General features: G+C 41.0%; 2 protein-coding genes across 3 annotated transcripts; both read right to left on the bottom strand.

Moving 5' to 3' along the window:
- Positions 1 to 27,776: 27,776 nt before the first annotated feature.
- On the bottom strand, positions 27,777 to 47,734 carry LOC111221684 (monocarboxylate transporter 2-like). 2 transcript variants are annotated; one of them, XM_022745182.1, is made up of 6 exons: positions 47,660 to 47,734; positions 46,534 to 46,754; positions 40,792 to 40,935; positions 36,564 to 37,376; positions 29,857 to 30,035; positions 27,777 to 28,062 (listed from the first exon to the last, which is right to left on the bottom strand). In XM_022745182.1, exons 2-6 carry the CDS (start codon positions 46,748 to 46,750, stop codon positions 28,024 to 28,026), a joined length of 1,392 nt encoding a protein of 463 aa, XP_022600903.1. In that variant the 5' UTR covers positions 46,751 to 46,754; positions 47,660 to 47,734; the 3' UTR covers positions 27,777 to 28,023. The 2 variants fall into 2 exon arrangements, with proteins under 2 accessions (XP_022600903.1, XP_022600902.1); XM_022745181.1 differs by having other exon boundaries at positions 27,777 to 30,035.
- Positions 47,735 to 48,069: 335 nt separating this feature from the next.
- Positions 48,070 to 54,581, bottom strand: kbtbd8 (kelch repeat and BTB domain containing 8). Its single transcript, XM_022745545.1, has 5 exons — positions 54,548 to 54,581; positions 52,880 to 53,087; positions 52,361 to 52,667; positions 51,355 to 52,174; positions 48,070 to 51,185 (listed from the first exon to the last, which is right to left on the bottom strand). The coding sequence occupies exons 1-5, from the start codon at positions 54,561 to 54,563 to the stop codon at positions 50,722 to 50,724; spliced, it is 1,815 nt and encodes a 604-aa protein (XP_022601266.1). The 5' UTR covers positions 54,564 to 54,581; the 3' UTR covers positions 48,070 to 50,721.
- Between the last annotated feature and the right edge of the window lie 17,508 nt (positions 54,582 to 72,089).

The following is a 72,089-nucleotide window of genomic DNA, read 5'->3' on the forward strand; positions in this document are numbered from 1 at the left end:
TATGCATAGAACACTTTGCACTGAGCATCATGAATATTACACTAAAGTCACTCATACAAAGTAAAGATATTTCACCACACAAATCAGAAGTTGTCTTTTCAGGCATTTGTAATGTGTGTCTAATATTGCATCAGTGCATCGTAATAGATCCTTAGTGTAAGGGAGGATCCATGTGAAGAGACCCAGGGGAGCAACAAAATAGCCCAAGGTTTGACTGACAGAGCGATTTACAAGCAGTATCAATGGCAAACAAAAGAATTGCAGAACAGATCACTTTCTGTATTTTATAACATATATTGACAGATTTTGATGTTCTCAAAGCAAGTGCTGGTTCTCACAAGCTGCCAGTTTCTGTCTGAGAAGTTTAGGATCATCAGTAATTATGACTTTTAGTTGTATGACAGGTGTGAAGAAGAAGAACAAGGCAGGTTGTCAGATTTGGGGGAAAACAACCACTGTGAATGTACAGTTCCATCACTTTGTTCTTTTTCTAAGGAGAAAAAATCCCTCTGGACCTTCAGCAAAGAAACACTGTTGGTTTAGCTGTTAATTGTTTGTCTATGGTGCTGCCTGACAAGGTCAGAGCTTGGTTATGAAAACCTTTGAATAAATGTAATCAGCTCATCAGCTGATGGGCATTATACAAAAATTAGCAGCTAGATTCAATGAGCTGATTAAATGAAGTATGGCTTAAGTGTTTGAGAGCAAGAAAGGGAAAAGACAGGCTGTATGCTGTCTACATATACGTGTGTGTGTGAGTGTCTGAGTGTGAAAACCAAGCTCCTTTCACACACTCCCCTCCCAGCACCTCAGAGCAGCAGATGACATTTCATCAAATATTTATGAAAAACAATCTCCGAACAGCGTAATTAGAGGCCGGGTTTAATGTCGGCCCTAATCCTTGGGCTCCTATTCCTCGCTGTGCGGTTATGGGAGCCTGTGCCGCAGTGTCTACAGCCAAATGGGCGGGCCAATGAGCACCCTGCAGAGTTATGTCATGTAGAGCACTTTGTCGGTGCCTCACCTATGAATCAACATTTGATTTCTCCCCTCTCTCCCCTTTCTACTGTCATTTCTATTTATCTCACTCCTAGATATGCGTAAAGCAGCTGCACTGTAATATGCTGACAGGACACACACACACACACATGCACACACATACACACACGCTTGGCAGCAGCCACTACATTTCCCCTGAATGGTTTGCAGAAGAAGAGCTGCTGCTGAGCACGTTATTATATTTTCAGGTTATTAATTACTTTCCAATTACTTAAACAAATATGCTACATTGAGTGCCTAATTTCCCTGCTAAACTGCAGCAGATGGATGTGGCTGCAGCTCGAGCCGGCTATCACTTGGTACCTCAGCATAAAAGGAAAGCAGAGAGATGGAGAGGAACATCATGCACTGGCAGTTACTGTCTGCTGTCTTAGCTGTAGCACATTAGTTAATTAGTGAACCCTATAGCAGGGCAGCAGGACTTGTATGTTTTCTGTGCAGCCTTGCAGAGAAGCAGCTGTTATTTATTATTCATGAACTTTAAAGAAGAAAAAGTTGTGGTGATCGAGCATTTCTTGTGCTCAGTTTTGCAAAAGCTGTATATTTATGATAAATGATGTGTAGTTGTGATTGACCATTTTCCTCACATGCACTTGAAGTATATATACATATACTGTGTATATATATATATATATATATATGCATACACCCCGTATGTATGCATATAGCAGCCCATGTTTGTGTGTGTGCTCATCTATTTACACGCACACTGACTCCTGCACAAAATAGGAGCCAAACTCTTCAGTCATATTTAAAAGCCTAATGGGAAATCTCTCCCCTAATTAAGATGCATGAATAATTCAAGTGGTGGCACGCTAATTAGTATTCCATCAGTCCTCTGTGGCGATGACGGCCTGTCGAGGCACATCGCAGCTAGTTACGGCCTGTACGCGAGGAGGACGGCTGAAGTGAAGGAATGCAGACACCTTGAGAGCTGCTTGACAGAGTATCCTATCATTACTGTAGAGAGCATGACAAGCTTCCTATTTTCTCCCATCGCTATAATTAACAACAACACGAATCCTTTGTCTGCAGAGAATCTGGTGAATAAGATATAATTTCGGAGGAAAATGAGCCTCGGGAGATTGACTTTTTTTTTTTTGTCATACTTCATATTTGTCTGAGCCTGTGTAGTTTTCTAGTCACCCTGGGTGTAGTGAAACTTCCATATACACACTGAACTGCTTTAAATGCATGATTTAGCAGTGTTATGGCCCCGCAGTTATTGCCTTGCTCTCAGAGGGGCTGTTTAATGCTAGTAAAAGCAATAAAGAGGTGTTAAGATGGAAATTAAGTCTGGATAAATCACCAAGGTTAACTCTGCTTTGGCTCACAATTACAGTCTGCCATCAATGAAATTCATTACTTTATTTACAACAAGAATATTAACCCACGTATGGTAATTTGCTAATGTGGCTGTCATACTGTATAATCTCTCACTGTATTGTTTTCACTGCGAGAAGTCTGACCCAATGTTAATGTTAATTTAATTACAGCTAGTTATTGTAATGAAACTCATTAATGATGACTCAAAATATATGAAAAACAGTGAAGCAGTATGCTGTCAAGGCCCGTTGCTGTGTCGCAATACTTGAGGACTCGCAGTCTTGTTGCCATGAGGCACACATCTTCTGCCTCATACACACACACATGGAAAGAAGAAAGGCTCCTGTGAGCATTGCCTGTGTGAGTGTATGTAGCCCCGGGGAGGCAGGCTGAGGTTTTGTGGCGTCTTTGTGCTGGGTTTAACCTTGGCTCTGGGCTAAACACACAGGGAATGTTCTGAGAGGACCTTCAGCCATCAGCAGCGGCTTTTCATATACTGTTCCACTCCTGTGGGAGCGACGCCACAAACACAACTATTGATCCACTGTCATAGTCTCACACACTCCTCCCCTCGGCCTTTCTTTTTCTCTTAGCTGCCTATGTGTGTGTGTATGTGTGTGTGTGTGTGTGTGTGTGTGTGTGTGTGTGTGTGTGTGTGTGTGTGTGTGTGTGTGTCACCCAGGCTAAAAAGTATTCTCCAAAGTGGTCACAGATCCCATGATGTGGTATTGGGGGTATTGATGTGTTATTGGTGTCCTGTGTATCCTGTGGGCTTTGGCTTTTGCATTGTGTTTCTATTTATTTTAATCTATTTTTATTTTCTATTCATAGCCATCTATGCCCTTCAGTAGATATGTTCAAAATATGAACTATGATCATTTAGACTCCATTATATGAGGACTTACTGGAAAACAGTGACTCATTCATGATGAGCTCATGCTGGTTTTGCCCCCCCCCCCCTTTTTTTTTATACCTGCTTTATCAATCAAATCAAATGATGTCATGACACATGTAAGATGTAACAAATCAATCAAGATTCATGTGATGCATTCACCTGGAAAATAAAGAAATGTTGGTAGCGCTTAATTTTACAGGTCCGTAAATAATACAGTATTAAAGCAAAAAAAGATTTATTTATAAATGTATTTATTTAACTTTTTACAGTTTTTTTTACTTATTTACTTTACGCACTAGTTATGTGGAATTTATAAGTTGTGATTGTGATTTATAAAGGGATACCTTTGAAAAAAAGCTTCTTGTAAACAATAAATATTCATTGATTATTCCTTTTTTATTATACCTATTTTTTTAATGTAAGTTATTTTTTATCTATGGCAGATGAATTTTTAATTTCTACATGTTTGGCTGACCTGTTGTGCTCTTTCTACTGTAGGTTACATGAACCACTAATTGGAATTCATTCATTTCTAAGTCTAACAGTTAGACAGTAACAGTGTGTCTATTTTCTCTATAATTAGCACAAAATTTCATAGTCATGTTAGGAAAAAGAAATTATAAATGATTAGGATATTACAGACCCAACAAAGTATTACTGAAAAGTTGTTCAGGCTGCTTCAGAAGTATTTAAGGTAAGAGTCCTTTGTTGTTTATGTGTGAGTTCAGAGTACAGTTCCCCTCTCCCTGTCTGTTTTGAATAGATGAGAACGTCTCAGAAATCGCTCCTCCCAGTCTCTTAAAACCACAAATCTAATCAGACGGACAAAAGCAACTGAAGCACATTCAAAAGATTTGAAGAGTTTGGCAACAAAAAATAAAATCTCTCTCAGCTGACACATCTGTCTTTTTTTTTGATCACATGACCACCAGACCCACAGGCACACTTCAGGCCCCTCAGACCGTGAGGTAAGCTGTGCATCAAAAATGTAATAAACTCAGAGAAATGTAAGCACACAGGGACTATTTCAAAATATGGACAAGATAGTGAGGCAGAAAAAGAAAGGCAGAGAAGTGAGGTGAGATGGGAAGAGAGAGATTTATGAAAAAAATAAATGGAGAGAGAGAGAAAGAGAGAGTGAGAGAGAGAGAGAATGAGGAGTCAGAGGGACTACGCTGAATTGTCTCCGTATCCTCTGTACCCTGAATAAATAGCAGACCATTTCCACATCATAAATATCATCCCCGCTTAATGTGTTGAGCTCCAAGGTGGGCCCAGACTGCGCTACCCTGGGGGGTTTTTCAAGGAGGGGGCGGTGCTGGCTACAGGAAAGGATCCCTTACCTGCAGCCTCAGGAGAGGGGGCGAAGGGCAGCTTAATCCCTGAAGCAGCTACCATATCTGTCCTGGTCCCAGCGGGGCAGATGTGCTCCAGATGCCAGGATGGACAAAAAGGGGCATTAATCATTTTCAGCCTGATGACTCTCCCCTTCATCTCCTCAGCCCGGATGTGTGTGTGTGAGTGTGAGAAGGGGGAAGTGAGTGAGAGACATACACACACACACATATGACCATATGTGCAGTGCTACTACAACTCCTTGTCATAGGCCTGCCAAGAAGGCCGATCTTCAGGGAGTGACTGTCAGAATTTTAACAAAAATAGAAGAAGAAACTATATAGATACACATTTTCTATCTTTTTTATCCCCTTTGAATGGAGACCTCTCGTGCTGAGCGAGTCGATGACATTGGGCCCCAATACGTCCTGACGTGTGGAGGGTTGAGCTCATTTTTCTGGATGTCAAGCCTTGTCCCTTCTGATGAATCCTGGGGCTGGAGGCCTGGGCGGATTGGCTAGCAAGCTGGCCACAGGCAGGTGATTGATGACTGGAGGAGTAGTCTTCAGCTTTGCTCTGATTTCCCCCGACCAGCCTATCTGACAGACCCAATCGCCATGCGGACATCTGAATCGGGCTCTCCGCCATCCAACGCCACAACCACTGGCAGATCTCACAGTTTGAACTGCCTACACCGCTCTGTTTTGAGACAGTGGAAAATCTAAGCTAAAAATGCCTGCTCAAAGGACGGCTGTGGTGTATTACACCCACGCAGACATGAAATAACAATAAACTGGCTGTTTTCCACATGCAAGTGCAATTAACACGGATTTTGTAGTATATCTGGGGTCCCATTCAGATTGGCTTCTCTCAGCATCCTTATGTGTGATGAAAGCAGTGAGCCAAAGCCTCACATCCTGCATCAGCTATTTGGATGAATGCTCGCCTTGGAACACACACAGGTGGTGCATCGCCTCCTCAATTAGCACCTTGTCCAAAGCCCCCCATGTCCTATTCCCTCCCACAGTACGGGTGTGAAATTTAAGATCCTCCACCAGCATGATTGCTCTTCTCTTCAGGGCCCCGCGCTGCTGAGGCAGCATAATGACAATCACCACAGTGGTCCGGGATGGCAGAGCTACAAAACAGGGTGTTTACGGGAGCAGGCACCACAAGCCAAACTCAACGAGGCGCAGAGACAAGATGGTGACTTAACAATGGAATTAGGAGCGTCGTACTGCGACTCTCAGATGAGTCATCAGGTTTGCTTGCCACACTTCTCCCCGCCAGTCCTGACTCTCTGTTTGTTTCATGAAAATATCCCCCCTTCCCTTCCCTTCCCTTCCACACCCCACTCATTTCAGACTTCTCCCTACCTCCCCGTGTCCCATGGCAGCTTCCCAGGTGGGCAAAGTTGCGCCTGGCAATTACCGCCCAGCCACCTGTGAGCGAGGGTAAACGTCTGGTTGGTTTTAAGAGGCATGATTGGCTGCGCCTGTCCCTGCTGATGGATGGCCTTTTGGGTACCTCTGGGCATCTCAGTGGAGGAGGTAGCAGATGACAGTGGGTGAGGGTAGTATTTCTTTTACAGTGTTTTTTATGGAGGTATTTTTGTCTTTTATTCAAAACTGGAGCTGCTATGACCCTCCAGTTTCTTTCTTTCAGTCCTCAGATCTGTCGAGCTTTAGCTCTGGAGGACATAAACAGCACAAGAAACATCCATCATAGTCTTTACATTTCGCTTTTAGCCAATAATTGATCAATTCATATGTTAAGCGAGCTAGTCATGCTACAGCAGATGTCCCTGCCCCTGCCTGGTGCCAGGCCCTAAGGATGCAGCTTCAGGCTCAGCAGCCCTGTCTCTCCATCCCCATACCTCTACCAATGAACCAGCCCTGCTGCCAACTGCAGAAGGAGGTGAGCAGCATTGTGTTGAATGACATGTCAATTGCTATAACTCCAAGGGGGCATGGGAATTTCTTTTTTTTAAAGATTAAATCCTTTTCGATGAGAAGAATTCACACACTGTAATTATTTTTCCACACAATGATCATTGTACGAAACAAAAACAGCCTATAGACTGTGCTGGGTGCTGGACAGTTTGAGTCTATATTGAAGTGACAGCCAAAGTTAAAACTACCTTCAAGTAATATGGCCAAAGTACAGAATGTCTCCATGGCTTTGATGCCGATTGAAATGTGGTTATTTGGTGAGACGCAACTGCAAGTAATTCAATTATAATGTCTTCCGTGGTGTATGCAGTTAATCTCAGTCAATAAAATGGCAGTAACTGAAATTCTGGTTATGAGAATTTTACCATTAAATGTTACCATTAAAATTGTAAATTGTACAACTGTAAGAGGTGGCCTTTCTCACACTTCTTATGGAGGGTATCAGTCTTGCATCAAATAGTGATTTCCACTGTATACAAATTGTTGCATGTATGTCTGGTGGTGGGGCCCAATCTGAAATGGCCCACGAGGCCCCCATTTCCAGGCGACTCATTTCAAAACAAGAACCCTGTAAAAAGATGTTAGATGCAGATGACTGCATGTATGGCATCTTGCTGAAACACTGAGGCTAAAGCTACATATGACAGACAAAAGGTCAGCATGTTCACCAGCAGGTTTTTTCAAAAGATCGCACTATAAAGTCCACTGTGCCTTCTGCAGATTCATTGAGATTCTCCATGAAATCAACCCTTTTGTCCATCACTCCACTTTCAGGTGTAAAGAACTGCACTTCAAGGGGGAAACGTTTTTTTCTGTTTGCCTTGTTGGAGGCATCATTTTGAACAGTTGGAGGTTGTGGTTGAGAGCAGCACTTACAGCTACTCTTGTACTTCTGTCCAACATTTAAACGGGAATCTATTTCTGCACTGACAAACATGAGGTCAATGCATTTACTATATGTGTGTATTTGTTCACGCATGTCCCTAACCAAATGGATTATCTCATTTCCTCTATGAACACAATCCACCCACTCCCCTCCCCAGCCCAGGTGAAGCCATTAATTCCTCTGCTGACACCTCCACTTATTCACCTTCAGATTCTTATACAGCCAGGCCAAACATTTGTCATGTTGTTAGCATCTTTCTGACAGCCCACGGGAAGCACGGGGTCCTGTTTCCGGGCCCCCAGACATCTCGGCTGCAGCGCCAAGTAGCAAATATTATTAAATCATAACTTGCGGCTAGACGAAGATGAGAAAAAGGAGGAGGGGAGAGGGAGGGAGAGGGATGAAATGCACCCTTCCAGCCAAGCCCAGACACATTACTATGGCAGTCTTCCCAGTGTCCTGTACATCAGAGTCCAATCAAAGATTCTATTACATTATTCTCCAATTTCTGCCCCCTATCAGCCTCGGGGGCCCAGGGGCCTCACTAGCACCATCGGCCCAGGAAATGTTTCCTCTGCAGCCATCTGTGGTGATAGGAGGACATATTGGAAATCAAAGCAGGAACAGGAGGAGGGAGCAGAGGGCAGATCCCCCGACTCTGGACAGGCTCCTCTTTGGCCAGGAATTACCGCTCCGTGGAAGAAAGTAGTAGGGAGAGGTGAATGTGTACACTGCATACACATGCAGCGCTTCCTGCACTGTACATACATGTGTAGATGCATATGGGTGAACATTATGCATACAGAAGTGGAAATACAAGCCAGTACATTTTTCTCTTGTTTTTTTTTTCTTTTTCTATTTGCACTATGTGGTATCATCATATTCCCAGAATCCCAGTTGTCATAATTTGAAAATTGAGATGGAGACAGTCATATGGGACGACCCGCACATCCACACAGAGCAAAATAAACTTAAAGAAACACAGGCCAGGATCAGAAGTCAGGCAATCCTCAAGCGGAGGAATCAGACAGAAGTGAAAAAGCCCAAAAATAACAAGTGAACCAAACTCTCGGCAAAGACGAGGTCAGAAAAATAGACACTGCAAAACTGGAAAGTAGGAAAATACTGACGCGTAATGCTGAGAAAAAAGCAATCTTGTAAAAACTATAAAGGCTGGCGAGGACACCCAGTGAGGGTTCTCGCCAATTAATCCGTCCTCTGCTCCTCTGCTCGAGCTGCCCACTGCCTCCCTCTGAGCAGGGTTTACTGAGCACTCTGTAATCTTCCCCCAAAAATCCCCCTTCAGGAGACACTTCCTAAGGCCTCGACTCATATCTCTGCAATACAGTTGGTTGGTGTTGTGGTCCTGGCTTAGAAGCACAGCTGCCGAGATTTTGGTTCCATGTTGAATAAAATTAGAGGTGTCGGTCACTGTAGAAGGAGAGAGAATGTGGAAACCTTTTATTAATGGACAGGTTCTTTCTACTTTGTTATTCTAATACAGGCTGATTCAAGAAGCATTTAAGATATGCTCTGTTCATTAAATCATCTATTTTGACTCAAGAAGTACCTTCTTACCCAACCCCACATTAAATGACAGAATACATCCAAGTACTCACAACACGGCGGAAGTATTTCCAGGAGACACAAAAAAGGGATGAACCCGACTGGGACACATTTGTATGGATGTGTAGTAATGCATCCATGCACACTTGTTCAATTCTTTTCACTGCAAAAGTCACAAAGCACTGAACAAGTGTGTCCCAGCCAGGTTCATCACTTTTTTGTGTCCCTTGGAAACACTTCCGCTGTGTTGTATTTGCAGCGCACGTGTTGTAAAATTGATTATGTTTTCTGAATTTACTTGTGTTATGTCTGTTTGCATGTGTTTTCTTAAGCTGCAGTGCGTTGACCTCTCAGGGCCACTTTAGAATACAGGTTACCTTCTTCATCTTCCAGATTTCATCTTTATATCAACTTCAAAATAGGGTAATTAACATTGACAACATTTTTCTGTTTGTCTAGTTTGGTCCATTACTGTGATTTCAGTATGTACATGTCCACAAGTCTAGTCCCACCACCACCACCACACATCTATCTTAGAGTAGAATGGTTGGCGTGAGACAGTGGTTGGTTGGTTGGTTGGTTGTAACACTCAAAGGGGAAAAAAACGCTGGAACATCTTGTTCCAAACAATCCCACATCAACTGTTCCCTGGAGACACAGGCAGAGACAGTGAGAATCCAATTGGCAGGTTGTGAGTGATTGACAGAACATGTCAAGAACTTTGAACAGAGGTGGTTTGAGGTGTTTTTCTCACCTCTGGACCAAATACCACCACCACAACTCTACCTCCTCCTCCTCCTCCTCCTCCTCGTCCTCCTCTTCACTGCGCTGCATGTTGGTTGTGCTTGCTGCTGCCAGTGGGTAGCAGGTGATCACATGACCTATCCAGCAGCTTTATGAATTATGCATCCTGAGCAAACAGACAAGCCAGTGGGTCACTGGAGGAGAAGGACGTGTTTTTTTTTTGTTTTTTTTCCCTCAATCCTGCAGGTTTCCATTCTAACCTTTGGAAAGAGATGGACTGAAAGGATGAAAGAATGAAAGGGGGGAAGTGGAATAATAGAAAGACAAGATATCAGCTGGCTGTCCACTGCTGATGCCCACAGAGATGATGTTGCCCCAAGTCTTCTTTTTCCTCTACCCCCATGTATGCTCACACTGTGCCCCCAACTCCAATCACATCGCCGCTGCCCAGCAGGGGTGAGCTCAGATCGCTGTGACAGGACAGCAGGGGCCCCGAGGTGGGGGGTCAGAGGGACAACAAAGGTTAGTCGATGGTGGGGCATGATGAAAGTGTGTGTGTGTGTGTGTGTGTGTGTGTGTGCGTGTGTATGCGTGTGGAAACTGTGGTGTGTAGCTGCTGTGTCCATTAACAGTGGCCAGGCCTCAAGATCAAGCCAAGGGCGCTCCAGCCAGCTACTCCTCCAGCCAGTGTCCTCTCTCGTGGCTCAGTGTGTGTGTGTGTGTGTGTGTGTGTCTGTGAGTGGGTGTGAGTGGGTGTGTCACCCACACACAGGTCTGTCTCTGTATCTGTGTGTATCTAATAGTGTGTGTGTGACTCACCAATGACTAGCTCTGCTTGCTCGGAGGCAGCTCTTTGTCTTTGTGCTGACAGGGTGAAGATGATCGAACGCTCTGCTCCTCCAGTTTTACGCCGCAGAGACAGAGAGAGCTTTACACAGAGAACAAGGAGATCAAGGAACTATGTGCTGGAACCTCACTCTGTTTCCACACTTCCTCTCGTGTAATTTATTCATTTCCAAATACTATGCAAATAGCAAAATGTAGGAAATATTCCTGCTGTCCAACAGAAGAAATGCAGCTAAATGTCCTGTCTGTGTGATATACTCTCAGCTCAGAGGGGGTTTTATTATCTTACATTACATTACACTATCACTATCTACTATCTTTTATTCATTGACCCAAACTCTCAGAAATGTAAGATATCTACGTCTGTGAGACTTCAATCCTTCAACTCTATATCCACCTTTTCTTTTGCTGAGATAAGACTAAATGGTGCAAGTTCCACTGTAGGATATGTGCTTGAGCAGGAATGTAAGAAGTGTGCAATGAATGTGTGATTGTTGCTCATGTCGACATAACTGTGATATTTATCTGGAATGTGTTAAGTATATTTGATTCAAGATCAGTTAGTGATTGTTTTGGTCTGCATCTGAGCAATTCTACTGTTCACAGTGTGATTTGTCTTAATGAAGTAAATTACTGTTTATGCTTAGCGTGTTGTATTTGAACAGTGATTGCACACAGAAACAAAGAGTAATTAAGTGCAAAAAACACAAATAAAGAGAGAAGAAAGGGAAATGGGAAAAAACTGAAACAAAATTAGTGGCACTCCAAAAAACAAAGACAAAAATAGTAAAAGAGTCACTTCATGCATTGGTCTTTTGGGTAAATTTATTTGCAATCATTAGGCTGATAAATTTGCTGAAGTGTTTCTGCATGAAGCCTTCATCAAAGCATGTGCACTCACAGAGCACTTTATAAGGAACACCATACTAATACTGGGTAGGGCCTCCCTGTGTTCTGAAAACAGCATCAATTCTTCATGTCATGGATTTAACAAGAGGTTGTAAACTTTCCTCTCAGACTCTGCTCCATGTTGACATGACTGCATCTAATCATTTCTGGAGATTTGTTAGCTGCACATTCATGCTGCCAGTTTCCTGTTCTGTCACGTCCCAAAGGTGTTCAACTGGATTCAGATCTGCTGATTGGGGAGGTCACTGAAGTTCACTGAACTCATTGTCATGTTCATGAAACTGGTTTGAGACGACTGTTGCTTTGCGACATGGTGCATTATCATGCTGGACGTAGACATTAGAAGATGGTGCATTGTGTTCATAAAGAGATGCACATGGTCAGCAACAATACTCAGATGTTGGCTGTGGCATTCAAACAATGACTGACTGCCAAGAAAACATTCTCCACACCATTACACCACCACCACCACCAGCAGCCTGGACTGCTGACACAAGGCAGGTTGGGTCCATGGATTCATGCTGTTAACACCAAACTCTGACTCAATCATCTGCTGCCTCAGCAGAAATCCAAATTCACTCGTTCTTCCAGTTTTCACCTGTCCAGACTTGGCGAGTGTGTGTCCACTGCAGCCTCAGGTTTGTGTTCATGGCTGACAGGAAGTGGAACCTGATGTGGTCTTCTGATGTTGTAGCTCATCCGCCTCAAAGTTCAACATGTTGTTCATTCTGAGATGCTTCTCTGCTCACCACAGTTGTAAGGAGGGGTTATCTGAGTAACCGTAGCCTATCTGTCAGCTCGAGTCTGCCCGTTCTCCTCTGACCTCTGGCATCATCTTATATTGATGTTTTATATGATATTTTTCATTTCATTTTTCATGAGTGAAACTCTAGAGTGTGAAAATCTCAGGTGATCATCATTTTCAGAGAGACTCAAACCAGCTCGTCTGGCACCAACAATCATATGGTGAAAGTCACTGAAATCACATTTTTTCCTTATTCTGATGTTTGATGTGAACATTAACTGAAGCCCCTGATCTGTATCTGCATGATTTTATACACTGCACTGCTGCCATATTATTGGCTCATTTGATACAAAAAAAAAGCCAAATAATGTAAAATACAATACAACTGAATTGAAATGTGAACTTCAAAGTGCGTATGATAATTTGCCTCTGCATCTTTTAGTATTTTTTCCCTGGCTTGCATTCTTACTATCATGGTATTAACAATGCATTGGAAGCAATTTCTTAGATTTATCATTTAAAGGAGCTATTTATGAGTTTTGCTATTGCTACATAATCAGTGTTAGCATCAATAGCTGTTTACTTACCAGTCTAGAAGACCTCATTCGGTGGCAGAGATAACTTACAAATAGTCTTTTTAAGACTATAAATCTACAGCTGAAAAAATTAATCAATTAATCAACTCACAGAAAATGAATTTTGATAATCAATAAATTCAGTTGTGAGCATTTACTACTTTTCTTCATCTTTCGTGCCAGTACACTGAGTATCTCTGGCTTCCGGACTGGTGACGGATGCCACCTCAGGCTCTAGGGAATTGTGACTAGGATTTCTTGCTTTTTTTATGACATTTTATAGGCCAAACAATTAATCAGTGAATTGGAAAAATAATGCAATTTTACAATGATGGAGTAAAGTACTACACTTTACTTATTCTTTGCAGATGCAGGAGATGATGGCAGGCAGCAGACCGCACTGTTTGTTCTCTCACGCAATATCATATCTATGACGTTTCTATAACTGTTGATAGCATAATGTTGACACAAGTGTGTGCTGAAATATGGAGTTTGGCTTGTGTCCCTGAAGAGAATGTGTTGTTGGAATGATTAGTAAAGCATGTAACCAGCCTGTATCTTGTTAAGCCAGACGGACAGGGAACATATGTATGTGAGCCAGGCCCTGTAATCAACACATGGGCTGTGAGGCTGCTGCTACAACTGGCGAATGAAGGCACTTCTCTCCATGGTTCAAGGGAAAAAAAAAGGTAAACCATGCCACGAGTGTGTCGAAAATACACACACGTGCGCAAACAAGCTCAGATACAGAAGCCAAGAAGCAATAAAAAAGCAGGTTCATGGTTCTTTCTTCACTGAAAGAGATAAACAAATCTGATTTACAGTGTGTGAACAGATGGGATTATCCATTCAGGTTTTCCAGTCACACACACACACACACACACACACACACACACACACACACACACACACAGTAAGACAGACATACATACATACACTTGTATTGACAAACAAATCCACACACTTTCTCATTTGAATACTACTGACCTAAACAGCCTTATGAAGCTGACAGAGGCTATTTAATATAATCTGCAGCTCCACTTTCTCTCTCTCTCTCTCCCTCCGGTGTGGGAGATGTGATCAGTATTCATCTCTGGTTGTCAGTAAACTGAGAGAGCGGTGTGGCAGTGACCCTCTGGGTGCACACAGACCCCACTGCCTGCTCTGTGCCTGCCGTCACTCCCGTCCCGCCCAGGGCTGCCTGTAATTAAGAGCCACACACTGGAGGAGTATGTGCGTATGTGTGTGTGTGTGTGTGTGTGTGTGTGTGTGTGTGTGTGTGTGTGTGCGTATGTGTGTGTGTGTGTGCGTATGTGTGTGTGTGTGTGTGTTCGTGCATCTATCAGTGGAGCAATGCAATGAGTGAGTGATTGTTATCCCTGAAAATACACTAGAAAATACTGGGATTTTTGTTTTTTTATTACTATTATTATAAAACAATATCTTATTCCTTTGTGCCACACCATTGCACTGGGTGATATGATGAATACAGGCACTGTAGTTTATTTTGAGTCAATCCCACATACACCATCAGAACTGGGTGTCAGTAGGAATAACCCTCATCACACTGAAACCCTTCATACCACCTCTACAAAGCCCCTCTGGCCAGGTCAAATATATTCAAAAAGCAAATTACTCCAGCTGACATTAACATGATAAACAAGCAGTGAAGGACTTAGTCTAACACATGCTCATGTCCAGCCACACTGTTCTTAACTATGGGTTTTTAACCATGTGTGTGTGTGCATTTATTTTACTGCTTGTATTTTGCTACCACATGAAAGACAAATTTCCTCTGCCTTGTGATGCAAAAGTCTTGACTTCAAGTGTCAGTGCAGGCGGTACTGTGCTCTTCATGTGGTGAATTGGCAAGTTAAGAGTGTGGAGGTCAAGCTGGTGGATCGATCAAGGTGTAATACTTCTGACTTTCATCTTTTTTCTTTTTTTTTTTACTGAACACAACCCGTCCCTTACTATAACCAAGTCTTTTAGTTGGTAGTGTTTGCTCTTTTAGTAGTTTACATTTAGCTATAATCTGAACCCATATGGTTTATTACCATAATCAGGGTCTTTCCCCAGCATTAACCATATCAAAGTTGCCATGTGCAGATACAGCAGGAAGAAATGTCGGCAGTCCTTGAACTTTATCCCGTGTTTTTCAGGTTCATCCATCCAATATCAGCATTCTGTCCAGCTGTTCTGTACCAGTTTGAATGTGTATTAATCCACAACTGAAAATAGTATCCCACATGTGCATAATTTAATCCTGTTTAATCCCATTTGCTAAAAACCACAGTATCCTGCTGTTTTAGGAAATAATTTAAGATTTATTAAAATTACACAGTACACTCACAGTATAATACACAGTAATCATTTTTTTTTTCTTTTTTCTTTTTTTTTTTTTTAAAGATTTACATTTTCAGAGCAAAATGGGTTTTAGGATGAGGGCAACAGACAGGGTAAGGAAGTCAAAATGTATTGAGAGATGGATTAACACTTGGATTGTTATTTTTGTGGGATTTGTTGCCAGTAAGAAAAACACTGCACATGCCATCCTTATCCTTATTAATAAAGGCCAATACCATAACAACTATAACAGGATGTACTAACTATCCCCGAACAATCCCGTATATCACAATCACAGAAATGAATAGAGACATAATACCAGAACAATGATCGTAAAACAGTTTAGTGCTCAGCTATAATGCATCATAGCACCATTAGCACACTGTTAAGAGTAAGTGAACAGGCAACATGCTGAGTAAGCATGTCCATCATATATCAGGTGAAGTAAATTAAGATTAAATGTGTGTCAGAGGTGACCTGAGAGCAACTCACCCCACCCTCCTCGTCTTCCCTTCACATTTTCCTTCCCTGTCTCTTCACTCTGCTTCCCTGATGTGGATGTCAGGTGAGGTGAGAGAGGAAGATGATGGGCTTCACTTCCTGCAAACACTCTCATCAGTGTGTTGCATCGATTGCATTAGTATCTCCCCCGCGATCAATGACTCTCAGTGCCGTCCTGGGCTGTGCTCAACACATGCAGGATTTCACCTTACATCATCACATCAGCACATCTCTCTGGCCGTTTAGTCTCCAAGATGTGTAGTGTTTTTCTCTCCCTTTGACTGAACACGACCAGTAACGAACGTGCACGCTAACTAGCATTTGCATAGAAAGAAACTCAAGCTATTGTTTCGGTGATTAAAACTATCTAGAGTTTATTTGCAATTTTTTGGGCCATTTCCTTTGTTTTTTGATGCCTTAACATATCTGCATACTGCAATAATTTGACCTCTCGACTGCAGCATGAGTTCTCACTCTCCGATGCTCTCTCCATCTCTGTGACGGGGAGGCAGGTGTTAGATGAAACAGAGAAGATGAGCTCAGTGGAAAGACCCATTAGACGCCAGCAGCAGGGGCTCAATTGAACAAATAGAAACACTGCTGTCATCTGGGTTTCCCGTAGCCAACTGAATGCAAGGCTATCAAAGGATAAACAGGAACATGCAAACACATACAGGAATGGGGAGGTGATTCATATTATCATAATTGGCCTGGCTCAGCTGCAAGAATCACAGAATTAGAAATATGCAAAACTGTCATTGTGTGTGAGGTTTTATTTGGATTTAAAACAACCAAAAAAAAAAAAAAAGACAGATTTTCTTCATTTTGCTCCAAAACTGAGAAAATTTTCCACTGTTGTTTTTTTTTTTTTTTTCAAATGCTACACCAATTGTATTGTATCTGTCCTGTTATCCATCACTTGGCTTCAGCTTTATTGTTTCACCTGTAAAATCACCGACCACAACAATCTCCACCTGCAGGTTACTGTAAATCATTTTTATCCTGACCTCCTTTTGCTCTCTATCTCTAGCACCGGCACAATAGTTACTGGACCGTACTGTATGCCTTCCCTCCTCCTCCTCCTCCTTCTCCTCCTCTTCCTTCATCTGTCGACTTACTGTCACTGTCCTGCTCACCTTCTGGTGCTGGCATGTGTGCTGAAATCCTCTGAGCAACCCCCTCCCCACCCCACCTATTTCCCGCAAATTTATTAATATGATTTACATAAAGTTAAAGTTCTCCCAGCAGCCAAGGAGGCCGCTCTAAAATAAGCTGTGGTGGTGACAGAGCCAATGTGTTATGTGTGTCGTAGGCCTGGGGGGCTCTGGGGGCTGCTGGGCAGGGAACGTGGTGGAGGGTCCCCGGGGGCCCGCTGGCCTGGAAATGACACGGAGTGAGGGAAGAGCCCCCATACCCCAGAATCAGTCATCTCATCTGCAGGGGGGAGAGGAGGAAGGACAAAGACGCATCACCCCACCGCCGGGCACACACACACACACACACACACATACACACACAGTCACCATGGGAAATGCATGCATGCCATTTCTCTTTCACACGCAGCCAAATATAATATTTTATGTGTGATTTTTAAATATGGCTTTAGAGAAGGATTATGCCGGGGATGATGCAGGCCGATTATGGTTTCAGGACATTAGGGACACTTGATCTCTTCAGAGGTTTCCAGCACAGGAGTGTATTTATTCATACAGCACACAGATTTAAAAAATAGATGTCAAATTTTCAGCTTTTAAAGGATTTGTTCACCCAAATTACAAAAACATATACAGATGTGTTTTTTCACTTACCTCTCACAGTGTCTAGCCAAGCAGGTAGCGTTGGGTTTAAGCGGTCAAGATCAAAGGTTGCTTCTTCTGTGTAATAAGAAAACTGTATTGGATTGAAGGTATTTCTATAAAAAATAAAAAAAAATAAAAAGCCAATGAAAATTTACACTGGTTTTGTTTTCTCCGGCTTCTACATGTTTGAGTTAAAGGGCTCATAATCATGTTTCAGTCACCGCTGTGTTCAGCCTTGTTACACAGGACTGCAACAAAATCAATGGTAAACATGGCCCGATAATCACCACATCTGCCCATGACGGGCTGAAAATAGCTGTGTGCGGTGTAGCTTACCTACCACAAGGTCAATATCTGCCCCCACCTGATGACAGCCGCCTGATCTCAAACTACACTGACAGCTTTTTGATGGGATGATTTTTGAGAAACCACCATCGAAGCCCCGGAGGCTTGGGCCAATAGCACACGGGAAATACAATCCAGTGTCAAATGGGACAGAGGAGGTTTAAAAAAAAAAAAAAACCAAATCCCCCTAGAGGGACACACAACACTCCAAGTCATCTGACGGGAGCTGAAACATGTGAAAATCAAGAGCTGTGAAAAGCATTTTGTGACAACCCACCATAAAGAGAAAGGCCTTTTATTTTCTGAGGAGGAATAAGTATGACTGCTAGAAATAACTCTGCATGCCCCGTGTTACTTCTCGCAGTTACCCAGCACAGCTGTGAAATTACCCCAATGTGTTTTCTCCGAGGTGCATGATGGCAAAAAGGCAAAATGTCAACGCCTCGTTTTCCCTGCAAATATTTAAGAAAACTGTGACTAAGGGAGAAGTCCTCCGAGAGAGAAGGAACACAGGGGTGGGGTGGGGGGGTAGCTGAAACATTCATGTAACATTTTCCCTGATGCTTCATCTTAATTACCACCGTGCAAGCCATGCAAATCCGATTGGCCGTTTATGCCAGGAAATTCATAACCACAGTGAGATATTAATTACTCCGGTAGGATTCGTGCTATATTTGATATGCACGAGGCATCGCGGCCATTACCAGCCTTGTGTTTCAGCCTCAGCCCTGCGTGTCAGCGGTAATCAAATCTAAACGTTGACAACAACACATTCACCAATCAATAGGAGATGGGAAGGATCCTTTGATGGTGGAATTTTAATCTCTTTTCTCTCATGTGTGTGTCTTAATCTGTGTCAATATCCTGTTAGCATCTCTCACACACAACTCTATTAATTTCTCTCCAACAATGCTCATTGGGTTTCCTCATTTAAAGCACGTCTTTTATGTTCCTTTGTTCGCAAAAAGCCATTAGATTAAGTGGAGTCAAATGCAATTACAGCGCACGATTGCTCAGTGAGAGCAACTATGTGCCGTATTTGAGGGAGGAATTCGGTGAGAAGAGATGTGTGCCATACTGCGATTATTGCATTATGTTCCCAGTACTACTGAAGCGTGATCCAGACAGTTAGATGAATGGAAAGATTGGGAAAGAGGAAACAGAATGAAACAGTAAAGAGAAGAAAAAGGATGGATGGATGACAGACAGACAGAGGGGAACAACTGGCCTTCAACTTCATCAGTGGAGCAACACTGACCTCTGCTGGCAAACACACCTTCCTTGTCAGTGTTTGTTCCACACTTAAACTCCCCACCAGTGGCTTTAAAATTGCTTGCTTAAATCATCCACCATGTGTGTGAGAGGGAACATAGATCAAGCACGCTGAGGAGTAGAAATAATACGAGAAAAAACACAAAGCACTGTGCCAATTACTGGCTCAGATTCTACATTGCTCTTATAAAAATGTAATCAATCACTCGCTGCAATGTGGGCCACCCACAATGTAGTCCACAGTTTAACACCCCACAGGGCAGCCACAGGGAAAGGTCACCTGGGGGAGAGGTAAAAGTGCACCTCTGTTAATAACATAGCTACAGTGCATACCTTTTAGTGAACCTGGAAATGAAAGCTAAACAGAGAAGAGCACACAAGATGACAGACATGGATTTTACTCTCATCCATATCCAAAAAAAAAAAAAAAAAAAAAAAAAAGAGAAAAAAAAACATTTTCTTTCCCTTCAGGAATGGCATGGCTCCATTCTCCTCTAACAGCGTCAGTTGATTTTCAGACGGGCACTGAGCATGCCACCTCAAGCTGACAGCAGTTGCAGAGGAGAGGGGATGGAGAGGAGGGTTTTCCCCCAGGGGTCCTCGCAGGCCGAGACGTGCTCATTAATATCTCCAGCTACTTGGGGTGCCTCGGACAACAAAGAGCAAGTGTGAGAGGAGCCAAAACGTGGTGAAACATACATTCATGCAAAGTTATGAGGCCAAGATATATTCTCATATTTATCCATGCACTCATGTGAATGCTTAAATGTGCACATAAATATACACCCTCTCTGCCTCACACCCTCAATCTAATATGACTATCCATGTTTGTTCCATTGCAAAAAGAAAAAAAAAAAATCCGTGCAAATAGCTATCAAAAGCGCTGTGTGTGTGTGTGTGTGTTTGTGTGTGTGCGTGAGTGCGTGTGTTCCCGTCTCGTAGTCATCCTCTGCCTCAGCTAATGATGTACTGGCATGCACGATGTAGCTGCGCAGCCATTCACAGGGCTGGCATGTGTTAATGGCTCTGGCACCCCACGCCCACGGTAAAGTGATACATCCAACTGGCTCAGAGGTGCACACACAGTCAGGACTGAACAGATGCCACTCATTTGTGCTGGCCAAAGTGACCCAGCAATCAGCTGGCTAAGCACCTAAAAAAATCTCAGCAAGCTAGAAATGAGAGGAATGAATGCTCTACTGGGTGACAGCACAGCATGGAGCCTCGCCACAGTGGCCACCTTTCTCTCTCTCTCTCTCTCTCTCTCTCTCTCTCCCTCTCTCTCTCTCTCTCGCCCTCTCCTTCTTTCTCTTTGTCCTTTTCCTGCTCTTGCCAGATTGGGGGCTGATCCTTACTTAGCTGATATTTTACTGACCCTCTTTCAGTTTCTTCATCTTTCTCACTCTTTTTCTCTCCATCTCTGTCCCATCCTCTTCCTCTCTTCTCATTCTGCCATTCCTTTTGTCTCATTTTTATACCACACAAAACTCACTCAGTACTTTTTTTTTCCTGTTCTGCCATCCCTTCACTGGGCAGCGTTGGTGTGTTTGTGTGTGTACATGCCTGTCTGTGTGTGTGTGTACATGCCTGTCTGTGTGTGTGTGTGTGTGTGTGTGTGTGTGTGTGTGTGTGTGTGTGTGTGTGTGTGGCTTCTAGCTGATGCACTCTATGAAATATTGAGGTAATAAAAAGCTCCTCCGCAGGGATGCCTGTGGCCCACTAATTAAACGCCTCCTATGCGACCTTATTGCAGGCGCCAGTTGCCATAGAATCCAACTACATCTTCTGGGCCCTGCGTCAAACTGCGTCTCTCATCTCTGAATCACAGGAAGGGACGGAAGGGAAGTTGCAAGGTCATTACCTCAGAAAACCAAATTACATTGTACACACAATAATCTGCTTGCACAGAATTAGAGGTATTGACTTGCAAGACACAGGCTGGTTTTCACAGCTCCATAAAAACATTTAGTCTGACAGTTGTACAACAATTAGCTCATGGTTCGTCCATTTAAACGGCACAAGATTCAGATAGGAGGGTGTCAGTTCTTCTCTCAGTCTCATTAACAGATAAAAAATCAACACACAAAGCTTTTGTGCAGATATTTAAGACTGTGCAGTCTTTGACTGTGTACTTTATCAGTGACATCATATTAACCTCAGGAACAGAATATTGAAAAATCCAGCTCCAAGATAAAAAATTAAAAAACAGACAAAACAGGTTTCACAAGCCTGGAATCAGCCATTTAATTATAGCTGTGATGACAGCAGAAGCAGGAGCTTTCTGAAAGCACGCCTGTCATGACACTCCAACTATTAGGCTACATGACCAAAGAAAAAAAGAAAAAAGAAACCGGATTTAAAGAGAAAACAACAAAGATCAAGAATGGTGCAGACGACATCTAGAAATAGACAACCCAACAAAAGTCAAGAACCTTATTTTCACACTCCCAGTTGTAGGAAAAGTTGCTCTGACCTCCTTAATGAATGAATAAAGTAGGAACTGGTTTGCAGTGTCTGATGAGACAGAGAGAGTTTTCACAGCAGTTTCTCCCCATGTTTGTCTGTCTTTGCTCCCACAGTCAAAAGACATGTACCTTAGGCTCTAAATCAGCCTGTAAGGTGTGACTGTTTTTGTCTGTCTGTGTGTGTGTGAGGTGTGCAGGGTGTTTCTCTGTCTACATCTGAGGTCATTTGAGGTATTTCTTAACAAATACAAAACAAGATGCTCCACAGAACATAGAATTTCAATTCAATAATTTCAATTCAAAAATAAATTTGGAATTTGGAGTCTTTTTCTTTTAATCCTGACTGTAGTATTCCTCACGTAGAAGAGACACAGATGGGGTTCATATTTCCAGTTACACAGAAAGCCAACAAAAATATGATACGTACATACATCTGCATCAAGGGCCGAGTATTCTCCAAATGTTTCTGTAATTGAAGCATGGGAGTGAACGTGCTCCTCTACCAGCTTAAATGTTAAGCCAACACAGAGTCAGAGATATTAGTGTGTGTGTTTTAGCGTGTGCGTGTGTGTGTCTTTGTGTGCGTGTTAGGGTCAGGCCTGTTGAATGAAGGTGTCCTCTGATTTGGTCCATGGTGGGGCCGGGGTCAGCGCAACAGATGACTCAGCACCTGTCACCGGCTGAGTCCTGCTCATCAGTCACAACCTCCATATGCTGCCCATTAAAATCAGACATGTGGGCACTGGGCTGGCAAAGTCCACACACCTAGTGACCCTCTCCACATCTGTTGACAAAGTCTTAAACACATGCAGCGCAGAGAGCGGGGGAAGAGGACAGTCGACAGGGGAAGGAAAGAAAAGAGAAACAGCAGCTACACTTACAGGCTGAGAATTCACTTTTCTGGTTATTAGAATAAACTGTAGCTTGATCTATTGTCATCACTCAGGTACATCATGCTACAATGCAAAAGCTTAAGATAGAGAAATATAATATCCGGAAAAGGTTGGCAGAGAACAGTTTTGTTAAAAGGTCAAACCCACCCCCCCACCCCACCCTTTTACCTTTGGTGATTATCCTCGTTTTATTTGCCCGTTTTTTTTAAAGTATAAAGAATCTGTTATTCTATACTTTTCTACAACTTTCTCACTTTCCGACCCTTTCTGTAGCACTGAGCCCCATGCAAACCCACTTGTTCCTGCTGAAGACGTAAATCTTTAAAACAGGTTTAAAACACAAACATTTGTTGCTGTTGTTTTTCTTTCTTTTTTCTTTTTAAAAAAACAAACAAACAAAAAAAAAGCTGGGAATTGTAGTTTTCAGCAAACATTTATAGAACAAGAGTAAATTGTGTATTACCTTGGGACTACTGTGGATGAATACGTGCTATAGTATTTAGAAGAATGGTGTGTGTGGGATCAACACAAAATAAACTCCAATGCTCATGTTCATTATATTGAAGGACATGTCACATAGTGCAATAGCGTGACTGTGTGTTTTAAATAGTTTTTTTGCCAGTAGAGGTCTGTGGCACCAAGGAAAAAACGGACTTGGGCTGCACAGACAACAAGACACATTTAGAATATCACCAGAGAAAAATTTTTCTTTGACATTTTTAATCGAGGTAATTTGTATATGGATTTTGATGTTCACGGGACTAAAACATTATATTTAAAAAAAAAGCTAGAGGTGTGTGTTTTTTCCAGAAACTGTGCTCAACAGACGTCACAGTGAACAGGAAGACAGGACGACTCCATTCCCTCAGGTGCAATTCTTTGTAAACAGTAATTATTGCATTTCCATTGCAATGAGCTTTACACTTTTCTAATTATTTGTGCCCATTTTTGTTTTAGTACACTTAATAATTACTATTTCTATTGGTGCACATAGTTTTTGGTACCCTTTAGTTTTTTGTGCTTGATTTGTATGTAGTAGATGTTCATGATGTATCTAGTATTTTAGGTTTTTATTTATTTATTTTACATTTTTAAAGTGACTTATCAGTACATGTGTTCTCGTACCTTTGCTGCTGTGTCAGTCTTATCGTACTTTCCAGCAAAGAAACTATGTTTTCCTGGGATTATCCGGAGTCATGGTGACACTGTCTCCAGAAAGACGTGTTCCTGCATGGGCAAATAGAGCCAAAACGATCTGCATGGCTCAATACCGCTCAAGGTCAGGTGGGAAAAACATTTTCATTGTAATTTGAGTGAGCCAGCCCTTTAACTGCTTTATCCAAAGCAACAACAAGAATACTCAGTTGTAGCGAATAAAAGATTCATGTAAGTAGTTTAACCTGAATTATACCTTTACTGCAAAATGGCCAGTAGCCAGAGCAAGTCCATGCGCAGCCTGAGAGAGAAAGAGCAAGATGAAATGTGGGAGGGAGTTTAAAGTGGAAGAGAAATTCACTCTTCATACCAATGACACTGTTGGAATTTGATCTACAAGGTAAGCACGCAGGCATGTGTATTTGGGTGCAAGTCAAGTGCGTGAATATGTGCGTATGCATGTGCAATTGCGAGCATATTTCTACATAAGCCTGATACGCCTGTGTGTTTGTGTATGTGTGTAAATCCAAGAGAGAGTGCGAGAGTGCTTGAGTGACTGTGTAAAAGAAATGCAGAGGGCATTCTCTTCAAACGGATGGTATTCAAAGAGCAGGGAGTTTCAAAAGGAGACAGCACTGAGGGCAGTCGGGTTTGAACTGTGTTTGTGCAAAGCAGGCTGCCTTTTAAGAAAAAAAAAAGAAAGAAAAAAAGGAATTCCTGAAGTGCATTTGCTGAGTTTTCTTGGAGGAGGAGAGAATATTAGGAGAAATAAAGAGAAAGTGGTGGAGCAAGACGGACAGAGAGAAAGGGAGTTTACCAACCAATCAGGGAGCAATAAGAGAGAGGAGGGAGGCGAAAGAAAGAAAGACAGGGAGAGAAAGAGAGAGAGAGAAAGAGAACAGGACGCAAAGAGCAAGAACATTGGCCCGGGGCGCTGCTACGTGCTGCGCCTCCTTTCTCCCCTTTCTTCAGGAGAGTCAGAGAGAAGGAAAGTGAGAGGAGACGAAAAAGAACAAAAACCCACTTTCCACCTGTACCTATGGGAGCACAGAGGCCGGCGGTGCCCCATATACCTGCACCAAGCTGACCCCGGCGCTGCAGGAGTGATGGCTTGTGAATTACCATGTCAGTGGCCCGGTGCCCCGTCATGCCAGCTCTCTCACACACATAATAAACACACTCCATCACCCGTTCGGCTCAACCACACCGCCCAAAGAGAGCATATTAATTATAGATGTACGTTAAATTACTTTCATTACCTCCCCTGCTCAGTGGACAGAACAGAGACAGGGATGATGGATGGAAAAGAGTTCACTATACCTCCCCAAGTAGTAAATGCCCCCGCTCTTACTTTCTCTAACCCTTTGCCCGCCCTTTCTGTCTTTATTTTACACCACTTCCTCCACATTTTGTGCTTCTCTCTCCCTTTTGGTCTCTTCTTCCTCCATGCAAACATTCTTCATGCCCTCACATGATCCCAGCATGAGCACTGAAACAAACAAGGGGCTGTTTTTTCTTACTGTGACAAAGACCAGACAGTGGGAGAGAAGTGGGTAGTAGGTGAAGTTGTAGGGGTGGTAAGATAATTCACTCCTGATTTAGTTAAAGAACCACCCCATCTGTTGGTATAAAATACTAGTGTCGGGCAGAAAGATTGTTCTTCAATGTCTGTAGGTTTGTATAAAAAAAGGGGCCATGACTTTAAAGAGGAGCAGCAGTCAGCCTCAGTTATCACAGATTTTATTTTCAGTCATCGACTTTGTATATTCATACATGTACTAGATTGAATGCTTTATATTCAAAAGGAAATCTGAAAATCAAGGACACGGGGAATCCTTGTACAGTTCACCTCTAACACTTAAGAGAGGAGAAAACTGAATATTACAGTATTTCATCAGAGCCCTCCAGGTCTCCTAAGGATCCCTGGAGGGCATATGGGCTAATTGTGAATGGAAGAACGAGTGAATGAAGAAATGAATGAATACTTTCTGGACCCAGTGGGTGTTTTGAGTATAAAGGTAAAGAAGCATCAAAATGTTCTAAAGGTCTGTCCTGTAAATTATTTTGTGATTAACAAATATCACCATGTTTTGGTTGGAACATGTCGTGACATTTCCAGTGGTGTTAAATGAAACCTATGTAAGCCCTCTTTGATGAACACGTTATTACTGAATCTCCAATGGGAATCACATGACACCTGACATCTAAAAATTCTAATGAAATATGGTTAATGCAGAAATAGCACACCTCTAATATTATCTAGCAGTACCCCTCAGTGTACTCCCTGAGCAAATAACAAAGCAACACATCTCCTCTTCAAATCTAAAGGCCACTGTACGATGCTCAGTGTGGTGTGGTGTGTGTGTGTGTGTGTGTGTGTGTGTGTGTGTATCTGTGTGTGGGCGTGTGCGTGTGTGTTTACACTTGTCCTTGCTTCACTGTGTTCTGTAAGTTTGATCTCACTCCAGCGACGGAAGCATTACATTGGTAGCCTGTGCTAGCTCAACACCCTGGGCCTATCTAATCTCTGCTGCTCTGAAACATCCCATTCAATTTCTTCTGCTGATAGATGCCAGTGCTCTTTGAGCCCTCTGGGAGCACATTCTTTCCTTCCCGCTTGTCTCCGACTCTTTGCTTGTGTAAGACCACTCCAGATTCATCAGGTCAGCCCCCTATTGTAAACAACCGGGATCTGATTCGCACGGATCCAAAGGTCAGGAGAAGGGCTGATAATCAACATCCAGACACCAGTCTCTCGTCCGCGTCTGCTCTGGTAACGTGGGTAGATGCTGATGAACACAAAATAACACACGGGATGTTTTCATGGAGAGTGATACTCAATTGCAATCATGCACTCCCAAGTCGGCTACTTGTTTAACAAGAACTGACAGTTAACTGACAGCTGTCTATTAGAGTTAGCTCATGGTGATACGTTCTAATTGTAATCCTCATTAAGAGATGAGTAAAACACATGCGCTCTATCACAGCTACTCACTTCTTTAAGTCACAGACATGGACACCAGTCTGTGTGTTACAAGCTGCTTTGCAATTAAATTAAATTTTACAGCAGTATCAGCAGCCCACCTTTGAACTGAGCAACCATCTACTGAGGTGTCTTTAGCAAAGCACTGAAACCCAAACAGCAAAAGCTGTGAACGCCAAAGGGAAGGAAGAATTTCACGGCTGAGGGGGCTCATATTAACCTTAGAGAGAAAAACATTTACGTGACTTGACATACATAACCACATAACATTACAGCAATAAAGAAAATACGGCACAAAAACACCAGATTTCAAAGTACCCGAAGGCATGTTTTTCATAATTCTTAATTTTTGTTGTGCAACAGTATTTTTCACCCGGCATTGCCATGTCACCCAACCACCTCTAAGACCCTCTGGAGACCCAGAAGTCTTTTTTACCATTGAGCATGGAGGACACCAGTCATGAGGCTCCGCAGGAACACACATTATGGGGAGGGCGGCCAGTAGCAGAGGGTCAGCAGGCCAGAGTGGAGCAGGAGGTGAGAAGAAATATAATAATGATAAACAGATTTCCCAGCCACAGCGCCCATCGCCTTGTCTCTAGGGTAACTTTCCACCTTGTCACGTCCAAAGACCTTGCATAATACTTCGCTAAGGGACAGGAGATAGCAAAAAAAAAAAAAAATGTGTGTGTATATGTGTGTTCGCACGTGCATTTCTAATTTATTGGCCCACTGATTTGCTGATGTGTGTGAGGCCGCATGCAGCTCAGAGCACTCGCCTGGAACATTCGGGCCTTGCTTCATTAGGTGCTCACGCCCTTAAGCTGCTGACATTTCCAAACTTGTTCCCCAGTCTTCTAATTGTCGTGAAAAATTGGACACAGCCACCAACGTTGAGAAGTTGCGTGGTAGATTTTGATTTGATGGAATTTCTCTTGTGTCCGAGTGTCATTTACCTCGCTGCTTGAATGAGGATTGCAAAAAACATGGCTCAATAGGTGATGAAGGAAATGAGAGTGGACAATTCATTCTCCTCGTTGGCAGAACAAAATGATCGACCACAACAAATAGATCTGATCTTATTGGTACAAGCCAAATTTCTGAGATGTGACAAAAAGGTATCATAATATACAGTATGTATATAAAAAATGAACAGAAATAAATGGATGTGGAGTTTATTAAAGTTAACAATATAGTGTTATCCATAGTATCAATGGTACATTAAATAACATGTGCGTATAACATGTCAGAGGTTAAATTAAAGCTACAACAATTACACTTTTGCCATTTAACCGTTTAGTACACTAAAGCTTTCATTAAATTCTCTGAGCGACCCGGCAGCTCACCTGGTTAAAAGTGTGTACCACCAACAAGGCTGAGTCTTTTGCTGCATGTCATCCCCTCTCTCTCTCCCCTGGATTTCCTCTCATACTCTAATGTCTTTGTCTAACGAAAAGCAGAGATGCTAAAAAAAACAAAAAAAAACCAAAAGAATTCAAAGAGCTGCCACCTTCAAATATCACAGATTTTGGATTATTTGTAAAACACTTCCTCTATTAATTTTGTCACTCACTCGCACTTCAACAAACACTCACATGCTCAAATACACACAGCATCAAATCAGTTAACAGTGCATGCTAATCCATTTTCACCCAAATAACAAATGTCACTTCTAAATGTCAGCACAAAGTTACTGTGGAACACACACCATAGTTTATAGTGTTTCAGCATAAAAGTTCAAATTAAATAAATATTGACAAAAATTTAAAAAGACTATTATTTGCTATAGAATAAAATGATAAGTCAATAGCAGGCTGTGTTACTGTATGTTCATTACAGACTTCAGTGCTCAACGTATAATACATTTACAGCAAGTGAAGAGGAGGTAAAGCATCAAATTACTGGAAATACTCCTACGTCTTTACTGGCAGCTACAGTATTTTATGAATGAAACTTACCAGTTTTATAAAGTACACACTGCAAGTGCAAAATATCTCATGGCAGTCCCATGAGGTTACCCATCTTAGCAAGAACATACATTTTTATAGACGGATTAAATGAATATGAACTGAACAGTACACAGAAAAGAAAAGCAGACATGTGCGTTCATGATCATGTGAAAGTAAGAAGTCAACAATTCCTGCATTTCATACACTCTGAGACATTAAGACTCACTCATCTCATATAGAGGCTGTAGCACCTCACAGTATTGTCCGCAGTCATTCAAAGTAATACAGTGCAGCCAAAGTCGAAAACACATCACAGAGGTATAAAGCACACACACAGTCCAGCAGTATTAAAGAGTAGAGGTAAGTAACTGAACCTAGTTCAGTGAGTCATCTGCACACACTGCCATTCCTTCTAACAACCTCTGGGGGGGCAAACTAACAAACTGATTGAGTTGGTGGATGATTAACTAAATTGAAGCTGCAGCTAACAATTTTTTGAATAGCAGAAAAATCTGTTGATATTTTTTTTCCAATTAATCACTTAATTCTTTAGTCTATGAGAGAAAATCGTGAAAAATGCTAATCGTTATTTCCCTGAGCCAACGTCTTTTTTTTCTCCAACCAACAGTCCAAACAAAAGACATTTCATTTATTTATCACACTTGAGAAGCTGGCTCTCACGGCTCTCACTCAATGTTATCCAAGATAACAGATAAATAAGCAGCAGTGGTGTGCTGTGACTTTTACAAGTAGGACATTATTTATTATTATTATTTATTTCTGACTTAACATTTATAAAATTCCCATCAGCCTCAGCTGTTGGCCAACTTTGTATTAATTAGCAAATGCTAGCGTGCTAACATGTTAAACTAAGATGGTGAGCGTAGTAAATATTGAACCTCTTAAACATTAGCATGTTAGCATTGTCACTGTAAGCATGTTAGCACGCTGATGTTGACATTTAGCCCAAAGCTTCTTTGTACTTAAGTACAGCCTCAAAGAGCTGCTAACATGCCTGTAGACTCTTAGTCTTATTTGCTTGTTAAATGAGTTAAAAGGTTAATTGAATATCAAAATGCTGTTTGACCGAACAAATGAATAAATGAGTGTGTGAGAAAGCTGGAATTAGTCGCGTACATACATAAGCCATGTACATACATAAGCCCCAAACATCCATGCTAAATAGAAGGTGTTTCTGCATCCTCCGGTCGTGGATCTGTCTGGGCTCCGCTCTTATCTTTAACCTCAGGCTCAGTTTGTTCCACCGCTGCCTCAAAAGTGTGCTTCATCTCTGCCTCTGAGACACTCACCTGGCCCTGGTTCTCTATGGTTTTTTGATTGTGCTGTCTGTCCTTTGCTGTCTTCTCTTTTTCCAGCATGTGGTAGTTGTAGATGTTCATGACGAAGAGAAAGAGCCCGCCAGCCGCGATCACTGACCCACACATCAAGAAAAGGTACTTGTAGTCAGCAAAGATGTCCACCAGTAACCCTATGTGGAGAAGAGCAGAAAGATGAGAGTCCATGCTACATATCTGAGGCTACACAATGTCCGGACAGAAAACACACAACTGTACACCGTGACAAGCAAAGCACAATATGTCACTGATTAGTATCTTCATTCGACTACTCTACACGTCTGAGGATGACGAGGAAGACCAAACTCATCATTTGGCTTATGTTTGTGTGTGTGTGTGAGAGAGAGTGAACAACAGGCCAGTTTGAGAGGAGTCATGTCGGAAATGACAGAGGGCCATTACACCCTTCCTGGCTCTCACTGCATCTCTGGGAAGGCAATTTGGACGGCTGCTACCAAAACGAATCAGATGAGAGGCCCATTCTCAGAGCCATAAATATCAAGCCCAAGTCTCCAGAAAAGTGACAAATGTGGTTTAGATCAGATTTAAGCCTCAAGGTTTTCAGAGTCTTAACTGCATCCCGCCTGCAGCCACCCCCACCTCACCTCCAGACACAGATCGATGGGCGAAAGCCACTACTTCTCTCAGTCTCAGCATGTATGACAGTCTGTCTGTCCGTCCATCTCAGTGTATTACAACCCATCTCTAGAACATTTCTGAGCCTTATTGAACATCACATTAGGAGGGACATTTTTCTTTTCCTCAGTGTCAGTATCATCTGATAATAAAATACATGATATTATGTATATGCATATATTGTAAAATGGTTTAACCATTAACAAACTCAGGAGTGTTTCTGACAACCTGTTTCAGTTTGTTCTTCCTCCAACCTTCAAGAAGTTTTTGGTCCTGACTGTTGAGACTGCCGTTGCGCACCAGTTTGTGGGGCATCTTTATTGCAGATTGTTAGACTATCTTATCACAATCTATTAATTTTAAAAGGGCCATTTCCTTGGTAGAGCTTCTTAAGTACACCAATTATCATCTTTACGACAAATACTGATGATAATGATGTTTGCGTATGTGCGTGCACTTAGAGTACTTACACTAGGAGGGGTCACTTTGCATTTGGATCAGTTTCAACAATCTCAATGAAGGCTGAATCATCTGATTGATAGCACTCATCTGGTGCGTGTACGCCAATGACCATCACCCTCATTAAGACAGTCCTTGATTGGCTGAGCAGTAATTAAGTCCATCTGGCATAGTCACCTCTTTTTTTAATGTATTCACAGCTTAATTATGGCCAAGGTACAGGACTTTAATGATGAGAGTTTGAACTGAGCGTCATTAAACACCCAAAGCAAAAGGCTAATTACACCCACTTACCTCACTTTCTCCTAATTGGATTGACCCGCAGGTTTTGGGGGAGCAGTAACAAGCAGACTAGTTAGGGGAGACATAACGATTGTGCCCTCTGGAGGAGAATGTTAGACGTGCAGGGAGGCACTTATTTACCCTATTAAATGAGCGCCTCAGAACTGGGTTGCACCAGACAAACTGGGGGGCCTATAAATTTTCACCTCATTAAAACTCAAGTTGGAGGCAAAGGAAAAGTTTGTCAGTGAAACGATATGCACAGCTAATTAAGTCATGTGCATGTACACTACACCCTCAGCGTATTTGTCTAGGACACTAAACAAAAATCTCAGAGTGAACCCTAAAGTTGACATATTGATTGGTGCAAAGACAGAGCTAATCAATTAATGGTGGAGGAGGTTGCTCAAGATTCTTCTACAGATGTTACCAACACTTCTAACTCATCTGTCTGGAAGTTAAAAGACCTTTGTTGGTTTTTCCAGTTTTTGTTAGTTTCAATGATAAAGTCTAAACAAAACCTCAGCGAGATGAGATGAGAAGAGAATAGCAGCGTTGGTTGCTAGGTAACAGACATAAAAGTTGATAACTGGTGTTGGATTGAGTATTTAGGATTTACTAACATGAGATAAAATAGGATGAAGTAAGATAAGGTAGAATTCCTAAAGCTAGTTAAGATTTGCTTCAGTACTAAACTCCTATCTTACACTCTGCCTATCTTAAGACTTAAGATAGGAAGTTTCTGTGATATGGCCCCCAGTGATTTTGGGAAGTGGGTAATTAAAACTATCATACACAAACAAATAATACAAGTGTAACAGAGCAATTTTTGGCATTCCCCTAAAATAGATTAAAACGGCAATCTGCTTGTTTCCATTGGACACTTTAACAGGGAGACACATGTGGTTACCAAGACAACTTGAGCAAAGAACGCTATCTAGCAGCCAATGGTTAAAATGAATCACCCAAGGTCAAATGGCCTAGACTAATGTAGCATACAAACAAAACAAAAAAACAATGTGGCATCACAGGGATTAAGAGGTATAAGTATAAAGACTGCATGAAGATTCAGTCACCAGATGCTGAAGGGGTGAATCCAGTGCAGAGGAGCAAAGCACGCCACTACTTCCAAACCTGCCGGGAGCCAGCAGTTTTCATGTTCTGCAACTTCATGCATGACTGCCTGACCTACCTCGACAACCTCTCTCAGACTCCTCAAACCCCAACTGTCACAGTGGCTGAAGTATAAAGCTGCCTGACAACCACCCAGACAGTGCTCACAAAATACAAAACCAGGTGAGTGCCTGAGAGAGAACTGAAGAATTATGCATGGCTGCTTAGCTGAATAAACTTACTAATGTACCACAGACCTGGCCAAAAGCTGAAAGCCTGTATGGACCAGTATGAGAATGATAACAACAACTTAAACCGTGTTATGGCCAAAGACCACTAGAGTCTGCAAAGTCGATTCACTGACATGAGAATGTGGTTCTCCAAGCTACAAAGCTGGTGAATCTGAACAGTTGTCCTGACACAGATCACTGTTTGTATGTTAGATTCAAACTGCAACATTTATTTCCTCCACAAATTCTTGAAAGCGTATGACTCAGTACTTTTTTCAATCACATCTGTCTCTTTTCAGAATTTAGTGAATCGGAAGTGGAGAAATTGACCAGACACTTCCGGAGCATCCTGACATCCTGGCTACTGAACTCATCCCAGACCAGTGGATTGTCTTCAAGACCAGACTGCATGAGAAGGTAATATAAGGACCTGGCAAGAGATCAGCAGGTTTTTGTGTTCTGACATCCTCAGCCTGGCCAACCGCATTCTCACTCTACCCGCCTCTACAGCAGACTGTGACAGAGCCTTCAATCAAATGCGGAGTGAGGAGGTCCTGTCTTACATCAAGAAGCCTTTGTGACCTGCTGACCAATCAGCTCTCCACTCCCTCTATAGAGCTTTATGACCCCTGCCCTGCCATCCAGCTCTGGCATCAGGCAGCATCCAGCCTAGGGGGTCACAGTTAATAGAGGTGGAGAGGAAGGCTCAGGAAAGAACCGCTGAATCTTCAGAATCTGATTCTGACGAGTGGGAGTGACATTAAACTGGGACTGGAGATGTGGATGATGGGAGTAATGTTTTTGTTTTCTTTTTTATTCTAACCAATTTATCAAATGTAATTTCCATCATATATAGCAGATATTTACCTAAATAATCTTCCTTGAATATTGTAGATCTTGTGTTATTTTTCAAACTGACGGTTAAAACAAGAAAGAGGCTTGTAAAAAAAATTGAGGCGACGGTAGACTTACTTTGCATCCCTGGTAGAGACATAGAGCATAAAAGACACGTGGTGCATGTTGGTTAATGTAATGCCTGACTCCCACATGGCCTTAACAGAAAATGTTGAAAACTGGCATCAGCAAACTCTTGTTTACTTATTTCTCTGCCTGAATTCAGTAAACTGAACTTTCACTGAGACTCTGCTGCCTGATTGTCGAGCTTTAGGGTTCACGTCAGTCTGTGCTCGTAAACCTCACAGAGGATCAGTGATGATATTGACCATCTTGTTGCAGTGCATTCAAACAGTGCTCAGACCCCGTCACTTTTTTCACATTTTGTTATGTGGCAGCGTTTTGCTAAAATTGTTTCTAGTTAATATTTTAATTATTTGATTTTATTTTTATTTTTACTTGAAAATTCATTAATTGATTAACTGATTATCAAAATAGTTGCTGATTATTTTTCAATAAATTGACTAATCGATTAGCCATTTATGGTTTAAATTCTAAACTTGACGTGTCTTCATTGTAGGAGTAAGTGTGCCACACCTTCACTGACAAATCCAAATGTCATGGCTCAGTGTTTACACTGATGTTTTGACATGTTCTTTTGGCATTTCTGTAAAATAATCACTGCAAAGCCTTTTAAACTCAGTTGGCTCCTAACCTTTAACAAGTTTAACTAAAACAATTGACCTTTGTTTGCAATGAAACTCCAGCTTTGGTACTGTACTTCTACTTTTTATGTGTCCAGGAGAGTTGAATTGTTGAAGATTATCTCACAACAAATTGCCAGCATCATCAGTAAGCCGTAATTCATTTGCATCCTCAAAGAACTTACTTTCTTCCTGTCTCTGTGGCAGCTGTTACCAGCTCTAAAGCCAACAATAAGGCCTCAATTGAAAGTGCTTATTTTCTATCAATGGCAAATAGTCACTCGAAAACAATTTTCTCCAATAGCTCCTTTTTCAGAGACTGTTACTGTCATTATATACAACGCCTCTGTTTTTACTGAATCAAGAGAAGTGTTTTATAGTGGGATTTTCAAAAGTGCACCAGTCTCGAAAATGGCAAGGAAGCAGAGAGGGCAAACAATATCCTTCTGATTACACAGTTATTTAGACCATGAAGATAGCTGTCCAACACTTCAATCTAAAGCCGTATCAGAGACACAAGAGCTCTGGGAATGTCATCAGATGAAAAACAGCTTTTTCTCCCATCTGATGGGCTGGTAAGCAAAAACAAAAAGTTCAGTAATTCAGCTTGTAGCTTTAGGAACAATAAAATATAACACACAGAATTTGACCCATTCAAAAAATCCCAACCAACCACATATATTAAAGGGAATAATTCAATTTCTAAATTAATAATGATATAACCAGAGAAGTCTGTGACAGCCTAGCCAGGACTAACGGTCATTTGGCTATAAAAACAGGGTAGCTATAGAGTTTGTTGTATAATTTTGTGAAATCATCCAGGTTTTAGTTTTATTATCAAGAAATCACTTTCCAAGGATATCATTATCTCCAATGTCCATGAATGGTGAATAAACATCCTTAAATCTACTCTGAAATCATAAAAACAGATGCTCCTTACAACCCCAGAGCTTCTCTGAGAATCATCCTATTTTAAATTCCCTGCAATATCAAAGAAATCCAGTGACAGTTGTCTGTACAGCCAAAGGAACATGCTTAAACTCATTCAGCACGATTTCAATTTTGCCTGAGAGGGTGCACACAGTGTCAGACTTGAAAAGCTCTGGCTTGGGGCAGTGAAATTACCAACCCATCGCTAGGACGCAATCACAATTTAAATTCTACTGTATTTTGCCAGGAATGCTTTTCCATTGTCAAAGCAAAATAAAAGTTGTATTTGTATTTTGGTATCAAAACATTTTGGTTCAGGCTTGAATCCCAACTGGCAGCCAGAACAAAGACTTATTTAACACATTCATTTACTGCACAGGACACAGCGACAGAGTCTAACATAGGGAACTTTTGTGAGAGCATTTTTTTCTGTCTGTTGTTTTCAATATCCTGTTTCCAAGATCACTCGACATTTTGTGTCACAGACAGAAAATGAAAGTCCCTCTTCCTGTGCCTTCCCCCTCACATCTGTCAGTTTTATATCACCCAACACATATATGCACACAATTCAGAGGTGTGGCACCAGGCTATCCAGGCACACTGCCTGACCTATGTTGCAACACTCCTTAAAATCTTTTACATATTATCAGTTTGCACTTTGTCCTTTAACTAATAACTCCTCGCAAACACTCAACTTTTTATGAACTCTAAAATTTTTTTTTAAATGCCAGTATAGCTGCTGAAGGATTTGTGATTCTGCTGCTCTTTTGGTAGAACAGTACACTAATGTAGTAAATGTAAAGGATGCACACAAACCTCAGCTTCTTAGCTTTTTCTTCCAAATATTCAAAACATGCCATGAAAGCCTGAGCAATGAGCACAGCCGGCTTCTTTACAAGCAAATAACCATGACCAATTACTATTTTTTGTGGGCCCTCATGTGCCTCAAAGAACCCCTACTCACCAGTGATAATCCTGCTCTGTCTTACAGCAATGACACCCTTGGAAGCAACTGAGCTCTTATGCGACATAATGCACAGCCCATGACCGAGAAAGAGATAAACCCACAAATATGTTTAATTCAGTTTGCTGCATTGTTTGCAAAGCAGCTTGCTTCAAACTGGCTATTTATGTATGCTCTAACAATAGAGGTTTTTTTTCTGCATTTGTATGTTTGTAAGCCTACATTATTCACTTCCCCTTGGCTCTTCAGCTGCAGAAAGGAGCAGCGTAAGGTATCTATCAACAATCTAAAGGGAGTTATAGAGTAAATACTGCCTGTGTAAGACAGGGACAGAAAGAAAGGGAAAGAGAGAGAGAGAGAGAGAGAGAGAGAGAGAGAGAGAGAGAGAGAGAGGGATCTGTACACACAATGTGATTGTTTATGCATTTTATATTCAGTGTGCACATTTACCTGCAGTAGGTGGTCCCAGAAGCATGGGGAAGCACTCGATGATGGTGACCAGTCCGACAGCACTGGGGAACCGTTGATTTCCCATCAGGTCCATCAGGCATTCAAAAATAAGGGCAAAAACCATGCCGAAACTAATGCCAAAAAATACTGCATACACCACCAGCAAGGGATAGCTCTTCATCAGTGGGCAAAGTAAGTGGCACGTGCCGTTGAAGACCATAGCAAAGCTGAAGAAGTACTGGATTCTGGGTCTGATCCACTTGCTGCTGGCTAGAAGGCCAGTGCCAGGACGAACAAACATGTCCACAAAGCCCATAATAGTGAGCAGATAGGCGGCGGAGTACTCCTCTACGCCTTGGTCAATAGCATAGGCTGACAGGAATACAATGGGTGCATAGGCCCCAAAAATGAACATCACATTTCCTATGAGGTAAATGATGAAGCCTCTATCCTTGAAGAACGACAAATCCAAGAACTTAGCATTCTTCATACAGCTTTGTTTTAGCTTAGTGTTGCACTGTCTTGGCTGTTCCTCCACCATCTTCTGTGGTGCACAAGAGGACGGCTTACCAGGCGGAATAACAGGTCTCATCAGGGCTCCAGCAACGCAGCAGTTGAGAATCAGACCGCCAAGGATAAGCAGACTTCCCCTCCAGCCAAACTTGTCCAGTAAATATTGGTTTAGAGGGGCCAGGAAACACAGAAACACTGGACTCCCGGCCATGGCCAGTCCGTTGGCTAAAGGACGCTTGATCAAGAAATACTTGCTGATGATGGTGAGAGATGCATTCAGATTTAAGGAGAGTCCAAAACCTGTGTGTAGACAGATGGAAAAATACACAGTCAGATTCCAACAATCTTTAGTAAGAAACCCTTCTTGAACCTAAGCTCCAGAGGGTGCTCGCTAAATTAAATTAACTGTGTTTCTGCTCAGTGGTCATTAAGCTTCCATCTCATTTCAGTTTTGCTAAATCTCATCACAGAGTGCTGGAATTATTTCAGAAATAATCCCTCCATTTAAGTAGAAATAGATTAGAGAGCCTGTGTAACACATGCACTCTCTTGACTCTTTATCCAAAATTCAATTTAAAGGTCCCATATTTTACATATTTTGAAGTGTTGATATCCATAAGAAGATATATTTAAGGTTTTAAGTACCCAAAACCATCCCACTATAGTTTTACTGGCTGATGGAGTGATCCAGGGTCAGGTCATCCACAGCAAACAGATTGTAGCCTACTACTGCGGCTTGGTGAAAATCACTGGTAAATGCAAATGGCAAAATGAGCTGAACAGACAAATGAAATTCTAAAATAAAATGCTCTGGTATTTCAGAAAAATAAACTTTAACCACTGCCCTCTAACATTACTGTCCTTGGGAAGGCTGTGCATTGATATACTGGCTTCTTGATATCCAGTGATCGTGCAGCGTTTCCTTGACATTTTTCTGTCTTGTAGCTTGCTAGCTCAGTGACAGAATGAGTGCTTGGTGTAGTGTTGTTGACAAAGTTAAAACAACAACAACAAAAAAAAGGTTAGATGGTGGGTCAAGGTGGGCCGTGATGGGAGCATGGCTGAGGGTGGTGACTGTAGAGTTGTGACATCACGAAATTACATTAGTCCTGACAGCTCGTTTTAAGGCATATGGGCTTTGTGCATTTCAGTGCGGACGGAGCATTTTCATACTTTCACAGTATTTATATGGCACATAGACCTGCTTTATAGGTAAATGAAAGAAGACAATGTGTGAACTTTAAGTTGAAGAGCTACAGGTACTTGGTTAGGGCTGCTATATTCTCACTATCAATTTAATATCCTTCTTCTTCTCTGGTTCCATGAGAACCAGATTTTTCTTCTTTTTTTTATATCTTTATTCAACTTGTGTCCAAACATTGGATTACCATATGATGTTTGGTAGAGGAAAGTGTATTTCAACAACAGGAAGATTTTACAGTACAGCATAAATTTAACACAAGCCTGAAACATTATTTTGCATTACTCTGACTTTAAATAACAATGATTCATATAGTAAGTCACAGAAAATGTGGCATCTCTGAGTCACTGGATTACTACTGTGAGTCTGTGTTACACACACTCTAAGCACTGAAGATGTTACTGTGTGTGTTGGACATCTTACAGATTTGTGACAGTTAAGAAAATGTTTTGATTTCTTAACAGCTGATTAAATGTTTGGCCATCCAAAGATCAAGCATCACAAAGTGGCATCTTACTGTCTCTTTTAGTAGATCATTTCTTCATTAGGATAGCATGAAGGGATTCTGATGAATAAAGAAATGTTAATGAATAAAGTGGATGAAATGTTGAAATGAAACGTGTTGTTAAAAATTAATTTACAAAATTAGCCTAAGGTAAATTAAAAGGCTATGTTAACTTCTTTAGAGCAGCAAATAACCATGACCAGTTACTATTTTTTGTTAAATGTCCTTCCGTTAAAGGAATACTCCACTGTTTTTCAACATTATCTCAGTGTCTGTACTGGTACGGGTAATGATCAATATGTGGAGTAAAGTCCATCAGCGCTCTCTAAACAGCCAACCAGAGACTGTCCATAAGTTGTCATAAGCACAAGGACATCAAGAAGCATCTTATCCACTGTCTATTCAACTATCAAATTTTTTATTCATTCATTCTTTTTTTCTTATTATTTCTTTTTCCATTTTTATGTAAATCACTTCGAACTGATATTGTATGAGATGGTGCTGTACAAATAAATTTCAATTTCAATTTGAATTAGTGCAATAACACAGACATGATCCCTCAAATTTAAAATTTGATGAACAAATTAGCTAATTTGTCAACACTGGCTTCTTCCATCCTAGATCACTCGACACAAGTTAAAATCATTCCTGTCTGTTAAAGATTTGGAGAGTATAGTTCATGCTTTTATTTCCTCTCACCTTGACTACTGCAACTCTATGTAGGACTCAGTCAGTCAGCTCTATCTCAACTGCACCTGGTTCCCTTGTACTAACCCTGTTTCACTGTTTACCCGTGAAATAGACACGTGATTTTAAGATCCTTTTATTTATTTTTAAAGCACTGCATTGACTGGCACAAGGTTATATCTCCTAACTGCCCTATTTTTCCAATTTGTTGGCTACTATCACTATTACAACTTTTTTGCTCTATAAAGCCTATTTCTTGAATGATTTATCACTTGAACGTCTTTTGTTGCCCCACATAATCTAAAATGTGAACCTTTCGGAACTGGAACATCCATATGCTGAACTCTGTGCCTCATATGTATCCACAGTGGCTTTTCTGCAACCTTGTATAATGACAATAAGCCTGACCTTGACTGCCCACGCCTATTTCAAAATGACATCCCCTGCTATAAAAGGACACAAGGATAATTACTTACTGCAAGCCATTTGCTAATTCTGTAAAGATTTTAATTCATAGGTTATCTCTTTGAATGTAAGTGCATTTGTGTATGTATATGTGTGTATGTGTGAGCATATGTCTGCATGTCTGCTAGGTAAAACTGATGCCTATGTGTCAGTGTGCCAGGGAACAGGGAAGCAGAGCAGGGCTCACATATGCCCCCAGGCACCACACATGGCACAGCCACTTGTTGGGCCTATTAATCCTTCACAGCAGTCCTTGGCAGGGTAATGAGCCTCACAGGGTGGCAGGGAGTCCCCATGTGACGACCATGATGGGAGCCTATGGGAGAGTACAGAGGGCCACATAAGAGCGTGCTCTCTGGGATCAGGCACGGTTCTATCTTAATTACCGCCCTGGTTCTGTTCCCCTTGGTGGTCTATCTCCACCCCAGGAGCTGAGGCAGTTGCCCTGGGCCCCTGACAAACAGCACGGCAGCCCAGTCAGGGGAAGCTGGTCTGGCAACCCAGATATTCTGACAGAATCTAAAAAGAGGCAGACGGCCAACCTCTAAACCCCATAGGGGATTAACCAGGGCTGATGGGAATGGCAAGCAAAGAGGTAAGCATGAAATTAGCTAGCTCATTCACTAAATTACAAACCCACAGGTACTTTGTCTTAGTTTTGGGTTGTGATCTCCTTGTCAACTAATTTTCTACAGATTCCCAAGGCCGGTATGCATTTAGTAGAATCAATCAAATTGGTTAAGCCCTTTTAAGTCAAGTCATGTCCAAGAAGAGCACGTCTACACCGTACTACTTCGCAGCATATGTATTGTGAAAAAGAACTTAGCAATATTTTAAAAAATATCCAAGCGCTGTACCTCCGATGACACCAATGAAAAAGTAGATGTAAATGATGGAGCTCCCAAAAGAGGCAGTTGCCATAGAGAGCCCACACATCAGTCCACCCAGTATCACTATTGGCCGGCTTCCAAAGCGATTGACCAGGATACTGCTCACAGGTCCTACAAAGAATCAGAAAAAGAAACAAAGAGTGGTTCAGAATGATCATAAAATACATCTCAATATAAAAAGTTTTAGCAATTGACTTACCTACTGCTAGTGACCAAGGGTTCAGAGAACAACGGGACCAGTTCTCAGTCTACTGTAAGTCTAAACCAAGGGCAAAAGGACAGGTGATGGAACACCTCCACACTTTTGCGTTTATTGCTAAGCAACTTGGCAACTCATTATACTCTCCCCTGATAATGTAGAATACTACACTCAGTGATCAATCAGCAATTAAACAGTCTTTTATATGCTGTCACTCCTCCCTTCATTCATAACCTTGCCTAAAAGAGTGACATTGCACCACCAGTCTTTCTGCAGCACGCCATTTCTTCTCCTTGCTATGAAGACCAATTCTTTGAATATATAATAATTCAAGTCAGACATATAGAAAAATGAGGAGAGAATAAATCAAACTAATATACAGGCTGCCATGATTATTGAAACCTTAACATGCTGCTGCTTTTCAATGCAATGTGTGATAGGTCTCTGTGTGGACGGTGTTAATGAAAAACAGCCCAGTCAAAAGTATTAGAGTATTAGATGTTTGGCAAACACCTACTGTCTTCAAGAGGATGTTTACCTAGGCTGATCAATTTCTAAGCAGCAACCTACGGGGCTGAAGAATGAAGCCAACAAGGAAGTGCCAAAAATTGCAGTTCCTCAAATGGCCACTTGAGGATGGCTCCAAAAACGAGTCAATTATCATAAACTCCCATGTTAAAATGTCCAGCTTTACAGCAGAAATAAACATGTTTTCAGCCTGGTACAAAAAACTGTTTTGGCCTCTATAGATAATTTCCAGCATGCACCGAAATCTCCGCTCCATACATGCCCCACCTAGGCGGAGTAAAACACTGCCAATATGGTGACATGGCGCAGCTCACTCTGAGCCTTTGTCTTCAGTTTAACCTGTGCAAGTTCTGTATTCATTCAAAAGTTAGTTTATCTATTTGTTTATGATTGTTACAACCATACATGAATGTTTGGTAGCCTATGCGGTATATCTGTAACCATGTCCTTGTATTTCTTTTTAATTAAATATTTATAAAACATGTTCATCACATGTTCATCTGATGTAGATATAACAATACATAAAAGGCAAATTTTGGATTTTAGTATTAGTTACTTGCTGGTGGTATGTAAGCCTGGTTTGAAATTTCCAAACTAAGTCAATACCTGAGTGAATTCTGGACTTTGTATATCAGCCTGCTGCTGCTGCTAGAAACATGATTGATGTGAGCGGTGAGACTGGACCAAAACAGTTAACTTGTGGGACATAAAACCAAACAATAAGCTAAAGGCGATAAAACACTCCATAGACCTGCAGGGCACGTTCGTCACTACAAGCAACAGCGTTCACATTACACATCATTTGATCCACTGTCAATATAAAAATATTGATAAATGCAGCTTTAATGGAAAAAAGCCAAACTTCTCAAATGCCTCTGTGTTTACTTTTGTCTTACCACAAGAAAAACTCTGACCCAAATTAAGCATCTGGCTGGGCATTCACAGCCAAATTTAGGTACTTCACAGTTGCTTGATGCTACTGACCCATTTAACAGCAGTACTCAAAAAATATTAATGTTCGACACTCAACCCTCCTGGCGACACAAATGAATACACTTTTCCTAGGCTTTCCATTAAGCCAGAAGACAGCAGCTTGTCGAACAACAGCGGGACCACATGGGCCAAGATAACAAAACCTTTTAGGCCACAATAAAACAGGTTTGACATAAACAACAGAATATAACATCACAAGTGTATTTCAGATATTTTACTTTCCCTCAGGCCTCTGCCCTTTGAAACTGCTGTAGATCATCAGTGGATTACTCCACATTCCTATTAGCTATTTACATTGTGTCATCATACCCCTATCTTGTTGTACCCCACGGGTGTTGTTCTTCAAAATATTGTAATTCCAGGAATAGTATAGAGTGGTTAAGAAGAATAAAAGAGCAATGTCTATGGACTAATGTCAAGGCACTGAACTGCTCGGATCTGAAATACCCATTTAAAAAAAGTTAACCGAGTGACAGTGAAGAGTTCTCTTTCATTTTTTGCCTTTCTTTCTCGTTTCATGTAAAGAACTGTCCTCAACAACTTTATGTGCTGCACCAATGTAACTACTGTACATGAAATAAAAATATCCATCCTAGTGTTATACTGTTAACCAGGTGCCTGCAGGGGTCAAACATAGATCATCTCTCTCACTGTAGCTGTCACAATAGGGCATCTCCCGCACTACCACCACTTCCACTTCCATTATAACTTTATCATTTGGACTCCTTGAGTCAGAGGTTTTCTGAAAAGGCTGTCATGTCTCTCCCATGGGGACCTGGCGTCAGACCCCAGTGTGCTGAACCTTCCTCTGATATATAACCCCCGTCTCTCTCCTCCACTGGGTGACATTGCTGAAGCCTTGCCAAGGACAATATGATAAAGCCCTGTGCCTGAGCCACAGTGGAAGGGAATATTTCACCAGTTAGGCCTCCCTGAGTTGAGTGCAGGTGAGTCACACACCCCTTGTTCTGTAACCTTGAAAGCGGCTAATGATTTGTGTAAAGCCTACACAAGTTTTTTTCTATTTTGGCATATTTTGTGTCATCTAATGAGTTTTCCAAAGTACTGTACCTGTGGAAAAGTTATTTGAGATTTCTCTGATTGTTTTGCCTGTTGTGAAAGCAGTGGTGTGACATGTGTATCTTATCTGACATCGACCCAGGTGCTAATTTCTTGCAACATATGCATACATTCATCCATCCCTTTTACAGACCTTTTATTCAGCTGCAAATGAAAAATTCAACCACTGAACCACAAATAGTGTGTTGTATTTGAAGGGAAAAATAGTATTTTAAATTTTATTTTGTTACAAGATTAAAGGTCTAATGCACATCCCTCCTTTATGGCCAATGAAAATTCTGCCACTAAGCCACCAACAATACGTTATGGATGAAACAATGGAACTGGTTTAAGCTCACCCAATGAGAGATCCAGAGGTTTTCTATCTGTTTTCTCACACATTTGATATCTATCAACCAGTCATCACAAAGAACACACAGCAGAGATGACACTGACAGGACCTAATAAAGTTGAGGTTGCTGAGTGTCAACAATAAAATAAGTAAAATAAACAGCAGAAGTACACTGTTCCCCTTACCAGGAAAGTAGGCTTGCACTTATTTGATTGGCTAAATGTCAACATTTTTTGCCAGACAACCCTGCGTTTTTTCCCCTAGAACCCCCCCTATTTTGGCAGAGCGGTCCCATTCAAATGCGTTTTTGCAAGCGGCACTGTTGTCTGTCTGAATTTGACCTAAAATGAGGCCACAAGATTTATCTGGTCACAAAATTATTAAATGTATAGAAAACATTCATTAAGTCCACAGAAAAATGCAAGCAGCTTGTATTTCGGAAACTGAGCCCTAAAACGAGCCGTAAGGACTTTTGGAACTTTGTGATGTCACAACTAAGCAGTCATCGCTCTTAGCCATTCCCCAAGCCCCGCCCACCCAGACCGACCATCCAACCTTGTGTGTTTACCTGAAATCTGCTATATTTTTTTTTTCAATCACTCAGACAACAGTCAGCCAATCAGAAGATAGGGTCTGAGCCAGCTCACTGACTGCTGTTGTTACTAGAGCTCCAGAGATAAGCCTGGGAGAGGAGTGGTAAAACTACACTGAGACTGTTTTTAGTACTTAAAACCCTAAATATATCTTCTTATGGATATCAAAACTTCAAATAAAAAACCATAAAGTGTAAAATATGGGACCTTTGACAAAAACCTATTAAATCTAACATTATGTGACTGTAACATTGTTTTAAGTAGCTTACTCACAGCTCATGAACATTTTTAACCCAGGACAAGGGCTTGTGATTACTAGCAGGCATTGCTTGGCTAAGAAAAGTCAAAAGCCAAGAAGGTCAAGAACCACCACACAGAAGTAGTTCAGTAGTGCTATAACAGTGTAGTTGCACACATATTCTGTACGAACCTGAATGTTAAAGAGAAAGTGCTAAACTGCTGTTAAACGACTTAGATTAAGCAGTGTCAGTGTGCATAGTTAAATTAAAGTCAGGCGAGTAATACATGCTAACAACATTCACCTTATTAGGCAGCCTGAAGCTATTTAAGTGGGTGCAGTCGGTCATGTGAAGTCAATTTCTCAATTTTCTATCTTGTCTAAATGAGTCTACAGCACAACCATACAAAACTGTTATTTTTCTTTGTAGAGAAGACAAATGCAAGATAGTAAAAGGATTCTCCATTTGCTATGAAACTGGAATTTACTTACTTACACTAATTTTGGCTATAATGCCATTTGATGTCATCTTATTCCCTCTCACACAGATGTGTTACTCTGCAGTCAGCTCAACATTAGCTGTGGTCTTTGTGGTGTGTTCAAGTGCAACTTTTAACAGAAGATGTAAGGTGACTTGAAGAGTGTTTGATCAACAGACCATTATCAGTGCTAGTTCTTGAAGGTGAGCTTGGTGCGTCAGAGCCCCGAGGGGAACACAATACAATACAATACAAAAGAACCAAGAGAAAAAAAACAGCTCAACCTGGTTTACCTGCAGGCTATTATTTGCCTGTCAATACAAAAGTATTCTCTAGTCTTGTAAAGAGTATTGATTATAGGTGTTGGCTACAGAACTTGTGATGTCCTGAAGTTATGTGAATTTCAATGTGCTCTGCTGCAACTTTCAAATTGAAGTTATTGTATTTACGGTAACCAGGTGGTTTTATTGATGTAGCATGTCTGCTGATATTAGCTTACAGCAGATATGTCAGCGTATGTCGACCATTAAGTAAAAGAACTGCATCACAGCAATGCTATGCCATGCAAAGACATGTTTGAGGTAGCCTGTTGTATTACATGCAGCATACATTGTTTTGAGCTGTGCTCACTACAAAAGGACCACAATTTGTACAGAACAGTATACTTTTGTATTAGGCAACACAATAAATTTTGGATTTATGGGATCATAAAATGTGGCTGAAAATCAATGTATTCCGGGGGTAAAATCTGTAAACAACAGTAAGCTTTCCAAATGTTGTGATGAGAATGACAATGTGGCCTTGCCTGGACTGAAGAACCAGCTAGTCATTGTTGTATGATGTATATAGCAAAGTAGATACTGAGTTACAATTTTTGTCTAACTAGTGCTACAAGATATAGAATTATCTTAGACCATCACCATGGAGAAACTGGAAAACAAAAAGAAGCGTTTACTGCACTGAGGCCACTAAATCACTGTGGACCTGCTTGACAAAGAGAGAACATCCTCTTTAAACAATAAACTACTTTGTTTAAATTAAATGTTCCTATACTGGGATATTGTCACGTAATATCCACATGGAACAAAGGCTATTTGGATTTTTTAAACAAGGTTACCACTAAATTTGCCCAAAAAGTATTAAGTGAATTCAATGTCAATAATCTGGCAGTGATAGTTTATTGACAGATAGCCTAATCCTACTAATAATAGTGATTATTTTTCCAAATGGAAAAATCAATATAACAAGCACTGATTGAATCAACTCACCGCCTGCATACATGGCAGCCAGCATAATTGAGGAAATCCATGCTGTTTCACTGTAGCTGGCCCCTAAGTCCTCTTGGATCGCTTTGTAGAAAATAGATAGGGCTTTCGACGTGGAGTAGGCGAATCCAATGGAAATATGGGCCCCAAATACCACCATCCAGCCCCAGCCACCATCCAGGGGTTTGTAGCCCAATTCCTCTGCTGGTCGAGGGGCCATGTTCCTGTTCAGAGAGTGGAAGAAACACGCGACATTGCATTATGAAAACAATAAAATACATGTAGTAAGTGTATATTTAAAAAGTGCTTAATTATGTACCATAGACAGTCATGCTTATGTGCAGAAGTGATAGCTTTATTAAGAGATACTGCACTATGTGTGAACTTCATGGCAGCAAATGAGTAGCCAAATTTCAAAATAAGACTCAACACATCACTCCCAAATTAATTAACAGTTAAATACATGGGCTAACAGATGACAACTAAATTAAAGTTTTTATTGTTTTCTTATGCTGTGAAAGATTGTTTACAAAAGTCATATTTGTAAACACAAGAGTAGGCAATAACTGACCTAGCAAGCATTTCATAAAAAGGAATGTGTGATGTGAAACACAAAAGCTGCTTTTTCATCATAAAATCAAGCTCTTCAGTTCTATTGTAGCTACTACATATGAGCTGATTCAGCATTTAAAGTGTCATTAGACCTTTAAATAATGAATTTTACTATTATTTTGGCAAATACTGAATGCAGAGGTAGCATGTGACGTGTGTCTGATGTAACATACGGTGTGCTATTAACGCAGCATAAACAACCAAAGTGTCTGTTGTTTGTTGAGTCAGCCAGGCGGATAGCATCATGTTTGAGTAAAACTACAACTCATTCAAACGCGAGACGTTTCTAACCGCTTTCCACCCCCCAAAAAATTAATTGTGCGGTGAAGTACAGGTCTACAACTGTTACACTTGAGTTTTCAATGAAAAAAAGTCTCAAGACGGCCGAAGATACTTGGCACGTGGACGACAGAAATCAGTGATACAAAGTTACCGCGGTGTTAAAACCTCTAACTTTCAACACATTTAAGACAGACACGCTCATAACTATGTTTCAGAAAATCTGAGAAGACCTTACCTTTCATTGAGCTCCTTCACAGCCCGTTTGTCTCTACAAAGTTTAAGACCAAAGTTTTAGCCTGCTGCTTTATTTGACGTCGTGTCACGTGGCACTTCGATACCCTGGGGGAGTTTTGTCTAGTTTCGGGATCAGGATCACTGGTACAAGAGCTTTGTCCCCTCTGCATGTTGTGTAGCCTATGGGTCACACTGCTGTCTGTGGTGTGACCACAGCCTCGCACTGTTACAACATCCTACATACATATGTCAGTTTACAGTGGGTTGACTGTGCTTTTCACCCGTTGCATGTTTACCCGTGACCTTACAGATTTCCTGTGTGTGACAAACATAATAGCATACATATTAAAAATGAAAGATGAAAATGAACCAATTACACTTTTAATAGTTTTATTTTCAAATTATGTGCAATGTGAATTTCACAGTTGAGCTCAACCACCACAACAACCCGAAACCCAAAACAGACAAACCAGCAAAGTAAAAGTGAGTAAAGAAATGCATGAGGAACACAATGGAATAGCACCCATAAGCGATGCATGTAGATGACCAGAGTGAGCTAAGTATGGCAGCCTAAGGCCACTAACTCTTGAACACAGATAGCAGTTTTATAGCTTGTTGTATTACATGACTGGTGTTTGAAACATGACGTAACGATGTAGTTACTTGATCTGTAATGCTTAGTTTTGGTGAGATGTTAGAAATACTACTGTACTACAGAGGGGGGAAAAAAGAAAAATCTAAATGTATCACTCGTGTGGATAATCATATTTTTCTCTCAACAGAGCAGGATTACTCTACCATAACTAAATAGGTAACTACATAAAGAAAAGAAACAGCCACTGGAGACAACAAAAAGAAAATCACATCTATCTTTTCAAGTTATAAAAGAAATTGAAGTTTAAAAAACTGTGCAAGTACAGCAAACCTATAGTACAGTATATTACACATAACAAAAACATTTAAATACAGTACTGTGTATCAGTAGAAATCCTGAGAGTTCTCCGTTCCTGGTTCTCAAATGGCCGTCTGTAGACATGTGAATGAAGCTCAAACCTTCTCTCCCGCTTGATGAGGGCTATTCAGAGGGTAATGTTCAAGCTGGATCAAATAAGAGTCAGCTCAAAGTCATTCAACAGTGGATCTTCTCTTGGAGAAGTTATATTATATCCTCAAGTCCTTACTGTATGTGACTCTTCTAGTATTGATTTCCATGTAAATCTCTCAAGATGATTGCTATATGGTTACTAAAACCTTTTTTGTAATAGAGGGGCACTCTTTGTTAAGATAAAATACAAGGGAAATGTGTAGTGCAAAGATGACAGAGGAACCTGCATGAAGAAATTGACGGCACTGAAAATGTCACACTTTGACAGGGAACGCCACTCAGTGGTGGTATTACTTCTTCTATACAAGATTGTCAAAAAAAAAAGAAAAGAAAAAAAAAAGCAGCACCAACAGTTTGTGTCCTCTGTGTGATGGCATGTAAAGACGGATTCATGGCTGTTAGATGAATTAGCACACAACCCGTGCCACCCTCACTTGTTTATAGTCTGCTTGTTCAGGAGGGTGCTTCGTAAAGTTTGCAGTTAAGGACCACTGAAGTGGAGAGTGATTCAGTGCAACGCTGAGTAAGACTTTTCAGATGCTCTTCATCAGAAGGAAAAGTTTTTTGATTCTGATGCCCCTTTTTTTTTTTAAGCCATAGGCACATTGGCATCCCAAATGATCTGCACTAAATGACGCATCACTTCAAGCCTGCACCCATGCAACAGCCAAACAATCATTAATGGAACCTATGTGATTTTCACTAGCAGAGACAAACACACAAAACAATTAATGCACTTTTACTAAGGTAATATGACATAACACAGCCTAATCACAGTTCCATGAGTTATTGCTACCACAAAATTATTTTCAATGTCCAGATCAACTATAACAAGACCTCAAATGCTTTTTTTTGGCATTTAAGAAGAAGGCTCTTTCAACCTTTCTCAATGTATGATCCGATGTCGAAAAACAACCTCAACAGAGCTCAGTGCTGAACTGAGCCTTTCACACAGTTGCTTAATCAACACAATGGCCTGAAATGTCCCTTTTCTCCTAATCAAATATCTCTGAAGTTTCTGAGGTAAGCCTGTTAGTTGGTCTGAACTTTCCACTTAGTGTTGCCACAAATTTGACTCCGTCCTTATTTCTCCAATGTGGAGAATGAGTATTCTAGCATTTCACTTAAGTTGTCTTCGCATGTGACACAAAATGGATGCCAACTCAAAGAGTGGGAGTTAGGAGCCCCCATGCAACTGGAATCTCAAACAAAACTTAAAAATAGCTCGAAAGCCACACATAGTGTATTGTTTGACACACTGACGTTTGTGAGGGAAGAAAGGGCAATAAAAATATTATTCGAGCTTCAAGCTTCATAAACACTACGGTAATGTAAATCACAAGCACACTTCAAATTAAAACTCATCTATAAAATAAGCTAAAGAAAGACTTGAGCACAGAATAGAAACACACACACACACACACACACACAAACCTCAGAGCCAACAACCTACTAATGAGCTAAGGTACTCATCTTACCCGTATGAATATATAGTTTATATAGTTATTTATATATATATATATAAATATATATATATATAGATTTTCACTTTATGCTGACACGTAGCATCCATATCTCCAGAGGGCACTTTTATCCTGCCAATACCCTCATTCGCATGCTTATCATTTGTAAAAATCCTTACCTATCTATGTATCTAAAACAAAAATAGAACAACATGGCTCAACAACAAGCAAAAAATAGGATAATTGCACTTATGATTCATTGTACGGTTTTGTTAAACAAGCATCAGTGTGGGTAGTTGGTGCTGTCTGGAAAAAAAAATACTGCAATCTTTAAAAGCACCCCCATTTTGATCATGTTAAACCAAAGTTTGAACGACTTAAGACTTAACCAAAAATGGTCCTTATGGTGCAAACCCAAGGTAACACCAGGCACAAGACAGGCAGGACCACACTACTCCCTCTGCCTCAGAGATTGGGTTCACAAAATGAGCTACCTCAAAGCACTTTCTGTAGACATTGTGGGTAAAGTTTGGCCACCACACATTCAAAATGGCGACCCAAATCCCAGAGGCGGTCAGGTGTCTCATAGACTTTGGTCCATACATCGGCCTCATCATCATACTGGTAAAGGGAGTTCTTGCGGCTGGTGCGAAACACATGCTCCTCCACCATGACCTGTGTGGCTCGTACAAACAGGTGTAGCTTGCCTTGTAGCAGCATGGCCTTGATATATGGGCTCGTGGCTTGGTCAAAAGGGAGATCTCTCTTGCGGCTCCAGGTGTTTTTCTCAATGTCGTAGACCTCCACAGTGAAGGTGCGCTGGTGGTTCCTGCAGATGCCGGCAATGTAGTAGATGCAGTTCTTATACAAGGCAGCCAGACCTTGACTCCGAGGGACACTCATTGGGGCTAGATGACTCCAATAGTCCTTACGGGGATCAAAGCAGAAGAAATATTCACCTGCAGAAAATATAAAGAAAAGTAGAGTTGTAATCAAATGCTTAAACATAGTTTCTTGTATACATACTTTTCACATGATTTAGAATTAATGAGAAATATGACACAATTCAGTGTCATCTTCAGTCCAATGTAGAGATCACATAGTTTCACTTAAGCAGGATAAACTCACCTTGGAGGACATAGATTCGATCTCTGTACTCCACAGCACTATGAAATTCCATGGCAACTGGCATGGGACTGACTGCTGTCCAACAGTTGTCCCTGGCATCATAGCACTCTACTGACTTTAATGCGTTCCGCCCATCACCTTCATAAACTCGGCCTCCAAGCGCATAAAGCTTCCCACAGCAGTGCACAAGCCTGCAGCCTATCCTCGCTCTCAGAAGAGGCGCACGTGGAAGCCATCGGTTGCCTGCGTGTTCGTACTGCCAGAAGTCACTCTCTGCTCGATGGTCTATGGATACCTCACTGTTGCTCGGTCGGTAACCGCCAGCGATGTAGATGTCGTTCTCTGAAGACACCAAGATACCGACCTCGCGGAGATCATTGGGTGGTTTGCAAAGCTTGAACACCCTTCCTGTGGCTGTGTCCAGGCAAGGCACTGTCTGCTTCTTCCCTGAGTGTTTGTGAGCTGCGTCAAAGCAGATGACCATCTCAGAAGCAGTCATACCCAGGCGCTGTGGGCAACCATTGGTGCCAGTGAGGCGGGCTTTGGCCTCAGCAGGGTCTTTAGACAGGGACAGGGCACAAGCAAAGGGGGCTGGTATCCGACTGAGGTAGGCCTCATCCAGCAAGGGCAGACGGATGCACTGGGAAAAAACCTCAGCTAGGTGGGCCTCACGACCAGGCAGATCATGCTCCAGCCAGCGGACAATGCTCTCGTAGACATGCTCTTCCTTCTCCACGTTGAGATCGTCATTGTTCAAAATACTGACCAGCTGCTCCTTGGTCATCTGGAGGAATTCTTGCTCCCGTGACACACACAAGAACTACCACAGAAACATATAACGCTCCAGTTTTTAGCAGCCAAACACACGTCACAAACAAAGCACTATGATAAGATAATAGTAAAACGTCTTTGAAAAAAATGAATAAAATAGTAGAATAAAGTAGTAGCAGACATAATCATTAAATCATAATGCAAATTACCAATCCTTTGCTCATGTTAAACTGACCTTCTTGCGGATGTAGTCTTGTGAGCGTTCCCTCAGCTCCTGGTGCCCATAGGCATCAGCAAACATGTAGACTCCAATGCAGTTCTGAGGGTCAAGCCGGCTGATCATGAACTGGGCACACTGGTCCTGCAGGGCAGGAATCTGGAAAATGCTGGCTGCAGTGAACAGGGCCTGGACATTGGACTCAGAGAGTGTGACCCTGGATGTGTAGGCATAGTCTAGGACAAGGTGCATGGATTCAGATTCCACCCCAACAATTCTGACCTCACGCTGGCTGCTCTCTGTAAGGCCACTGGTGAACATGGACCTAGCAGTGATGGTGGAGAAAATAGAATTACTTTAACTATATTAATCAATTCTCATGCTAAAACTTAACAAGGAAATGAATGATCGGAATATTATAACATTTAAATCAGAAAACCTATAGCCAAATTGACATCAGAATCAATTAAGGTTTTAACATTTCCTGCTACTGAATTGTAAAAATACAAACATTTGTACATATCTTACAGTTCATACCTAAAATATGGGCTGATTGCTGCAAGGACATTTCGGTGACATGAGAAAGTCTTGCCATGGTCCACTTCTACGACAATGTCTGTGAGCTGTGCTTCATCATACAAGGCTTTGAGCTGCTGAAGGATGTTACAGGCATGAACAGCATCTACCCCATTGTAGTTGGTGGTTGGAGGTGTCCCATTTTGTACTTGTGACAGCTTCCCTACCTCTGAACAACACAGCATTAAGAGAGAGAAAAAAACATAGGATCAGCACATCACCATCAGACTTGATCAAACTCCTATTGCAAAGAAAAAACATGATGACAGCACCTATAAATTGTCACACATTTAAAGAGAACACGAGATGCGGCAGATGACACAAAGATATCTATTTTAAATGCAAACAATGGTGATTATGAATCAATGTAAAACCAAATGTTTATCAAAACAGTTTGCTGTAAATGAATACTCCAAAGGTTACTGAAAACGTATGTTTCCAAATAAGAAGTTACAGTACATACTTTGGTCTTAAAATAGATGCCACAAAAATCAAAGCTCATTATCATTTACAGTATGTATGGGCCACAACTATATTTGGCCCAGTTATAATAATGACAATGGCCACTGGAAAAACGTCTCACCCCCTTTCCTCATTTTATCTACATCTCCTATTTTCTAACTTCAAGCCAAAGTTGTTCATGTTCTCACAGACCGACTCAAGACATACGGATAACATAAGGGCCTATAAACTCGTGGGCTCTGTGGTGTTCCCCTACACTAGGGATCTGCAAAGTAAACATGTTTCTTATCACATGTGTAATGGCAAGTTATACAAGTGGCACCCCAACTTTATGCTTCCTGTAATGTTTCACTACAGCCATATATTCTCGGCAGCTAAGAGACAAAAACTTTTCCAACAAACACCTCGTGTTGTGCAACGCTAACTCCTTGACAGGACAAAGACTCGCGACGAGTGAATAGAGAACTACTGTCTCGCCAGGTGGTAGCTAGCTTGCTAACACCTCACATAAATGCCCGGTGCCTACAATAACTGTGTGGGTAGCTAAGCAGACGGAAAGCCAACTTTAACAATACAAATTATTGACTAGTTCGGCTGTATATTTGTTCGTCGGAGTGTTTGTTTATCACGAAAAACTGCAAAGCTCCCGGTTACGTTAGCTAGTTGACATGCAAGCTTAACTTTTAGCAGACAGCTAGGCACCAAGCTAATGTTAGCAAGCCTTCTTTGACACAACATTGCGAGATATACAGGGTGATAAAAGCCTCAAATGTTTTCCGTCCTAACATTCAAATCTTAGAAATTCATATCAGTATTTAGCGCCATGTCTAGGGCATTAGTACTGATAACAGTAACTATAAGTACAACTTGTCTAACCTTTGTCTCTTGTCACAAACAAGTGTTTACACAATCAGCTGTGGGTAGCGAGCTAACCGGCCGAAAGTTAGCCAGACAGCTAACGCTAGCTGCATAGACAGGCTAACGACAACCAACACTTTTTTGGAGTCGTTTAGAGGCTGACCTCTTTTAACAAGAATGCAACGTGTCACGACTCTTTCCATTACTCTATCGGACTTTACTTCACGAACATATCAACACACAAATGACAACTTTAAGAGGCGTTATTTAAGTCTGATTAGTACACAAAACAATGAAGATTTCGCTAACCTCCACTGGCAGCCATTCTCTCCAGTCTGTCTCGGGGCAGACCGAGAAACGTCAGTGAGTGAACAGCGGAGCCCCGGAAACAAGGAACAGCCAATCACAAGCCGAGCACAGATCTCACAGCCAATCATATTCCATTCAACTGAAATAGGAAAAAAGTTGATGCCTGTGTGGGCAAATGATAGACAATAACTGTATAATCAAGCAAAAAAGTCAAGGCAGTCTAAACAGGTGGATACAGAGCAGTCCAAAGCAGGATGAATGCAGTCTGAGTGAAGCAGTGACCTGAGATGTTTGTTATCCTGAACATGTTGGGCAATTGGGGGCAGATACCACTCCTGTGAGGAATCCACTTTCTTGGCATTTTTCCCTATATAGCTTACCTTGTCTTATAGGCGAGGTGCTAAGAAAAATAAACACTTTGAGTTGATGACACCACAAAATTTGGTTTTGATCTAATACCAACCAGGGCCAGGATCACCAATAGCAACACTGATATCAGAACTTTTTATTGTTAAAAGAAGCTAATGTTCTATCACTAAAGACAAGAAACAAATATATCATGATTGAGGTGTATGTATTATTCATTGGGTACTGCTGAATACATTTTTGATTAACACCAAGTAATTTGGCAAACATGAGGCACATCTTTTTCCCATTCTCCATTAATGACTTATTTACATGCATGTTTGAAGGCAAGTCAAACAGTTTTAATGGTAAATAGTAAATGTTCATTATGTGAATTTTCTGTACAGAAGTGATAAGTGCACGCATGAAAACATGCAGAAACCTTGCAGCACTAAGAACAGTGTTCATATGATATGATAGAACCATCTTCTTTAGGTTATCGATCCTATTGACAGTATTGATCTTATTGACATTGGTATGAATATACTCAAAGCAAGACTGTGTATCGTTTGTAAGGATACTTAGGGGATCAATCCCATCCCTTGCGTACAGTAAAGTCTACCCTTTCAGTTAGCCTTTAAAACTGAAATGAAAGCCATTTCCATTTTATATGAAAAAGACAAAGTTAAAACACATTGTCTGCAAAGAATACCCTTTAAATTTATATACAACACCTGTCTGTTTTGCATAGTGTTTCTACCAAAGAGGACTGAATATTCTATAATAGAAAGTTTCAGATCAGGTGATTGTCCATATTCTTGATACATGTATATTCATTCATTCATTCATTCATTTTCTACCGCTTATCCTCTAGTAGGGTTGCGGGGGGGCTGGAGCCTATCCCAGCATCCTTTCGGGCGAGAGGTGGGGTACACCCTGGACAGGTCGCCAGTCCATCGCAGGGCACACAGAGACAAACAACCATTCACTCTCACATTCATACCTATGGTCAATTTGGAGTAACCAATCAGCCTAGTCCCCATTTGCATGTCTTTGGACTGTGGGAGGAAGCCGGAGTACCCGGAGAGAACCCACACAAGCACAGGGAGAACATACAAACTCCACACAGAAAGACCCCGCGTCCGAGCCGGGACTCAAACCCAGAACCTTCTTGCTGTGAGGCGCCAGCGCTAACCACTGCACCACATGTATATTGTGGAACACAATAAAGACCTTAATCAAGAAGTTGTAAAGTGTGGCACCACTATGCCAAGTAATTTATGCAGCAGTAGGCCTACGTTTCCTCCAAAAGCTATAAGTCAACGGTAATTTGTGACATGTTTTTTTTTTGTGGGGCACAGGTTTGTTTATGAATGTACAGTACATGATGAAGTTGATTTGATTTTAATGCCATATGGGAAAAAGACCTCTGCTCATTGCAACCTGGCAGATCTTCTGTGATAGTTCTAGTATGAGGAAAAACAATGGTCTTAATCCACACAGCAACTGCATTATACTCCAAATCTGTTTTTCTTCAGTGGGAAAATGACTTTAGTCAGGAGAGAGGTTAATACCATAAATAGCTACAGATACATAGCTATTTTGAGAAACTCTTGCCCCCTTACAAATTCTATAATTTGATTTTTAAAGAACCATGATGTGTCTAAAAATAGCCTGTGTAACATTTGTATCTATGTAGTCAGATTTCACACTCAGGCCCAACATAGCTATGATAGGGAAGCTAACGCTGAAAATTTTCTTGCAGTTTGAAGTTTTAAACCTCAGAAAAATAATGGGAGACGATTGTTGATGTGCTGTTGAATCATAGCCAAACTTGCTAACTGCTCTCAATTGAGTTAATATAACACCAACACAGACGTGACATACTTCCCCTGTTGTAGCCTCATTCTTACATGGTGATATTCTCTATTATTAATCTGACTTTTACTTTATAAAACTAACATGGTTTTCTATCATTGAACATGAAGCAGAAATTATCTTGTGATCCAACATTGGAATTAACTTTACAGTGCATTTGTTTTCTCTCAATCACTCTTTCTGGTTTCTTTTCATCTGGTATAATCCTGTGTTTCCCTGAATTATTTTCCTCAAACCACAGCAAGAGGGTGCAACGTTGTTCATTTTCAGTAAAGGATGACCATATAGGCATATAAAGCTCAACTAAAAATCCAATCATTCCTCCAATTACTTGAAGATAAAATTCAGCTTTTGAGGTGAACAAAATGGCTGAATAAAATCATCACATTTGTTTTGGATCTTAAATTCTCCAGGCGGCTACACAACTGCACAATACCCAGGATATGTTGTTTTGGATAATGCCACAATACCAATATAAGCCACAGGGATGTGTGGAAAAGATGTTTGGATGTTGTAGCTGTAATTGATTAAACACTGATCTGATAATCAAATGGGAATCAGCTGGTAAGAGATAAAATGAACCTATAAATATTTGAACATTTAAGTGAAATTTGCAACATTCTTCGTGTTGGTGGTTTCTCATGCATTACCAGGAAATTCAAATGTTACTGAATGGTAGAAAAACTACAGGAGTTGTTGTGAAAAGTTGCTATATTTTTTTAATTAGTCACTACAGAATGTGTAAAATGTTCAGCTACCAAAGTGTGAGTTTAGCGGTTTTATGCCGATGTGAGAAAATACAAATGTTGCCATTAATTGCCATGGTTGATTATAAATCTTGGTTTTAAGGTGATTTTCAATTTAAAAAAAAAAGCTGAACACTATAAACTCTTCCCCTTGCACAATGACAGACGTCTCGCTGGTTCATCAGGTGTTCAGGCCCATGCTTTCTGTTTTGAGTCTAAGCTGTGGATACTTTGTCAGTTGAGAGGTTTCTGATAAATCTGGCACAATGTTACATAAATCTGTCTTCCTTATAGAAATCTGGGCAGTAATCCAGTACAAAATGTTCAAATATGTAAGTTTGAAACCAGAATCTATCATAAAATTAGCTAAATAAGTGCTTTATTTTTCTTTGCTTTGGCTTATGCTGTACTCCATGGCCTCGCCAACCAAAACTCTTTGGTAGCAGAGTGTGCTTGTGTGGCAGGGTTGGCAAGCGCACATTATCATAGTACAGGCCAGAGTTCAGTACCCACTACAGGTCAATTAATTAAATTTCTCATATAAATGAAGTGTGTGGCTGTGTTCCAAGGACATATTTAAAAGAGTGCTTTTCCAACGTGTCTAATTTTTCCGACATTAAATACGTCTTCAGAAGAGTGAGTCTTATTTACACTTTCACTTTGCTTATTAAGTCTGTGCATTAAAATTAAACTGGAAAATGTGTCACCCAAGGCAGTAAAAGCTAGAAATTTAAAATCAAATTGATGCAGTTGCTGACTTGTAATGTCTCTAGTATGTTTTCATATTTTGATTGAAATTTTTTCGGTCAATTTATCAAACATGTCTTATCATATCTAGCCCATGTATTTTGGATCACATAAGATTATGTTGGCTTAAAAGACTGGGTGAATTTTCATACAGTATTTCATATTATCAAAGTTGGATAAATTATAAATAGGTGGGTTTATTCAGCCTGGCATACCTTTACCTTGGAGACACAGGGAAGAATTTTTGAGTTGTAGTGACAGTGACAGTGGATGGAAAATGCCTTCAGGTCACACTAAAATAATGAATGGTTTTCCTGACATTTTCTCAATAATTAATTTTGAATTTCCCTATGTGTTTGTTACATTTACAGGCCTATTTAACACAGTGATTATGAAAATGGTAATGATGCTCTTTACTGGATGTCAGAAAATGATTGCTATGTTTCCCCCACAATTTCTGTTTAAATGCCATTCTCTTGTCTAATGGTACTGTATGACACCCAACCCCCTGTCATGTCCCACTGCAGTTTTTTTTACTATAGATATTAGCCTTTATGATGGCAGAAAAAAGAAGCAGTGAGGACAGTATATTATTTGTGCTAAACGCGTCAAAATATACAGTAACATTACTCAGAAAAAAGTGTTACTAAATCTCTCTATTTAAAGGGGAAATATAAGATCAAATATTAATAGTGGCCAAGGGAAACATGCATTTTTCATCTAACAATTAAGTCAAACTTGAATATTTCATTTAAATTCTCTATTATTATGTTGATTGCATATTTAAAGCTCTTCACACAAAAGTAATGAGGCAGTGCCCTTTATAGCGATGGCGGTTGATAAGTCATTGCAGTTCTCTATCGGAGTTGAATTGGACGTTTGCTGCCATGGATCGTTTGACAGTGACAACATGCGGCACCACCTGCAGCCTCATGCAGTCAAGAGAAATAGACTAATTGCTGTTTATTGAACACTGTGATTGCCACATAATTCCCATGTATTAACGTGCTGTCATTTAATCTTTATTGCTTTTAATTAGAATTAATTTACTAATGGATTTGTACGAATAATTATAAGAGCCTGTCTGTTGATGTGGTTGTTTAGCGCCACAAGCATTAACCTGCTACTGTTTCCACATTCTTTGATGATAATATCATGTTTGTGTTGCTTATTTCTAAAATGTAGGGTCAAATGAAGTAGTTATTGCCTCTTAATTAATTATATGTTTGTTGGGAGGTAGCATCGTAACAGTGAGGTAACATCAGACGTGAAGCTTACAAGATATGATTTGTTTTCATTTTCTTTCCCTGCTTGAGCTCCACTGCTTTAGTCTCTTATTTAACTGAAAGTTCATCTGCCTTCAACTGACACTTGGAACTACTTCAGTTGTGACGTCTTAACCTTTCAACAAACAAAACTAACAAACTCCAATTGCTTTCGTGCATGCTTACACTTCAGGTGATATTGTCTTACAGTGTATACGCTTGAACTGGTGCTGTCGTTTCTGTCAGGACTTCCACTTCAGCTGACACTTGCAAACACTTCACCTTGATAATTTCATCTCCTTTCAGACCTTAATCATCAACACCTTTTAATACTTTCACCTTAAATTAAACTTCTTCCAGCACTCCCAATTTAAATGCCACTTCAACTTCTTGCAGTTTGACTGCCTCTTCAAGTTCTCTCAGAAGCTAAATTTCCTTTGGATAAAAAAATGCCTTTTCTTGTAACAGATATTTAAACACAGTGCAGTCCAAAAGTACTTGACACATTTTCAGTTGTTCTGGCTCTGTGCTCCAACACATATTAAATATGAAATGACTCAGTGACAGTGACTCTCAGCTTTGATTTGACAGTGTTAACATCCACACTGGATACAATCGTGGAAAGGTGGCCCTATCATTGTCTTGTTGTACTGTTTAATAACATAGTGGACTTTGTATAAAATGAGTTTTTATGCATCATACTGTACATTGTTCACCTGGTCATCCACTGTGAACTTGAACACTTTCAAACACCATTACAGGAGAAATTCAGCACTTTGACTTGACAGATATCTTTTCATTTCAAATCCAGTCTGCCAGAGTACACAGCCAAAATAACAAAAGATGTATCACTGTCAAAATACTTGTGGGCTGCACTATATGTCTTGTAACCATGTATCTATTATCATTTTAGGTATTGTCCAGTATTTGATGCACATTTTTATGACTCAAAGTTACAGATTTTTACAGTACATTAGATATATAAGCATACATCAGAGTTCAACACTCACAGCCAACATTAGGTTACGTACCTACATGTATTATTTTAGCAGTACTTGGTGCATGCAGAGGGAGACTGCTGCAAACCTAAAGGTAGCAACATTATTGCAGTGCCATTATCAGTGGTGTGCAGGCTGGAAATGCACTCTAACACTGCATAACACTGTAAAATGACAGAGGGAGAGACAAATAAAAGTACAACTGCAATCCAAGCAATCGATTTCATATTTTTTTTCCAATTTCTTCCCATTCAGCCACAGTGCGGCCTGTGAAATTGGGCCTAGCTACTGTTGAATGAGAGGCTGAATGAGAAGGTTTCCTGGGGCTGCTCTTATTTGATGATAGCTCTGGTGTCTGTTTACCCCTCCACAGATGTCCCTTTTTGATACATTGAAACTGATCACCTGATATCTGCACTTTCTACTTTCTCCCCATCTCGCAAAGAATTTTCTGGTCACAGCACTATGATCGAGAGATTTATTATTATAGTGTGCATTCACAATATGATACTGTTTCAGCCCGAAAAACTGCAAGACAGGCTGCAACCAATGAAATTGAAAGAGGTGTCTTGTGAGAATATATAGAAATATCTGGCATCATCTCTCAGCTGTTTTGTGTTTTTCTCCCAAGTATATATGTCATTATTAGGTTCTAAGTGAAGAAAATGTGTATGCTTATGTTTTACTGTTGAAATTATGTGACATATGTAAGAGGGTAATTGTATTTGAGAGTGTTTGTGTTCTGCATAATATAAATATACTCAAAGAAAGGGTTCACATTTGTTTTAAGTGTTTCCATAAGGCTGCTCTTCAGTTGTAAGCCTGTCTCTTGTAATCTCTGGGGAGGATGAGAGAAAAACAGTGTGGGGGGTTAAATGGTGGAGTCCCAGGTTGACAACGATTGAACTGCAGAACAGACAAAGAAAAGGAGACAAGATGGGATGCATGAGGAAGAGGATGCAGGGGGTGTAATTGTAGTTTAAATGTGTGTTTTTGTCAGAGATGGCGGTAATGGGTTATTATATGCCTCTGGGGGCCTGTGGAAGAATGCTGCAGATGTTGTGAAGAGCCACGGGCTCCCCCACCCCGCCACTCAGGAGGAGACAAATAGGAGCACTATGGGAGGCTGCTGTAAATGCAGACCTGGAGGTCCTTTTCCATGTTTAAAAAGTCCCTTTCTTGCTCTTTTCCTCTGACTTTCTTTCTCAGCAACCCCACCTGAGGAGCTGATAAGCAGATGGTCTGTGTCTCCCCAAAAGCACCTTAATTTCCACACAGTCCCACCTAAGCAATGGAAACTGCTGACAAAGTTGTTTGCTAATGGTTGTTGTTTAGTTGCCTTATTCCAGATTTAAATGTTTTTTCTGGTCTCAATGAGGGGCTTTTTATTGTCGAAAACCATGACGTTATCCTTAAAGGAATAGTTTGGCATTTTGGGAGACAGGTTTATTCGCTTTCTTGACAAGAATTAGATGATATCAGTCCTATGTCTGTATGCTACATATGAAGCTAAAGCCTGTAGCCACGTCTGGCTCTTTAGAAAGATACAAGCAATAATTTTCTGGAGTCCCACACCTAACTTCCTATAACACAGAAAATATCATTTTACACTTTGGTTTTTGTACAGATTACAGAAAACAGACAAAATATCAGATGTTAGTTTGTGAGCTTTGGAGGTGCTGGGGGGTGGATTTGTCCCTTTGCACAGATGCTAGCTGTTTCCTCCTTTTTCTATTCTTTGTGTTATGCTAGGCTACCTGCCTGCCAGCTACATATTTACTGTACAGACATAAAAGTGGTATCAGTCTTCTCATCTAGCTCTTGGCAAGAAAGCGAGTAATCCTCTAATGTCCCAAAACAAACAAGATATAGCATTTTAATTAGTGAGCTTTAGCTGATTTCTTTTTACATTCAGACAGAGCCAGGCTAGTTGTTTCTTTGTTTCCAGTCTTTATGCTAAGCTAAGCTAACAAACTCCTGGCTGTATAGCTAAATATTTAATGGACAAATATCAAAGTGGTATCATTCCTTTCATCTAATGCCTTAAAAGAGCGCAAGAAAGCCTATTCCCCAAAATGTCAAACTATTCCTTTAAAAGGTTTGGCTAAATCTTGACTAATTTGCATCAAATTTTATTTGCGCCAAGCAGTTGAAAGGTACGAGATAAACATTTATATTTACAATTTAACACTCCAGCCTAGACACTGCCAAGTGTTCCTCAAGACTGAGTTCATTTGAGGAAAGATAAGATTGTACAGATATCAAAGTCTGTTGGAAGCTGCCTGAATATTATCCAGTCTGTTGCGATCATGGTGGGTGGTCCTTTCATGTGGTGATATTAACCATTCATGCTTTCATAGATATGAAATGGAACGCAAATGCATGGTTTAGCAGAGATGAACCCAAAAAGGAAATGTCCTCTTTTTTTGTGTTGAAGCTGTATTGAAAATATAACACTGGTTCAAAACTCATGTGTTTTGATCTGACTGCCAAAAACCATAGTGGCTGGCAGCCTATGAAGCCACAGTTCACATTGGCTGCAACTTTGGGAACAGTAGGCTGCTGCTTGGTGACCGTACATCGTCTGCCCTTCAAGTTGTAAAAGCAAACAAATAAGGCTGTGCTGCCTCCCACTGTGAGGTCGACTCATTTGTTCCACTTGTCCGGCTGATGGATTTGGTTTTATAAATTTGGCTTTTTTTAGCCTCACGCTAATTAGTTAAGGGAGAAAAAAAAGCGCACCCCACACATTTTGTCCAATTTGACTAGCCTCTTTTTTTCTCCTTCTAAATTCTCCTCCTGTGGTCTTCTTCACAGACCTGTGCATCCACAGCAGGGTTGAGCTCTCTGTGTTAGGGTGAGCCAGTGAGCTAGAGTGGCCGGGAGGCTCAAGACACCCAGCAGGGAGGTCTGGGGCTCTAAGAGCAGAATCGGATTAGAGGACTCCCCTGGTGTGTGCTGCCATGCGCCCGTGTGTGACTGCTCTCTCTGTCATCAATACTGAGACGGTGGCACGGGGAGATCTATCAGCAAATCCGATTGCATGCAGAGAATTCTGAGGTCCCAGCAGAAAAGGCTGGGATGGGCTTTTTTTTCCTCTCTCCCACTTTCCTTTTACATTATTTCAGGCCCCAGGAGAGTATTCTCCATCATGTCAATGTAATGTAGCACACAGAGGCAATCATGCAGCCTCTGGCCTCAGGGCTGCCGGCTCAGAGGACAAAATGCAACTTTAGCACTTAATCATCTCACCCATAGCTGCTGCACCAGTCTATGGGAAGGTTTTCCACACAATATGAAACCAGATCCCTCATGGTGGGCATGCTGTTGCGTATCCCCCATGGTTGGGGGCTTTCGCCCCTCCAATCCGCATCCACCCTCCCATTTGAAGATCAGCGAATATGCTGCCTCAGACCTGTGCTTATATGTCAATTCAGCCCATGCGGAAAAAGACCTCAGTTGGACGCGATGTTACCTGCTGACACCTGCCGAAACATTTAGATTCATGAATCCCATCTCCTCACTGAGCAGTGCACGGCAATCAGAGTCATTCTAGTGTGATCAATGCCATGCCGCTGAGGAAGACCATGCATGTTGAAGCACACTGATGCTGGGCTTTATTGATACTGGCGTGTATGCATAGCAGACATTACTGGTTCGTGTTTCAGGGCCGCAGAGTTCACATTTGATAGGAAACAGATACAATACAGCCATAATATGTTTGTCCAAAGAAAGAGAGAGACAGAAAAACGCAGTATGTGTGTACATGCATAGAAATGAACGGGGAGGTGTGTGTATTATCAAGTGATTAATCGGCTACACGCATGGCTCCAAGGGAAGACATAGGGAGAGGTCAAACAAGACTGTTCCAAATAGACCTGTCGGAATCAGCCTCGGGGAGGCCTAACTGGTTAGACAAGGGTGATACTTTTTTACCACAAGTGCCCTTGCTTTACTGTGCGTGGACTGGACAAGTCCATGTTTTATTCACTGGTCTCACTGGGTGATAAATGGGAGACCTTCGTTGCAGAAGCAGTGGAATATTCACCAGTGCTTATCTCTTTTAATCCCATGACCGCAGGCCAAGTCACTGAATTAGTGGGCAAGGCATAACAGTGCTGCTTAAACTGCAGGGGCAAGGTTGTTTAAGCAGGAGATTCATCCAAAAGCTATTTGTTTGATAAAAGAAAAGCTTGGTGATGTTAGCCGACAGTGTTTTTGGGACATATTTAAAGGGAACACGTGTAGGATTTATGCTTAAGATGAATTGCAATTATGACTGTACACTGTATATTTCCTGGACACCATTTTAATTACTTTAATTATTCATTTATTTCTTCTCTTGGCCTCATTTGATGTACAATATGAAAGAAAAGCATCAGGGCACTTGCAAGTAGACTGTTGTATTTTGAAGCTGCACCATCAAAACAATAGTTTTGGCAATTTGTGAGTAAATCACGTCAAGTCACAGTTCTCACATTCTTTTTATTCGGGTCTATAAAAAGCTAAATGCCACATTGTCCATGCAGAACTTTTTTTTGGGTCTTTCATGACAAGTGCCTAAAAAATTATTATTTTCTGACTGTTTTGTGTCTGTGTGGTCTTCTATTTAATTCATTAATTTAGTGCCTGCATGAATGTGGATATGTCACACACACTGTACTGTGTAAGCCTGAGGTGTACAGCTGTGACAGCTTTGTGTGGCTTCTTGCCTTTCATTTGCTGATAGTTTGGTGCATCAGTCAGGACTTACAGCAGCAGGAAAGTGTGTGGGATCGACTCACAATAAACTACAGTTCCTGTGGTCATGATGCTGAAGTAACATATCACCTAATGCAATGGGTTTTTCACTACTAGAGGTCTTTAACACAGACACATAATTTGGCTATGGCTACACAGATAGTAGTTCAGGATCAATTCATTGTTGGTTTTGGTCTTTTCATGGGTTTGTTGATTATCTAGAATTTAAATGACCAATAACACAAGACACTGCATTACTTTGCACTGTATTGTATTGCATTGCAAATAAAGTACATTATCAGCAAAATGTACTAAAAGTATCAAAAAGTAAAGTAAAAGTGTCCTGTGTGAGATTTACATTAATACATATTATATTATTTGATTATTATTACTGTTGCATTAAGTGGCACTTTAATGTTGAAGCTGGTTGAACTGGAGCTAATTTTCACTATTTCATTATATAATAATATGTTTTTCTAAGAAGGAACTAGCAACGAAAGCTCTGAAATGAATGCAGCTGAGGAAAATGCACAAGATCGGGCTCTGAAATGTAGTGGAGCAGAAGAACAAGTGGAGTGAAATGGAAATACAAGGTACAATTTAAAAACTCAAGCACAGAACTTGGGTAATGCACTTACTGTAGTTGCATTCCAGCACTGGTTTTAACACCCTCTGAGGCATAAGCCTGGTCCATAAGCTTCCAATTTAAACACAAACGTAAGTATATGTGTATGCAATGTACCTTTCTACAGCAGTTTCTTATGAAGATTACACCATGTATTGCAGAGACAATTCCCCATTCTCCTCTGCCGTCTCCCTCCATCCTCGGCGCCGTCATACCACAGCAATTTGGAAGCAGCAGAATCCTGCAGTACAACTACACCACGGCCTTTGTTTTCCCCACACAGAAACTGGATGTCTGCCACGGAGCTTTCTAGAATACTAATGAGGGTGGTTAGCGAGTCAAAGTTACTGACATGAGGTGTCGAGATAGAGCACAGACCAAGGAGTGGTGGGGTAGAGTGCAGCCAGACACTGTCTGCCACAATAAGACTGCAAATGTCAGAGTTTATTACCCCTGGCCTCGCTTGCTCTCCACGGGTTGTGGCTGATAGCAAACTAAACTCATGCCTCATTTGTCCTATTATCAGGATTCCTTTTTGGGAGGGGGGTTGGGGGGGTGGAGATGGAAGGAAACACAGAGATCTTGTCACACTACAGTCACTGCAGCAAGAGTGAGATGTTTTGCATTATCTCGCCTACTGGAGACATGTCATTTTTTAAACTCTTTGAAAGGCATACTGTAGTTTCTGAGGGGCATATTACCTGTCACACTGACACAAGTGTGTGTGTGTGTGTGTGTGTGTGTGTGTGTGTGTGTGTGTGTGTGTGTGTGTGTGTGTGTGTGCGCGTGTGCATGTGTGTGCATGTGCGTGTGTGTGCATGTGCGTGTGCGTGTGTGTGAGTGTAAGTGTAAGTGCTCTATGATTAGGTATTCAACCCCAGAAGAAGCCCGATTCCACATCAGGGATGAGCGTTGGTGGAGGAGGAGGATTTGAACAGCCTCTGGAAGCGATGTCTCTCTCTCTCTATCGACTTCTCTCTCTGTCTTCGCTCATCTCTCCGTTCACTTACCCTCTTCTGTCTTGTTTTTTGTTTCATTTTGCCACTGATTATGTTTCTGTCAGCCCGTATCTCCCATTTTCTCCGCCTATCATCTCCCGCTCTCCCAACTTTTCCAACTTCATTTTAATTCTGTTCCACCTCTTTCTCTCTCCCTCTCTCCTCATCTCTCCACAGGGGGTGACGCCAGATTAAAAAAAGAAATAAATAAATAAAAGAAATGCAATGATCTCCCTCTTTTTTTCTGCTCCTCATGCCTTTCCATGATCATGGTGAGGTTTAGGTTTGTCAGGCAATTAATGTATCTCCTTGTGGCTATGAGGAGGCTCTCCATTATACACAAAGCCTATTCATGAGGTGGGAGATAACCCACCATGCCTTCATTTGTATCAGGGGGAGAATAATCACCCCCCATGCAACTAATCTATCTCTGCAGTCCACAATCTGTACATGGAGGCACCCTCCTATTTTTGTCATTCTTTCATTCACATGTAAATGGAACATTATGGATTACAGTAAGAAAATCTAGGATTTCCATGAGTGTACATTTGTATCACTCTCCCGGTTGAAGCCTTTACTTTAATCTGAGCTGTATCATAACCGCTTGGTATTAATATGCAGGGATTCAAACATAAATATTTAACTAAAACATCATTTAGACAACAGATTATGGATAAATGTATGTAGAGAAAAGTCACAAAATTCAGACTAAAAAGTTCTGAATTTAATCCAAACATTAGTTAAAAAAACATGTTAATTGGAAGAACCCCAAAGAGAATCACAACATTATGTATCGTATACATAGCAAATGACCAGGTTTTGCATATTTATAAAATCTTTTTATATTCTTCTGTTAGATATATGACTGCTCAAGTATAAAATTAAAACACATTTTGTCTCATAGTGGCAACTGAGAGTTATTGGAATCCCTTTTTTTCCAATCTGGTAGTCCTGCTTCCTCATAATACGTGTTTTCTACCTTCATAACTTCAAGTGTCTCCTTCATTTGTGTTCCCATATAACAATATATGTGCGTACTGATAAGCTTAAATTGAACAATTACTGAGTAAAAACGTAAAAAAAAATACACAAGCCATCAAGCGTAGGTGTGTGGATTTTCTACGGAAGAGCAACATTGCCACCTAGCATCTAGAAACAGAAATGCAGATATACCAAAACAATTAATTAATTAAATACCACCGTTAAGTCAGTGTCAGTAAATGAGTAAATCACAGTGAAGAAGGAACAGGCGAACGCTAGATTATCAAAAATAAAGTGGGCTTTGAAGTGACAAAAAGTTGATCCAATCAGAAAGCCAAACATCCCTCCCTCCCGACCATTTTGCCAGGACTGACATGCTGATGGTCTACTGACATTCCTCATGCATATAATCCTGCCGGCACGGCCTTGGATGGGAATACTGCACCATCAGCCTGAGATTTATTCCTCCGGCCTGCACCCAGGTAACGTATTTGCATGGGATGCAGTGATGCTGCCACATTGTCGAATGATAATCCCGCTTTGCTACCACTCCCCAAAAGTCCCAGCGGTTCCCTGTGCGGATGTGATTTAATTTCTCTGGGCTAATTTAGTGAAGAGTGTAGTTTATTGAGTGGCCTGCCTGTCTGTGTGAGAGATTACAAGTGAAGGTGATTAAACAAGTGGCTGTGGTGTTTGCTCTGTTGCAGCAGTGGCATCATGGTGTCTGATGCATGACCTTTCTTTTTTATTAGCACACATGCAAACATGTAAAGTGCATCCATCCGCACGCGGCAACACACTCAATGAATGCCACAGGAGTGTGTCATCATGATTGAGAGGGATGGCTTCTTTCTTAACCATAATTTCATGCATAATGTCACAGATCTGGATGCCGCACAGCCCGACTGCTCTCCGCTGAATCCTAATTCCACATTCAGATTGGTTTATTTCTGAGACGCCTCAGCAAATCATTCCCCTAATTAATCGGAATGATGCATCGATTCCAACTTCCTTCTCCCCTTTCTTCCGCAATTTTCAAGGGCTTATGAGGGATGCATGTGGAAACAGAAACACAATCAAAGCAGAGAAACTCCCCAGCAAAACAGTGAAGACCGTGGCTATTTCAGATGTAGCATTTGAGCACTGATTCACTATCATCCCTGCTGTGCTATAAAGCTTTAGAACACATATTTTAATCAGAAATGGCAAAGTTTTAAATGCAGTAAAATGCAAACAGGTGTATGTAAATGTGCGTTACATCTCGAACACATCAGTTCCAGTGGGCTTTTTTTGCCTTTTTTGTAAGTCGACTGCTCTTTTTTTTTTTTTTCTTTTAGCTTTGACTATCTCTCCTGCTCTCCTTTCCCTCCCTCCATCCTTTGCTCTTCAGCTCTAACAGCCCTTGACAGCTGGAGATGAAATAGAAATTTTGATATCAAACACCTACACAAAGGAGGACTGACCTTTGATCAGTGCGGCGTTTGATGTTGTGACATAAAATTTGCATCATGGGAGCCCAGGCAGCGGACGCTACCGCAAAGGGCTAATGCCAGAGCCCTGTCAGGGAGCTGCGAAGGTCAAGGGCCTATTAGAAAGGAACAAGCCCTCTAATCCCACACAAGGGCCCTGCACAGCATTTGATGTTCAATACACAGAAATAGAATAGAAAATTGAGCCCTGAGAACAGAGCAGCGACAGTAAGAGTATTCATTAGGTATTAGCCCATGAGTGAACAGGGGAGGAAGGGCATTATGGAAGTATTATTAGATGTGATATTATGTTTAGAGCAAGATATTCATAACCTCTGGTGGTCAAACAAGATGATACTGTAACAGGCCTCCTTCTGAAAGAAACATCGGCACCCTCAATTTGGTTTACTACCCATAAAGCATTTCATAACTGCCGAGCAGCTCCATGCCGCAAATAAAATGGAGATCCTCTCTCCGGTTTGTGTTGGTGTGGGCCGCTTTAGAACATATGGCGCGCTCCATCTGAATGTTGTGTATTGATCTGTGGACAGGTGGATCAGTGGAGCTCTGAAACTGTTTAATTATTCAAGCTGGCATGTCATTTTTCATGCTCTGTGCCGTTTCAGAGGACCAAAAATAAACCTGTCACTCGCACTGTCCATCTTTCATCTGGTCATCAGCTTGCAGCCTCATTAGCTACACAGCACAGGTGAGGGGAGAGGACGAAAAGGAAAGGAAAGGAAAGGAAAGGAAAGGAAAGAAAAAAGGCAACAAATTTGTGCATACATACTTTCTATCTCCCCCCTCTGTCTCCCTCACACACCCAAACACACCCACACACACTAGTTAATAGGTCTGCAGCACCATGACAGACAATCTCATTTCAGGCAATCTCATCATCTTTCCTATTTCCATATTTCAAAGGGTTTTGTAAGACAGTGAAGACAGTGGTTTTTTGGTTAATTTATGACACTTACTCATATCAGCTTTGACAACTTTGGATGTACATTCTTGAAATGAGTATCATTACTTTGTTGCAGGTTCTCCCAGCACTTCCTGTAAAATGCTGGTAGTCACTTGCAACGTCATAGAGATATCACAAACTGGTCTTTTGAATAAATATAATAGACCTGAGATATCCGTACCAGCATTTCCATCTGTAAGCCAACTACTTACAGCTGCATGTACAGTAAGCAATCCTGAGATTCCCATATGTTTCCTGCCATTTGGTGTTAAATCATCAACACCACTGTGATGCCCTTGAGCAAGGCCCTCAACCCCAAACTGCTCAGTGGTCAGCAGATCAGGCTGTGGTTGTACTGGGCAGCTTCCAGGTGTGAGTTTGTGTAACTGTGTGAAAGCGATCAGGGCGTTCCTGTAAAAGAGAGAATTAACAACTTTTACATTTTTATGTACGTACATCATTGAAACTTAATAGGTTAAAAACTTAAATACCTGAAGTTTATAAATGTTCTGAATGAGGAATCATGATATATCAGATTTATTAGATTATTGAGTAAAAGAGGAGCAAATGAAGGCTAATAATCAACATTACCTTTGTCAGGTAATGTATATTCAATGTCATAACAAGCATGGGCTAACACATGACAAAACATATTAGCATATCTTAATACAAGGCCATGAATAGATAGATAGCAAAATCCACCTACAAACACCTTTGAAACTCATAATTAATACATAATATCTTGTTTATTTAATTCACACAAGAGCTATAGAGTTAAAATGATAAGTTGGGGATTTGGGGTGTGGAGGTGTTGGTAGGTGGATTTTGTTATGTTTGGACAGAACCAGGCTAGCTGTTTCCCCCTGTTTCCAGTCTTTATGCTAAGCTAAGATAACCGTCTGGGGGCAACCTTACATATAACAGAGACAAAAGTCTCATCTGCAAGAAAGTGAAAAAGCATATTTCCCAAAATATGAACTTTTTTTTTTAAAGTAACATCGATCGCACCACGGAAACTCTTACACTGGCCAAACACTAGAACTTTGACCCCAGTAAATTTGCAGTGTATACACTCTTACTGCTACTTACTGCCAACAATTACAACAACTATTTGTGAGCTGAAGCCCTCAGAGGCTGCTTTATGTGTTACACAGATGTTATACAGATGTTATATAGGCATAGGATCATGTTTCATCAGTCATCTGTTAATACACATAACATATATTGTGGACAAACTACTGAATTATTTTATCTTACACTCTATCAGTAGACTAGGTAAAATACAACAGCACTCTTACAACAACTCATTATATTAAACTACAAATGATAACACTTCCCTCTTGTTGAAAATCAGCAATCATTCCACTTGGACAGGTATCCACTCCTGATGAATCAAATCAGGTCAGAGTTGAAGAATCTTTCTCACATCGAGACATTTTTTATCTCAGTATGGAGTGATGAAGAAAGCCCAAACACAGTCCACTGTATTGCATTACCTCACTCACCATATTTCCTGACACCAGTATGAGGTAAGACTTTTCAGGTCAGACATTTTTAAGACTCAGGAGTTTGCTGGCCTGATCAATAATTTTGTTCTCTGTAATTATCTCACCATTGCACTCATTAATTACACTTTCAAGGCTCATTTCCAGTGTTGGCCGGAGATGCCCATTCTGTGGGAGCATCCAGAGGGGTGAGGGTGAAAGCGAGGGGTGGCGGAGGGGAGAGAGGGACTGATTAATACTCTGTCTCTCTGTCTAAGGTTGGCTGCCACTCGCAGGGGGTA

The sequence above is a fragment of the Seriola dumerili genome, unplaced genomic scaffold, assembly GCF_002260705.1.
Source record: "Seriola dumerili isolate Sdu_G_001 unplaced genomic scaffold, Sdu_1.0 BDQW01000088.1, whole genome shotgun sequence".
Lineage (NCBI taxonomy): Eukaryota > Metazoa > Chordata > Actinopteri > Carangiformes > Carangidae > Seriola > Seriola dumerili.

What these genes read in the sequence shown, in the direction of transcription:
- LOC111221684 (XM_022745181.1), bottom strand. Translation starts at nt 46,750, where the DNA reads ATGGCCCCTCGACCAGCAGAGGAATTGGGCTACAAACCCCTGGATGGT. An exon ending in GGCTGCCATGTATGCAGGCG is followed by an intron (nt 40,936 to 46,533) that starts GTGAGTTGATTC and finishes GATTCTTTGTAG; the next exon opens with GACCTGTGAGCAGTATCCTG. An exon ending in TCTGGGACCACCTACTGCAG is followed by an intron (nt 30,036 to 36,563) that starts GTAAATGTGCAC and finishes TTCTCCACATAG; the next exon opens with GGTTACTGGTGGACATCTTT.
- kbtbd8 (XM_022745545.1), bottom strand. An exon ending in GCAATCAGCCCATATTTTAG is followed by an intron (nt 52,668 to 52,879) that starts GTATGAACTGTA and finishes CATCACTGCTAG; the next exon opens with GTCCATGTTCACCAGTGGCC. An exon ending in AAGACTACATCCGCAAGAAG is followed by an intron (nt 52,175 to 52,360) that starts GTCAGTTTAACA and finishes TTTCTGTGGTAG; the next exon opens with TTCTTGTGTGTGTCACGGGA.